General features: G+C 37.8%; 5 protein-coding genes across 10 annotated transcripts; 3 read left to right on the top strand and 2 right to left on the bottom strand.

Annotated features, from left to right (window-relative positions):
- The first annotated feature begins 32,183 nt into the window (after positions 1–32,183).
- On the top strand, positions 32,184–37,156 carry kdm8 (lysine (K)-specific demethylase 8). Of its 2 annotated transcripts, none has more exons than XM_067477744.1 (8): positions 32,184–32,274; positions 33,209–33,684; positions 34,371–34,543; positions 35,234–35,366; positions 35,490–35,540; positions 36,540–36,689; positions 36,782–36,874; positions 36,957–37,156. In XM_067477744.1, the coding sequence occupies exons 2-8, from the start codon at positions 33,232–33,234 to the stop codon at positions 37,119–37,121; spliced, it is 1,218 nt and encodes a 405-aa protein (XP_067333845.1). In that variant the 5' UTR covers positions 32,184–32,274; positions 33,209–33,231; the 3' UTR covers positions 37,122–37,156. The 2 variants fall into 2 exon arrangements, with proteins under 2 accessions (XP_067333845.1, XP_067333844.1); XM_067477743.1 differs by having other exon boundaries at positions 32,200–32,370.
- A 2,154-nt stretch (positions 37,157–39,310) lies between these two features.
- On the bottom strand, positions 39,311–49,328 carry LOC137100105 (UNC93-like protein MFSD11). The gene is made up of 13 exons (XM_067477742.1): positions 48,875–49,328; positions 48,377–48,432; positions 48,134–48,241; positions 47,966–48,045; positions 46,772–46,868; positions 44,582–44,640; positions 44,251–44,395; positions 43,157–43,206; positions 42,194–42,259; positions 41,150–41,275; positions 40,897–41,071; positions 40,659–40,794; positions 39,311–40,024 (listed from the first exon to the last, which is right to left on the bottom strand). The coding sequence occupies exons 1-13, from the start codon at positions 49,055–49,057 to the stop codon at positions 39,872–39,874; spliced, it is 1,434 nt and encodes a 477-aa protein (XP_067333843.1). The 5' UTR covers positions 49,058–49,328; the 3' UTR covers positions 39,311–39,871.
- Positions 49,329–50,522: 1,194 nt separating this feature from the next.
- On the top strand, positions 50,523–55,068 carry ubfd1 (ubiquitin family domain containing 1). Of its 3 annotated transcripts, XM_067478221.1 has the most exons (8): positions 50,566–50,675; positions 52,009–52,298; positions 52,402–52,610; positions 52,700–52,765; positions 52,891–52,996; positions 53,102–53,184; positions 54,159–54,237; positions 54,647–55,068. In XM_067478221.1, exons 1-7 carry the CDS (start codon positions 50,581–50,583, stop codon positions 54,189–54,191), a joined length of 882 nt encoding a protein of 293 aa, XP_067334322.1. In that variant the 5' UTR covers positions 50,566–50,580; the 3' UTR covers positions 54,192–54,237; positions 54,647–55,068. The 3 variants fall into 3 exon arrangements, with proteins under 3 accessions (XP_067334323.1, XP_067334322.1, XP_067334321.1); XM_067478222.1 differs by lacking the exon at positions 54,159–54,237 and having other exon boundaries at positions 50,523–50,675; positions 52,026–52,298; XM_067478220.1 differs by lacking the exon at positions 54,159–54,237.
- Positions 55,069–55,592: 524 nt separating this feature from the next.
- rmi2 (RecQ mediated genome instability 2) lies at positions 55,593–57,686 on the top strand. Its single transcript, XM_067477671.1, has 2 exons — positions 55,593–55,970; positions 56,766–57,686. The coding sequence occupies exons 1-2, from the start codon at positions 55,700–55,702 to the stop codon at positions 56,915–56,917; spliced, it is 423 nt and encodes a 140-aa protein (XP_067333772.1). The 5' UTR covers positions 55,593–55,699; the 3' UTR covers positions 56,918–57,686.
- Positions 57,687–57,701: 15 nt separating this feature from the next.
- On the bottom strand, positions 57,702–70,199 carry zc3h7a (zinc finger CCCH-type containing 7A). 3 transcript variants are annotated; one of them, XM_067477668.1, is made up of 23 exons: positions 70,046–70,199; positions 68,855–68,958; positions 67,549–67,588; positions 67,164–67,367; positions 65,433–65,591; positions 64,804–64,884; positions 64,633–64,686; positions 64,504–64,543; positions 64,092–64,411; positions 63,703–63,955; positions 63,563–63,591; positions 63,323–63,467; positions 63,069–63,227; positions 61,433–61,638; positions 60,617–60,717; positions 60,282–60,463; positions 60,066–60,139; positions 59,574–59,710; positions 59,365–59,470; positions 59,169–59,277; positions 58,956–59,089; positions 58,475–58,638; positions 57,702–58,391 (listed from the first exon to the last, which is right to left on the bottom strand). In XM_067477668.1, the coding sequence occupies exons 2-23, from the start codon at positions 68,920–68,922 to the stop codon at positions 58,202–58,204; spliced, it is 2,955 nt and encodes a 984-aa protein (XP_067333769.1). In that variant the 5' UTR covers positions 68,923–68,958; positions 70,046–70,199; the 3' UTR covers positions 57,702–58,201. The 3 variants fall into 3 exon arrangements, with proteins under 3 accessions (XP_067333769.1, XP_067333771.1, XP_067333770.1); XM_067477670.1 differs by having other exon boundaries at positions 59,574–59,707; XM_067477669.1 differs by lacking the exon at positions 70,046–70,199 and adding an exon at positions 69,699–69,720.
- Between the last annotated feature and the right edge of the window lie 909 nt (positions 70,200–71,108).

Raw genomic sequence — 71,108 nt, 5'->3', positions numbered from 1 at the left:
AAAATAAAAATATAACTTTATTATTTTTCTAGCTTTGGTTTATGAGGTGAAGACACTGACCAAGGATATTTGGAGGCATGTGACCATGGAATTGCTTTGTTTTTGAGTCCAATATTGGCTATATTTATAACTCTGCTTTGGTCTCCAACAGCCTGGTGATAGCAATGAAACTGAATCGAAGCAGCAAAGTTGCAGGCCATAACAACAAAACCTGAAGGGAAAAAGATGCTAAACACTCTATATGAAGTAGGCTGCAGAGTGGGTGGTTATTTTATGTGGTGTGACTCCTAGTTTGATCCAAAGATCACCTTGAAGAAGAAGTTTTGTTCTGCTAATGCTAAGTTATGGAGGTGAGGACTTGGGAATAGCAGATGTCAAAACACAGGGACACAGGGAACAGCTTGTTACCAAGCATTCTGAATAAATTGCTGATAGTGTGAGACGTGTGGTAGTTTTATTCAGTACATTGGCATAATTGTAAGTGCTCATGGTTTTGATGGTGTAAAGGTGAAATCACATTTTACATTTTACTAATTGTAATTTCAGGCTCAGGTATCTACAGCATCTACAGAGAATAATTGGTTTTGCCAAAAGGAGAAAAAAAGTTGCTGCTGCTCAACTAGAGTCCTGCAGTAGTTACAGTAGTCTACAGGAACCTGCAGCTTCCCACACAGAGCAGAAGTTGAGAAACAATAGATGGCAGAGCAGCGCCAGAGACTTCCCATGGTGCAATAAAACCACATGAGCAGAACTGAACACTGACTATAAAAAAATAGAATCGATGGGAGTGCTTCACATATCCTATCCCATTGACAGATTATTTCATGGATCACAGCAAACAAAACTGTGGCTCATTCAACAAAGGGAGTGTCTCAACTCCCATTCTCCAATATGTTCTTTTGATTACTTTAAAGCTGAGGCTGTTTAAGCTTTCGTCAGGAGTGGAATTAGACAGACAGCGAGGGCATGGGAATGCTCCACGCTGACATACTGCAAATGCCAAAAAAGAGACAGGCAGACAGGGAGATTCACATAATCTAAGTCATTATCGGACGTAAATGAACAGAAAGTGCAACCATCTCAAACGAACAAAGTGATTTCACAGATCACTGATGCCCTTTTCTGGAGATGGCAAATTAATGGCTGCACTATATATTTTTTCCCCGTGCTGTGTAAGTTCTCCCGAGTGCAATAACACTGAGTGTAAAGGCTTGCCATCAAAGAGGTGAAATCGTTTTCTGCCCTGGACATGGAGTAAAGTGAATGGGGGGGAACTGATAATGGGATTCACTTAATTGTAAATTAACAGGATCTTGTTAATAGGATTCTGTTAATTTAGGATTTATTTCCATATTGATTCATTTACTGTTTTGTTGCAGTGTGTGTAAAATGATGTTAGACGATAATTACCAGCTAACTTAAATTACTTAGAATTGAATCTGTGTGTCATTAATCAAGCTGCCGATCATGAATAGGGATGCAGATTTTTTTTATGTTCCCGGTTGTTGGCAGAAGCACTTTGCAAAAATCTAGTTCTTTCAAATTGATATTGATGCAGTGATGTGAATGTAATGTACAGTAGGACTGCATTGATGTGGACAAACATTAGAGATATTCATGTGTGTGTTACAAGAGATTTGGAGAGGGCGCTTTATATACTACCTACTGGATTAGTTCGGATTAGTTTGCTTAGTCAATACACAAGAGTAAATTCTGAAAACACTTCTTTGGGATGTTATTGAAGAAGCACTTTGAATATGTAGGAATTCCTGCAGGGAGAGTACAATTTATTATCTAGGAGAAGCTGACTGTGTGAATCTGTGTCACATTCACAATACAGTCAATGTGTTACCGTATATTCTGTAAAAATTTAAATACCGTTTTCTCAGCCCACCCCCCAGCCTCAGTTACTATTCATTGTTGCCAAACTGCCACAGTGAATAATGCCTTGTCTTTATTTATCTGTGCTGGCACGTAAACTGTAGGTGTTAGTGGTGGAGGTTTGGACAACAGGTAACAAAAAGACGAGCCGTGAAATTATATGTGCAATACCGCTGTCTCTGATACTGCCAAATAATTTGCGTTTAAGTAAGGTAGCTAGGACCAGCAGTATTGGGCAAATACAGCCATACTATTCAGCCTATAACCTTTATCTGTGTGAATGTGAACGTGGAGCTGCTTGGTGCTAAAAATGATCTTGGTGGAATGGGAAAACTACAATATAATATAACATATTTTATCTTTTTGTTGGTGGTCTTGTTGTTCATAATTAAAAATTAAAAACCACAAGTTGTGGGTTTACAGGTGATTATGTGCCAAACTATTTCTCACCGGGGAATGCTTACTTCTTTGTCTTGCTGTCACCATGAAGTTGCCAGGCAACGGGCAGACAGTCCAGGAATTTGCTGCATCGAGTCAAGTGATTGTCTGTTGATGTACATACTAAATAAATTAAACATAATCTGTAAATTAATGAGATGTAGAATTTTCTGTTTCCCTCATAACCTGTTTTTATGATAAACTTAACTAGCTGTATTCTGGAATAATCTTAGTTAATTTATGAATTCATTTATATCCATCCATATATCCATATATCCAATCATTTTTATATTGCTATATGACAGCCAAACACGGGTAGTGATTAAAGCTTTACCTCAATGACAGCACAGAAAAGGGGGAAAAATGCAATAAATCTAACAGTTTGTAGAAACATGAGACATTTTCATATGTGATCCTAAAGGTGATATCTGATTGGAGGCAATGTGACCTTAGGCTAAATAGTTATATCATAATTCATGCTTCTTTTCCCACTAACAGCAGCAGTTACTCGTCCCTCAAATTCTGCATGATTTTCTCTTTCTGTGAATCCATCCATGTAACCACCCCACTACTCCAGACTCCATCCAAATGTCCATCTGCACAGGAGTGACCGCACCACACAGACACACACAGAAAAAAACGTGATTAAAATCTTGGCCATGATTTTTTGTCTTCCCAGCCATTTTATTGTGTTTTTGCAAATTTGCAGGCTGCATCCACTGCACATTTACACTATACACAAAGACATTACTCAAAGCAGCTTCCAGTTCATGTGTTTACTTCTGTAGAAAAGCTCTGGGTCTGTTCAGGAATTCCTGTGATTTGATAAGCTAGATTCAAATAGTCATTGCTCCCCTGGGAATTTCACTTCAATTATATAAAAAAATATGCTCGTTCTCTGGAAAATATGCATGTTCTCATTCTTGCTGACAGTTACAGTAGGTGAGCAGTTTAATACTACTGCTAATGTAGGAAACAGGGGCGAACATGTGTGTGTAGGTGTAATCATGTTGTTATTTAAATGTAGAGATAAACGTAAGGGTTGAAAATACTGTGCTTGTTCAATTTAGCATAATTAACCATTTAATTGCCTTTAACAACAGTTTGGATTGACTTGAAACGTCCAGGTTTGCTTGATTTTGGACAATGTTGCACATGGAGTTCCTTACTATAATAACCATGTGCAGAGGTCAGAGTTGTCAGAATGATTTGGCTCTCTTCATAGCCAAAAAAAAGCTCTAAAGCTTGCTCGTCATTTTTAAACTTGGACGTTTCTACACATTAAGTAGAGCATACATTATGTGGAAATTAGTGACTTATAGAGGTGCAAGTAAGAGTAGAATCAGTCTAACTCTAGCAATAATAAGAAAACACATATTTCACTCTAATTCTGCACATGCACAAGGGTATTATACAATAAAAATATTCATTTTTCAATTGTTCTTTAATATTTCAGCTCTTATATAAATGTGTAAGCGGGTTTTACGCACACCAGGCATATGAGAAAAAGGAATAGCCATGATTCAGATTCAGGCTAGTAGTCAAACCATGTGTGGGAAACAACACATTTTAAACAGTCGGTGTAGTTTGTGACATAAGTTTGATCACACCTTTGTGGCAGATGTCATTACACAGTGTGTCAGCGAGAGGAGAGAAAACACTGTCAGCCTACTGGGCAGAAGTAGTCTATTTAAAGGAGAAGCAAAGCAGCTTCAGATGTGGTGTGTGTGCCAGTTAATGGGTGTGAATGACAAATCTTGAAGGTGTTCCTTATGGAAGTTAGTGAAAGAAAAACTCCAGTTAATCAGGAAAGCACCATTCTTTTATCTCAGAGATTACAATGATCACGCGGGGTCTGCAGGTCCAGGAATTAAAGAAAAAAGATATATTACAATCACTGCAGCTGAATGTCATCCACTACAGTTTGGAGAACATTATGAAATGTCTATGGAGACCCTAAATTATACAGGTGGTGGTTATACTAAAGATAACCATGTCTGGGAGATAGACAACAGATACTCAGATATGGAAACTTTAAAAGTAAAATGTGTGACAGTTTGACCAGTTGGTACATCAGATCTGTTGGCAGAGACTTCTAACAGCATGACTGATGACTTTAGGCTATCAGCTTTCTTTGGTTTAATATCTGTGATATTGAACCGCTGGGGTTCACTTTGTCAGCACTTCAATGTCAAATTTTCCCCACAAGCAGTTAAAAGCATTGTGTTGTAATTCTGCTCATATTGTTATGTTATGACCGTACTTTTAAAAAGCTAAATTGCAGTATCCTATTGTACGTTACTGAAACAAAACAAAATACAAGCTAAATATTAGTCCTGTATCATAGTCTGTCCTTCCTGAGTGGTGAGGTGAGGTAATAATGAGGGTTTATCAAAGGCAAGAAAACATCAGCATTAGAAACAAACATATTATTTATTGAATAAAGCAGCTATTCTTGATAAAATTGTCTCTTTTTCTAACAATTCTGCCCTGTCTCTGCAAAACACTGATTAATTCTCAGAACCTTGTTTAAGATTTTGCCGGAGGGTCTAGAAATGACTTTAATCCTCTTTCTTCAGTCTCTTTGAAAAGCAAAACAAAGGGACTGATTTGTAGCCTTTGAGATGTGATTTTCCTAATCAACAGTCGAGTCCAGTAAATATCCTGGCCTTTTGATATCATCCACACACATCTTTCCTCAGTAGAAACAATAAAGTGGCCCAGTTGTTTGATCAAGACGCATGCACAACCACAATTATTTTAGCCAAGGTTATCATCATAGTAACAGACAGAAGAGGGAGATTTCTGTGAGCTGCTTCCCTTCAAATGTTCTGCACTCTCTGCACTCCATATTTGTTTTAGTGCCATCTAAGAACTGTAGTTTCTATGCTCTTCGAGAAATGGATTAGTCGTACACACTTAATCTCTGGTCTGCTCAAATTTCAGTGTAATTATTTGCATTGAAGAGACAAACCAGGAAATAAAGCCTACACAGGGCCGCCGTCGAAGGCGCCTTTATCAGCCTGCTCAAACCAGCTTGAACTTCAGAGCTGGGACTTCTGTTCGACGTCATTCTAAAATGAAAGGGAGAGGGTTTTAGTCATCCTCACAATTAGAAGGAGACACTGAGCTGGGTTTGATTGCCTGAAGTTATTAGCTCACGGTAATTAAGTTTGCATTATTCTCCGCCAACATCGAAATGATTTTCTTCAGTTCCCTGTCATTGTGGGCTGAGCTTTCGATGGCCTGACTGTTGGAGATACCCACGAGCCGACCCAAGAAGAGGGGAGGGGCTGACACAGAGATGTAGACACTGTCCTCAACAAGGCTTCAGAGGTCTGTCAGTGTTTCAGCAAGATTTGGATTTGGAAAGATTTAAATAGTTGGACTACTGTGGGAAGAGTTCACTGAGAGAGCAGAAGTGTTTATAGTGACTATTACTCTTACTAACTACTCACTGCCACACATAATTCTATTATTTTAGACTTAATTATTGATCAGCTGATGTGATGTGAATTCACACAGCGTGGCATTTATACAATACACATCTGGTGCAAATAGGAAGTTTAAAGACAAATCAACACAGTTAGAGTGACGCGCTTCAGCTATCGCAACACAAAAGTTGACAAGATGTCTCCTAGCAACGTCAGTGCTCCAACGTCAGTCAAGTGTTGCCATGGGAACCCATCAGCACCGTCTTTGCTGCAGAATCATCAAAATGTGCCATCGCTAAATTGACAATCAGCCAGTCATACTGTACAAAGCACACATCAGGAGTAGATCTCATTCTGGTTACAATGTCACAAATAAAAAGAAATAAACCACAACATAAAAAAATACTGGATCTAAAATGTTAATGTTAAATATTATGAAGTATTTGGACCTGCGTCTTTATTATAGACTTCATGAAAGATTATAATCTCAAGATAACTTATCCTCTACATTATGATAAGTCAGGGCTGAACCTGGAGCAAAAAATAAAAACAAGAAAATAAATAAATATAATCATAATGTTTAGTCACAGCTTCCACATGCACCTGTAAACCTTTCTCTGACAGCGACAATGGTATGAAATGTGTATGTCTCAGAAAACAAGCAAGCCCAGCACAGAAACATATGTACTGTGAAATGTACTGGAGCAGCCGTGGGACTGTACAGGATCTACTTGATCTGTCAAACCAGCAGTGAGTTGGCTGAGAAGCCAGCTGAAGTACACAGCCTGTCTTCTCACAACCCTGGTGGAAGCTCATAGCCCTTTATTTATTCAGTGGTCTTTACTGCATTTTTGGGTGACTCTAGGTTTGTGCTGTCAGTGGGTCTCGCTAAATAAATAAATGAAAAGCAGTTGCAAATGGAGTCCTAGATGTTGATGACTGTAATAATGTAACATGTAATCAGATTTTCATTTTAACTTTTCGTCACTTTAGCTCTTATTTTAACATGACTATGTATAAATTACAAAATGTTTTATTTGATTACAAATACAGAAAAACACAACTGTTGCATTTCATATATGCTGTTATTTGTGTTTTTAAAATAGAAAAACATGCAAATAGTAGCTATTTAAACCTTAATGGGTCATCCGTTTTATCTAAAAGTCTGATGTCCTGATTTACCTCTCGTCTGAGTCAATCATACATTTAGACTGCATAGACTGCAGTCCTGCATTTTACATTAATGAAGGTGAAACAAAATGAAACTGTCTACCATATCCATCATGTTAAAGCCATCAGCATCAGCAACCCACCAGTTTGGCTACAAGCTAAGAAATTTAGAGTCGGGCTGAGTCTCAGTAACACAACTAAGCTCCAGCTTATATAGTACATTGTGTGCATAAACACTGTGACCTGTGTCCATATCTATAATGTGACATTTGTCTCGAAACCTACTCAGAAGCTTTTCACCCAGAACAACACTCCTCTGAAAGAAAGGAGCAGCAAAATGAGTGCCACACGACGCTTCATCATCTAAATCAAGTTGGTATCTTCCAAAGTTACATTGCACTAATCGATTTAAAACAGATTTCCATATTTTGGTTTCCCAGATACATTTCCCATGATACATGCTGAGCAGTGGTGGAGAAAAACTTTGGTAGCTGTGTGTAGATTGTGCTGCCAAAACTGATCTGTGAATCACATGTTACAAAGGGAATAAGAAACACAGCAAAACAATTATTATGTAATATGACTATACGGAGGAATTTACTTACTATACAATGCATTCAGTACATGCAAGCAGAGATATTTATTTCTTTCTTTTTTATTTCTACAAAGCTGAGACAAATGTCACCATTGTACTGTAGTTAAAATACGTGATTATCACACCCTTTTTATCATCACTATCTCACATCTCTACTGAACTTTTGTTTGGTTTGATTGATAAATAACACATGCTGTATATTCATTTGCACTCACACCCTGCTCAGCTGTTGTTGCTACAGATGTTGTTTTAAGACTTTTTCTTACAGCAACTTCCCTAGTGTGGTTCTCATCATCTGACAGACTCCACATACTCTTAACACCTTCAGTTATATAAATTGTGTATTAGACCACTATGACTGAATCTTCAGGATGTCTCAGTAGGAATCAGAATGCCTAGTGTCTAACACATATTTCTTTCACAACCCCCTGGATAAATGCAGTACTAAACCATGTTACACTTCTTCTATGGCACAGAAGAGGCAGGGGTCTGAAAGACAGCAGCAGAAAAAGCTGGAGCGATCCCTCCAGATTATCCAAACAGTCAGAGCAGTTTTAAACCCAGTATTTGTGTCCCAATGCCACCAACTGCAAAAATGTTCCAGTTTAAAATATGCAAAATACAAATCTTTAGGAATACCAGCCACTTAACAATGACAAACCTACATGCAACTACTGCAAACCATTCCTTTGCCATAGGTCAGCAAGGAATAACTAAACTTAAAGGGTGACTTCAACTTGTTTTTCTATGGCTTTAGTTTAGGGTGTAAATGTACATTGCTTTGTATTTGCTTTTAAACGTCCCCCTGACTACACTATATCAAAATATTTTTCTGCTTCTAGCTGAAAAACCCCTGCAGATGACATCACCCAGAGGAGTTTTTCATCATTAGGAGTTAAGATAATGTCATCTGGAAGAGCTCTGGAAAAGCTGGTTGACCATGATTAAAAAATTGATAGTAAGAGAAACGAGAGTCATCTGGAGGCGTTTTTCAGCTAAAACTAGAGAGATATTTTATTATAGGAAAGTAAGAGGGACGTTTATTGGAATTTATGTACATGTACTAACCAAACTAGAACCAAAAGGTTCAGTAAAGGCACCCTGTAAGGTACCGTTTAAATAGACAGTAACACTGAACAATACTAACTTTATTAAATGTAGTGGGACTGTCAAAGCATCACATGAGCCTCAAACTGAATGGTGAAGTGCATTTTTTTACAAACCAAGAGCTGTACATTTTCTCCTATGTGAAAAGCTTCTAGGCTGCTGTTAAGAAATAAATGAATTAAAGCATTCAAGTTCTATTCTCAAGTACTGTACATGTGGGCATGTCAGTATTACTAACTTTTATTATGCCAATCCATGTGATTTATAAACACGGAAACATCTTTGAAGTATCCTCAACATATCACATTTATCTTTAAGGCTTTTGACAAGAAAACATCTCTCATGCTCAGACTGATCCGGCTAAATTAGTCAGGCACAACAGACAGGTTTTTCTGGATTTATTGTGTGGATATCCAAAATAAGGTTAATATGATTTACTAAAACATAAATTAAAAACAACAACATTTAAAGAACAATTAGTATTTTCCTGAAATTATAAAGCCAATTTCACTATGAAGACTAAAATAAAACTGAAACAAATATCCTGTTTTAAAACTAACTAAACCTAAATTAAAAACTAAAATATATATATTTTAAAAGGTTTACACTGCAGAATCAAAACGCCAAATGGATGTTGAAGCAGTCATAAGTCCAGTTCTGGAGAACAATGTTACAAGGTCTCTGTGGCACAATGACACTTTAAATCTGGCTTCTTTACTAACTTAAGAAACAGTTACAACTTGCTTGCTCATTTATGAAAGTTTGACTGTGTTGTAGTCATGAGGTAGAAGTACTTTATTTGATTTATGTGATGTGTGGCTGTGTTGATAGTTTACATTCTTACTAACCAACAGTTCTCAAGTAGTGATAACAGCATCAAATCTTAATCTATGTATTGAAAGACATTCTGCAGAAGTAGAAAAAGGTCTGTGGCTCTCTAACAGTACAGTTGATATGGTTGAAACTCCCCTCCAGCAGTCAAAGCTGACAAAGTGAACTCTTAAGATCACAGCCATTGTCTCATTTGACAGTCAAAGGCTGGCAACAAACCTCACGATGTTACGTAGTCTGAATACTGACAGAGCTCTGTGTGGAGGCATTTGCAGACGTTTGCATGAATCATGAACAATTTTTTAACCTCAAGTTAAAAAAAGTGTTGAATCAAAACCTGACTACGCACGGTAGTCCTGTCAAACAATCGGCTTTCATTACCAGCTTGGTGTTTGTGAGAGTCATGTGAACTCAGCTCCATCCTGCTCTCAAGGACAAAATAGAAGAATGTGCTTTAGACTTCATTCTACCAGGTACTGTATTAACTACTGCTACTTCCTAGCTTTGCACTGTGCGGGAGGTTTAAGAGGATTTGTGTGAGTTATTGTAAAGACACACAAGCTGAAGAGCTCCAGGTCCCAGCAACTTTGGCAGATTGAAGCAATAGAGCTGAGGAGATGGATTCTTCAGTTTACACAACATTTGCTACTGAATATGTAACCTTGTTTACACATGCATCTGGGGCCAACTAACTTATAATATGCATAAGAGATATGCTGCATACTACTCATAAAAGCTATTAGAGTTAATACTGTACATATTGCTGTCATATGTATTTGTTGATTATTTGCATCTCATCAACAAAGATTGTAAACACTGAAGAGTAACTTGACTGTTACTAGGAAATGTTAATGTTAAATGTTAAATTATTTTCACATACTGTGAAATACTAGTGTCGGGTGTACTGCAGTTCATCTTCTCCTCAAGTACATAATCTGTGTCATCTGAGGATTAGCGTATATACACTATCAGCCCTTTTTAAATCACTCTCAGCTAGACAAGAACAGGATTGATCGGGCCTCGGAAGACGTCCAGGCAATATGTATAATCTTTTTCAGGATCATGCTTTTATATTCACAACAATCATAAGACCCTCTTTCCAGCCAGTTCCACAGTATGTGCACATCTGCAATGCCCCAGGTGACTTTCACAAATGATCCTGGTACAGATCCCTGGGCTACTGCCCTGTGCACCCACCTCCCACTTATTAGTCCACCTCCCAAAGGAGAGGTGCCCCACATGCATGCTAAGTTTATCCAGATCCTGCAAGCGCTCTGCAGGGTTTGTGGAAAGACATCTCTGTGACCTTCGCTGATGAGTACACACTGTGTAATGTACATCACTCCAAACTGTGCCATCAAGCCCTGATAATCTGTCATCCTCTCATCATTGTGTCTCCTCTAGCCGGTTCTCCCAGGACACAGACAGCTCACTTTAAGCACCTGTGTTGCTATTTTAGACAGCAGCACAGTTTTTGGACTAAGCTTGGTTACAGGGATGTGAGTTTGAGCTGAAAATACTGCTGGTCTTTGAACTGTCTGTCTTAAACTGCTTGGTTGACCCTCTTGGCTCAGGCTTCTCCCCTGCTTTGATGAAAGTGGAGCCACGCCGTGTTGGTTGGAGTATCTCGCCTTCAGCACCTGGCTGTCACACCGATGATAGCTCTCTCCTCCCAGCGCTTAAAGCTGAAGATGTCTTACAGTCTTTTCAGACACACAGGGTATAATAGTCACTTAGGAGAAGAACTTGGAGAGACAGAGAAAGACAAAATAAACGTGACGCAATGGGGCCTGACCTAACGGTGTTAACAAACAGAGCTCCTATGCACCATCACTTGTTCCAATCCAGTCCATGCTTGCTACTTTATTCTCATATCATCTTATTGGTGTGTAACTGTGCATTGCTGATGGTAGTTCCACCTGGATCGACTGTCAAGTGTTTTCAGCCTGTTCGATATTGCAGCGCAGCTTTGGTTTGATACATTTTGGTAAATGTGTCCAGATTCCTCTCACCTGGCCCGACTCTGTGCATCACAGCCATCTGTTCCATGAGTAACCACAAAATTAACACAAAACGCAGCTTTATCTTGTTGTTGTTGTCATGTTCGATCTTTCCCTGAGGGCCCCTCAACAGCAGACAGCAGGATTTTGCTGACAAACCAGGGTCTTGAACTCAGTGTGCAGCCTTGATTTACTCACTGACACCAAATATGGGTCTAACACCAAACTAATCATGACAATGAGTGCTATGTCCTTCAGGTTGCAGTCAAAGGATGCATTGGGTGATGGATGAAATCAGTATAAACACACTCATCTTTGGGGGGATGATGTAAATGTTGAAGTCATTGATCTCCTGGGTTTTCAGACAGCAATTGTTATAAAATGAATTTTACATAACCAGTTAACAGGCACTGTACTTTACACAGATGCCTCCCATTTTTGGGAAAGCACAATTTTTACTTTAGTGTTACAGGTATACAGGGGTTTTCCTACATTTGCATTTTGAATTATATTTGTACCATTTTCATGTGTGAAGAAGTGTTAAAAGACATGGGACTACGAGTTACTACACTACTTGTTCTACTGTCTTTCTTCACAGAAAGAGAGAGATAGAGAGAGAGATCACACAGACATAAATAATGCATTGTTTGGAGTTGTTGCAGAGCTCTCAGCGAGAGGAGAGAAAAGCAAACGCGACATACTAGAAACGTTCCAGTTTGTTCTTGTTCTTGCTCGCCTCTCACGACATGGAGACTATTTTCTGCTCCCACACAAAAGGCTTCTGTCAGCATTGTGATACCAAACAAGTTCAAGTAACGTCGTTATAAGATACAGAGGGATAAATGGTGTCCCAATATGCCGCTCAGTATTCACAGATTCCAGTTTCTCACCTTGCCTGGATCTGAATAAACAGTGCAATAAAAGTCAGGGTGTGTTTATGCAAAAAGTACATAAAAGTAAAAAAACGCCATCACTTAGCCTTGACAGTTATAGTCCATAGAGGGACAGGTTAGACATATTTGAAGGGGGGCCCAGACTGGGACAAAGGTTCTACGAACAAAATTTTCTGTACTGTGTTTACAGTAAAGGTAAACTCATTAGTAGCATGAATGTGAAGTGATAAAATAAACAGTTTTTGTTTTATTTATTCAAACTGATCTCAATAAATACTTCAGTACTATATATGCATATACAGAGAAAGCTTTTGATTGTAATCAAACTGGGACATCTGTCAGAGTTACAGTGTTTTTTTAGATACATTTATGTTTGGCAGAGGGCTGTGATCTGTGAATGTGCTGAATGGCTCTCCAGCTCACTTTCCTAATACATATCAATACAGTCATGGGCTGTATGAGTCAAATCAAGGTTTGAGGTACTACTAGCTGTCCGGCTCCAAGCATGTTAAAATGTGTCCCACGGTTAGCATTAGTGGTATTTTTTCATCACCACTCTGTCACTTTATGTTTGTTTCTTCGTATCACAGCTTTTTGAAGATCTTTTCATTATTTGTTGTAGATTTACAGGAGAGAACATTGCAATTATTATGAATAATTCTCTTCTTGGGGAAGAAGCATCTACCCCCCCCAATTCACCACTTCACCACCCAAATACAGAACAAGCCTGTCAGCTAAGCATAGAAAGCCAATTTGCCATCTAGATTATATCTCCCGGTAAGAGCAAGCCAACTGAATGTCAGAGTAATAATTGATACTTACTAGTATTACAGAATTTCAAATTGCACTAGTACTTGTTACTGAAAGAAATAGTCACATTATTAGGCCAAATTACTAACATTGGTTTTACTGTAAATTGGTTTGTTTGCCAATGTGGAATTAGCCAGTGTTTGGTTTTATTTGTGGATGTTACAGTCAAATATTATGCACTATTATGTTATGGTCTACTAGATCATGTTAATAACTTAATGCCAGACTTGTTTAAGTATTTGCATTATTGTTAGGGTGTTTTGGCCAAACTGAAGTATGCCTGTTGTGAGAAGAGCATTTAAACATTTTTCAGGACAGTGAGCTGCAGCCACACTTTTTAGAATAAATGTGGTTTCATCCTCACGCTATAAAGCTGATACTCACTCGCGGGTTTATTGCATTTGTTGCTTTCTCAAAGGGGGTGTCGAATGAAGGAACACTCTGTGTGAGTTAGATTTGCTCAGTGACCCTCTCCATAACACTAATGTTCATTACTGGCTAATGTGAAACTTTGAAGTTCCCCAGATGGTGTTGGTTGTTATTATTCATGCTCAGTGTTCAGGCTTCATGACCTGTAAATAATACTCTAAACAGAGTTGTTTTCAAAGCTGAAAGTACAAATGGGAGACTCTATTTTGAAAGTTTCTGGTTGAAATACACGACCACACAGTTGTGCAATTACATTTATCTTTTGTGTGTGTGTGTAAACTGTGTTAACTATTTAAAAATGTTTATTTTAGGGCTGGTGACAATACATAAAATCATTGTCATGTGAGTCCATGTTGAATCATGGTAGAAATCATCATTCAGAAGACGTCGGTGTGCAAAGATGTATAACATTTAACCATCACTAAACATAAGTGCACCACCTGCTAAGAGGAACAAAACAAGCTCATGATAATACAAATTAACTTTCTAAAAAGATGTTAAAAATTATGATTTGGTGCCATTAAAACTTTGTGGACTCATCATTTCCAGTCACACAAATTCAATACTTCATGTTAGCTTATTCAAAAATGTTCATTAAGCTTTAAACAAGTTCCTCTATAAACTAGCACAAAAGACCCTATGAAAACACACATATACTATACAAATGAAAGGTGCCTTTCATAAAACAAAGGGGGTTTCATGCATCATAATTGAATGGTGGCAAGTTCATTAACGACTGCTGCAGTTGGGTATTAGACGTCGATGCAACAATTAAGGCTGACCTAAGTGTTGGTACTACCTATTATAGTAAAGCTGCAGGCTTCTCCAACGACATGGCTTAGCTCTGCAAAACTAGATTTTTGTCAGCCAGTAAGAAGCAAGGGTTTTATGACAGCAGTCCTGGGATTTGCTGTATTTACCTGCTAGAAATAGGATTTGAGTTGAATATGAGACCCTCCTGTTTAAAATGCCAGTTACATTCAGAAAGACCAAGACTGCATATTTGGATTCCGCTGAAGAGAATAAAGGTTAAGCATTCATTTCTCATCAGGGCTTGTTGGTCATGCCAGCTTCTACCACCTCAGATCCTGTCTGGCCTGTTAAATGGATTACTGATAAATCAGTTATGTTTTGGGTGGTCTATTTAGCTTATCACTCAATGCAAATTTGAGCAGTGTCAGTGATATTTTTGGATTCCTTTGGATGAATAAAAGAGTCTCTTTAGTATGCAGGTGTAGTTATAGTGGCTATTAGAGTAGTTTTACACCTCAGGAATCAGAAAGAGAGCTCCTGATCCTGACTGATCCTGTGCTTAAGGCAGGCCTCTGCTACAGCACAAAGATTCATTCTTTTGTAAGATATATTTATGTAAAGGATAATATTTGAAGATATAAAACCCACTTTCACTGTTCTTCCTTTTACTGACTTTTCACGAATTGTAAGCTTTATGACGGTAACATGTGATAGGACATTGTTAGTAAATCTAAAAAAGCTTTGTTTTTAAAAGCCTAAAACCAAACAACAATTCTTGTTGCAGTGAGAATGATCAACTTCTTTATTGTTGATGTTGCAAAGCTCGATGCTGTCATTCCCGACTACGCTCAGCCTCATTTCTCTGTACACACGCAATTATCAATGAACATTATTTTCATTACTAGGTGGTTACAAGGGCTGACATTAAGAAACAGAGGGCAAGATTAATCCTTCAATTGCGTAAAAATGCTTCAAATGCAGCATTTTATGTTTCAAATTTACTGACATGGTTTAAATAAACATCACAGAATTCTGAAAGAAGACATTTTGGATGAAATGTTTACATTCTTTTTACTTTAAGGATCTCTATAAGAATTGTTTTATGTTTTATACATTTAAATAAAGAGAGATGTTATAAAATAATTGTAAAGCTGACAGTATTTTGTTTTGAGAACTACCATTGAGTAACACAGTTCTGGGAAGGTGTAGTACATTTGCAACTGTGCCTTTTCACTTATAACTTTATTACAAACTAAACAAGAGTGGTGCTGCACTCCCACACTGATTTTAGTCTAACAAATGTTGTAAGTAAATTGTCTGTGAGGTAAAGGAACAATATGGAAATATGGTGCTCAAAGCCATAAAGTCTGTTGAGGACTGTCTGTTAAACCAAACCAGTGAGCTGGTGAGCTGAATTTGCTCAGTCATTTCATTGTAAACCAAATGAAATGACTGAAATCTGTTTGCTTTCCAGCTCACAGATTTTTCATTCATTATCTCTGACCATCTGCTACATGAAACACGGTTGATTTCAATCTCTCCAGGTTCAGAACACCAACAATTAGTGTCATGTCTGCCCCCACCCCATCCATCAATCCATCTTTCCATCCATCGTTCATACCTGCTGTCTTTCATTCAGGCTGCAGCATATCCCAGCATAAGCTGTGGAAACTGCAGGGAGACACCCCAAACAGATCAGCAGTCTATCACTGACTAACACGCTTTCCCTCTCACATCCAGAAATGTTGGGAGGCCATGTACTGCGGTCAGTCTGACCTGCATGTCTCTGGACAGCAGGAGGAAACCGGAGTACCCAAAGGAGAAGCCTTGTGAAGAAAATCAAGTTTATTTGTACAACCCAATATCACATAAAATGTCTCAGTGGGCTTTACAAGCTTACAGTGGTAACAGTTTTTGACCCAGTCTGAGCTCTCTGAGATGACAAGAAAAACTTTTTTAAAAATAAATAAATAAGCACTGAATTCTCAGGAGAAATGATTCACTGAGAGATCCCCCTTCCTCTGACTACTGCAATTGCAAGAGAAGCTCTACAGTTAGGTGAGAAGGAATCAAACAAAAGAAAGATAATAATATAAATGCATCAAACACCTTTCCAAATGCTTCACATTCACCTAAAAACCGACGTGAGGTCCTGCTGTTTGCAGTCTTTGCCATTAGTTGACTACCCACACACTGCTGTGGCAAAAGACTATAATTATAAAGTTGATTGACCCCCACTGTAGTCATCTAGAAAACTGTGCCTTTTGATGGTTTATGAAGACTTTGTTCCCTAAATTTCTGTCCTTCAGAGAAACTTAATAAAACTTTAATTTCCTTAAAATGCTATTATCTCTGCAGATAATAACTGCAGCAGTAACTTTGAAACAATATTGTTTATTAGTGTTCAGATCACAGACTACCCAAAGTTGATCTGCATTGTCTTCAGTTCTTCTCATATCAATAAAAAAGCAGGACTGTTCATAACTGAAAATGTCAGTCCAGTCAAAACATTATATTGACATTGGTAAATGAGCAGTGTGCAGGTGTTACTGGGTGCATATGGATAAAACCTGAAACATTCTGTGTCCTGACAACACAGAAGGTTTCCGAAATGATTTCAGCATAATTCTCATCATAAAACAATTAAAAAAGAAAACATTTGAGCCTGCAAAACATATTGTCATTAGAAACAAAAGAAGGGCACTGTATGCATCACCATCATCAAATGTTTATCCTTTGTAGCTTATTCGTATCATCTTTCTGTATCATCTATATTGCTACATAAACTTAGCAGGGCTTTGGTTCCACTTTTATTTATTATGTTTCTGCACTACATATAAACATCCCAATGTGTTATGGCCCAGCAACTCAATATATTACAGCTCTAGACACATTAAATTAGATACAACTTTGCTGCAGACACCCCTGATGACATGAAGGCCTTGTGCAAAACTAACAAACTGCTTTCAGTCTCTGTGCATACATGTATAATGATGTGACAAACTAACTGAATAGATGAAAGGCAGAGCAACACAGGAGTTCAGATTTTTTTAGTGTGAGCACTTTAGGGCAAAACCATACATTCAGCTCAAAGCAGCAGTGTGCTAATGATGTTTAATTTTTCTCATCACACTTTATGATATTCTCCTTTGACTAAAGAAATGTCTGTATCTTCTAAAAAGAACGTTTCTTACTTGCTTTTATCAGGGCTTGTAAGACCCACGGGAGTCCTGCAATTACGCAGGCTGTCAGGCACAATTCAGGCCACGTGGGATACATGTTTGAAATGATTGACATGGCCTCACGTGGAGCCTTAAGGATGGCAGCAGCTCTGGATGTAGGAATATCAGAGGAGGTGGCAATATTCCTATACATCGAACAGCTTCACAGCAGGACAACTCACTATAAATTAAAGGTTAAACAGTTCAGAATTTTGATCCAATTAGAAAATTAAACAGATTTTTCCAGGCACCCTTCATATCCCTGTGACCAAGAGTCAGACAGAGATGAGACAAATAACTCTCAAGGAATTTCTTTTTGTTTGTTTATTTAAAAGAGGAGAACAAGATGCCAGAGGTAGCCATTACCTCAAATTACATCCATATCGTTTCAAAGAACCACTAGCAGATTCACAACAGTGTAAGCAGGACTGTTTTAGCAGTCCGCTCTGGAGAAGATCTACAGCCCTCATCTCTCCTCTGAGGAAGGCGCTCCTCCAACAAAGCATATCTAATTTGAAAAAGAATGAAGATGAAAAAAGGGGGATTTCAATGAGCCAGGAAATGTAATGCATCTGCCCAGCAGCTTTGATGGGAGTCTATCAACTTCAGTATTGATGCGAGGATTTGCGTGCCCATTCATGTGTCGAGCTTCCCAGCTGAGAGAGAACACAGTTGTTCTATTACATGGGTTAGCACCTCTATAGAGATCACCTGAGACCTGCTGGACATTTTCCCTTCATATACTCTTCCCCATTGTCTCCGCTGTGCTAGAGAAGTAAAGTGATACAAATAACACCTACAGTATGCAGATGAGACAAGCCTGGAAATGGCCAATATACTGTTTGTTATTTGATTCACTTAAGAGCTTTCATGTTGTCATCAAGAGGCAAATTATGGAGCTCTTTCATGGCTACTGAATGGGAGGCTGATTTGTAGACATGGTAACAGGACCCAGGTTGATTTTTACAGAGAAAATGGATACTTTTATAATATTTTCTGGTTTATAACAATAAAATGAAGCAAATTAATGGGATTTTAAGCTAACCCTAAATCACTGCATATTGTTTGAAGAAACTGAAGCAGGAGTCAGGTGATTAGCTTAGCTTAGCTCAAAGACTAGAAAAAAGGGGAAACAGCTAGTTTGACTCCATCTAAAGCCCCAATAATCAGAATTTGGAACTTTAGCAATTTGTTTCCCCTATTATTGCAGAGTGTCAGTGATTTTTACACAACATTGTAAATACCAGTCACAGTTTGAGTCCTCCTCGATTCCCCTGACATCCCCTCCCTGGGACTCTTTGCTGCCTCTACCATGTTGAGCCATACTAATAGTGAACTAGCTTCATCTTTATAGCTACCTGAAAGGTCTGAGCAAGTAACTAGATCTCTTTGGTGAGGGTAGAAAAGCATTCCAAACTTCTTGTGAGATGTGTCCAGGATGTGACTCCAAAGTTTCAGAAAGAAACTAGGTGATGCAGGCTGACAGTGGCAGAGCAGAAATGCCATTCACCCTATTATGAGTCAATGTACCATCAAAATAATCTAAAGCAAGCAATGTAAAAATGTTATATATAGGTTTTTGAAAACACAAAACAACATGCAAATTCCAAATTGTTAATAAGTGGGCATCAAAATCGTCAAATTAAGAGTGTGGTGATAAAAGTACAGAAACTCAAGTAAAAATTCCTCCACTACAAGTACTGCTTCAAATTCTTTGCACAAGTTAAAATAAAATACACTCTCTAAAATTTCCTTAAGTACAAAAGTGAAAGTACTAGACTAAGAATACAAAATGTTAAATACTTTATCCTACTGAAATAGACAAAATCACCATGGCACAGTTGCTGAGGTTGGAGCTGCCAGGCAGGAGGTCTAGAGGACGACCAAAGAGGAGATTTATGGATGTAGTGAGAGAGGACATGTTAGTTGGTTGGTGTGAGAGAAAAGGATGCAGAGGACAGGGTTAGATGGAGGGACATGATTCGCTGTTGTCCCTGAAAGGGAACAGAAGGAAGACCAAGAAGGGAACACCAAGACCATGGCACAGTTGCTGCACTTTTTTTTTGTAAAACAAACTCATCATAGGAAAATTACTGCATTTCAGCATGTGAAAGTGGTGCAAAAATTATGCTTAAGAAAAAGTATAAGAATTAAGGTGACAATGCATTAAAACCAGGTCTGATTCTCTACTGGATTTCTGAGGAACACTTCCAGAAATCACTATCTGTAAATACAGTTTACCGTGTAATACACAAATGTCAGTTAAAGATGTATACTGCAAAGAAGAAGCCATATGTGAACATAATCCAGAAACACCACCATGTTCTCTGGCTCAACTCTCATTTAAAATGGTCTGAGGCAAAATGGAAAACTGTTCTGTGGTCAGTTGAATCAAAATTTGAAATTCATTTTGAAAACCATGGACCCTGTGTCCCTCAGACTAAAGAGGAGAGGGACCATGAAGCTTGTTATCAGCAGACTATGGTGTGGGCAGCTTACATATCTAAAAAGGAACCATTCATTCTGAAAAGAGGTTTTACTGCAACATATAGTCCATGCATATTTCAGTAAGACAATGCATGGTTTCACAGGAGATGAGTCCGGGTGCTAAACTGGCCTGCCTGAAGTCCAGACCTTTCACCAATATAAAACATTTGGTGCATCATAAAACAAAACATCCAGCAACAAAGGCCTTGAACTGTTGAACAGCTCGAATCCTGCATCAGACAAGAATAGGACAACATTACACTCATAAAACTCCAGCAACTGGTCTCCTCACTGCCCAGATGTTCACAGACAGTTGTTAAAAGAAGAGGGGATGATACACTAAGGTACACATCGCACTGTTCCAACTTTTTTTAAATGTGTTGCTGCCTTCAAATTCAAAATGAGCTAATATTTCCATAAAATGGCAAAATATCTCAGTGTCAACATTTGATATGTTGTTTATGTTCTATTGAGAATAAAATATAGGTTGATGAGATTTTTAAATCATTGCGTTCTGTTTTATTTACGTTTTACTGATTTTAACAACTTTTTTGGAATTGGGGTTTTAAAATAAGGCATGAAAAGGCAGTGTAGATTCCAGCTCTGTTGGACCATGGTACTTTTTTTAAAATGATCTGTCTATTTTGCTGGCAGAAGTACTGTAGTTGCGATAAACCATGCATTCAAACATGATGGCAGGACTCAGTGGTCTAAATATCAATGGGTGTTTAGGTGCAGTGAACAGTATGAAGAGGCTGGAGTTTCTCAAGCAAGCAGAAGCGCAGCTCACCAGTGGTGGGAAATGGAGGACATCTTGCCAGGGTTATGACTTGAAACATGTAACAGCCTCGGCAGCTCCAGGCCAAGGGAACAGATTGCTCCAATTACACCAAGCCTCACGCACCAGAGTCCCCTTGACACATGCAACGGTCTATTGGAGTGGACTTAGGGTAGTGGCATGTTGCTCTGGAGCAGTGGGGACCCACACATCCCAGTGCCAATCTGTATTCCGCTTGAACCTGCAGACATCTCCTTTTAGCCGGGCTTTCGTTTCAAATTCTGTTCATAGTTGCTTTTTTGGCTGCCGTCACAGGTGATTGGCATCTTCTCTCTGAATTTATAACAGAATCAATTCTCTAACAGCATCCCTGAGCACATCAGTCTTAGAGAGATGCTTTCTATCCCCCCATTTTGAGCTGCACAGGCAAAGCGTGGTTATAGATGAATTCCTCAATATACTTACCCATATCAGCTCTGAGAGCTCTGGTGGAGCACTGCTTTAATTGGCAGCGTCAAGTAATGCACAACATGTTAGGAGCCAGCAGCATTGGGAATCACCTTGTTAATTGAGGGCCGCAGTTGAGAGATTGACTAATTGATCAAGGCCTTTACAGGGAGAGATAATTCATGGCAGCAACACCACGGGGGGAGGAGCCTTGTCAGTGGTGATTCATGTGTCTTTTGGAGGAGAGTTGGTCTCCATGGTCTCTTTTGTTCATTATGTCCAGTGTGAAGAGAACTGTATCATCCGCACCGCCATCCAACCGCTCACTTCTCGCTCTAAATCAGAATTAAAAAGGTGAGGCTAGTGTTGATAGGCTGCCATAAATGATACAGTGTTGTATATCTGTACGCTTCCTCAGATGAGTGCTGCTCTCCCCGAACGCCATCAAGATACAGGGAAGATGTATGGTTATGTTGTAATGAAAGCGTGAAGGGAGCCCAAGTAACAGAAGAAATGTCTCCATCACACAGGTAGAGGGTAATCATGCCCCTGTGTACTGTACTCCAGGAATATAAAATGAAATGTGTGGCAACAATGCAAAGCTTATAAATTGAAAGAAAAGGCTGAAGTGCCTCTCATCAGTTCTGTGGAGTGAGTTGGTGCACTGGTGTGGTGCAAATGCAACGTGAAGTTTCTTTGTTGTGGTTTGTTATTTTTTTTGTCTGCTTGTTTCTGGTGACTTGGGAACACAGGAAAAATGTGGTTGTGGTGAGGGTAATGAGCGATAATAACACGAATGAGGCAAAAAGAAAAAATTAGAAAAAGAATTTGGGGTATGTTACAATTATCATTATACACAGTACTCAAAATAAGATTAAAGGATAACACGTGATATTTTGTATTTTTAAGTGGTCATTAAATTTCCAGAACATTATGTAATGCATACAGGGACATTGATATTGTCCAAAACAAGAACGAAGTCAGACTGTATCTGTTAAATGGAAACAACTGCCAGGGACGCTGGGATAAACATTGACTGGGGGACCCAGTATATATATATAAACACACAGGTACTTAGAGTAAAGTAGGTTTATGTATCCTAGTCTGTATTGTCCATAGATTTATATTTAATTTATATTTAGTTATAAACAGTAATATGTAACACATAGCGTCACACTGTGGCACATTTTGAGCTGATCCCACATACACATGCCTAAATATTCAACATCACATCAAATATGTATTTATCCACAGCTGAGATTTGCTCCCCAACAAATTTGTTTACTCCTGTTACTGAATGTTTGATGTGTGAGTCAGTGCTCACTGATTCAGGAAATGTCTTAGCTCTTTCTTAATATTAAATTAAATTGCAATGATCAACGTTGGAACATTTAGTTGGGGTAATAGAATGAAAATATAAATTCAGATTAGCTTAATTTCAAAACAGTTGACCAAACAACAATAATGCAAATACCACAAAATACTGTAAGTGATAGTTGAATAATGTGCACAACAATTTTTGTTTTGAGAACCACTAGTCCCTTAATAAATACAAAAGATTATGTGTATCTCTAAACAGTATGTAAAAAATTTCAAAAACTAATATTAATAAAAAATATTAAAATGCTCAAAAGCATATGTTGTTGATGGTTATTTGTGATACTATTATTGTGTGTAACTTTTGTAAGCAATAAATTAGTAAATTCATAAAGGAATTGGGGGGAAATAAGAAAAATATTTTTGGATGGATCATGGGGAGAATGTTTTTCTTTTAAGAAGAAATCAAATCTGTGGTGAGAAGAATCACTGTTTAGGTAAAAACAACTTGTTCTGTTTATATTTCTTCCCACATTCGAATTCATCACTTCCTGCTCAAGTGAAGCGGGGTTGGAGTATCTCCAAGTGTAATTCTGTGAGTCTATCTCAAGGGAGTTCAGATAAAATCTGTCTTTACATAGTAGCAATTAAGAGAAACCTGATGCTTAATTTATAGGTAGAACTCAAGTAGCTAAACTTCTATTCAAACCTCAAGGAATATAAATGTGTGTGTGTGTGTGTGTGTGTGTGTGTGTGTGTGTGTGTGTGTGTGTGTGTGTGTGTGTGTGTGTGTGTGTGTGTGTGTGTGTGTGTGTGTGTGTGTGTGTGTGCGTGTGTGTGGGTGTGTGTGTGTGCGCATGTGTGTGGGCACTTGCATGTGTGTGTGTGAGATTGTTGTTTTCTTTTTAGGTGGGTTTTGTGTCTGTGTGGTTCATCCACATTGTGATTATGCAGTTACATCTAAGTTACCGTGATAACGTCATGATGAAGATAATAACAATGATTATACACATGCTAATATATCATGTATAAATAACTACAAAATGGCCTTTGATGTTCATTTTAAAAAAGGCAATACATTCTCAGAGAGCTGTTTAAGAATGTTTTTTTCTGTGTCTGCTCCGGAAGAAGAGTCACAGGCTTGAGGTGAACAGCTTGAGTTATTTTCATGATTTCACACAGGCTTCTCTCAGCTACTAGTATTACCATAATGACTTCCAACAGTTCTATGTTTTATTTAGCATTAGCATCAAGATTAGAGGGGCATACCAGGGAGAGGCTTGTGTTTGAGTCTCAACTCTATCCAAGCTAAAATACAAACTATTGAGGCTGCCAAGTTTGCCTGGAGTCAGTGAACTGCCAAATCTTTCACATCCTACAAGCAAAGAATTCATCTCAGTGTTGCAACAGCAGAAAATGTGGCAACTGGAATAGTTTTCTATGGCCAGACAGAGAATCAAAGGGTCTTCCCACTCACTTTTCACTGTTTTCATGGATTAAGTCCACACAGTACATTATTGATTACTGCTGAACTTCTCATGCTGGTTTCTCAGTTGTCAATGTCAAAATACAATCAAGTTAGCATGAAACAAACAGTGTCGACCACAGGCAGGGCAGGACAAATCTCCCCCAAGGCAAATTTTTCTCTAAACCAGACAGAGGAAGCTAATGAATTGGTTGGGTTTTGATTTCAAAGGAAACATAAGAAGCTTATGGAGCACAGCCGTCCTTCAATTGGTTTTAGACAGTTTTAGACATTTTATTAATTCTCCTTTTGACTCCATAGATTACATTTAAAAAAAATAGAGAATTCGACCTCATTATATGTTTAACAGTACTTTTTTCCATCTCTTTGGAATTTGATGAAGAGAGAATGTACAAACTTGATTTACTACATTATATGTCAATAGCCATAATATAATAACATAATATCTGAAATCTGAAAATTGTGAAGGACCAAAAATAAAGCCATTTCAAACAAGACAGCAGTTTCCAATGTTACCAGTAACCCAGCTTTTTTTCCTATTGTTTAAGTAGGGATAAGTGGCTCACAAATTTGTCCACGATGAAAAGCAAACAAGGGACGACAGAAAATGAATAGGATATAGACTTTAAAAGTCTGCTGTGGTGGGAGAAATAGACCAAAACTTACCAAAATGTGTCTTTGAATACAATAAACGGGTGAGAGTCACTAACACACTAACAGAACGAAAAGTTAGAACTTTTTGTTGTATGTAAATTTGTTGTTGTAAAGTTCAGAATAAGAAGTGTGACCATCCTGCTCATCCAGACATTTTAAAGATGTATTCCTGAGAGGTCAAAGTGTCAACCTGTGAACACAGAACTTTGATGATGGATCAGCACCAATTTGACAGCTGGATGTGATAAGAGCCTTTGGGCATGTTCAGTAATGTGTCTGTGTGTATGTTCATTGGAGTGGCAGGTGGTTGAAGGACTGAATTATTTCACCCTGGGTTATTTCTCTTTTATTTGCCTTCCCTTAACCTTTCGAAAAAGTATAGAAAATTGTTGACATATATAGAAAAATTAGGTATATTTATGCATTTTGAAGAGAGTTTGTAATGACAATGAAATAAAAGCAATACAAATATGACCTCCTCCCCCATTTGGAGAATCTTGATGTTTACACATACAGAAATGAAGACAGTGAGTCAACGAACAGGAAGCTCACCACTCACAGTCTAGAGAAGAATTAATCAATCAACTCATCAGGTTTCCGAAATCAATATCATGTGATAACATTTTGGCAGCCTTCTGCATATACGTCCACCCGAGAAAAAAAAAAGTTTTTTTTTCTTATTTACTGAGGCAGTTTGTTTGTGAGAGGGAACAGTGGCAGGTCACAGGTGCCACCAGAATTAACCATCTTCTTCCCTCCGCTGCAAACAAGTGTGAAGATTTACCCTCTCGTATACTGACATGCTGCTCTGTGGAGCCATCCACCCGAAGCATTAGATTTCAACTTGCGCACAAATGAAGAATAGACTCCTCTCCTCAAGTCAAAGTGACTGCCGACCCAGTTTGAAGCTGGTAACGTGTGCCAAGGTCAGACACCCACAGCTTTTATTTGTTCACAAACTGCCAAAAGGCATTCTTGACTCAGGTGTATACACTGTTATGTTTTTTGTGAGTGTGTTCATTTTTAATTCGGGATGTCTTTGTGCTTTTGTGTCACCTTTGTGACCCCATGAAATGAAAAAAAGAAAAGGTTAAAGAACACTTTTGTGACTGCAAAAGGTCCAGCAACTATATTTTACATTTTGTTTTGTTTTTTTTCTATCTTCTAACCAAGAAGACTACACATATATTCCATATATTAAGTCAATGAACAGCTCCCAAATTGCTAATTTCCTGTTTCTAGCTGTAGCCCACTGTTTATTTACCTGAAAAAAGAGCATATAGCAAAACTCAGAGAGCTCAGTTTTTAGTGTGTATAGCTAATGATTACTTTCAGTCTTGACAATGATTTTGAAGTCTTAATCTCTCTTCTACAGCCTCTCTTTGTACTGTTGGGTATGTCATTCATAAATCTGACCTGATGAAAGGCCTTTGGAGTATAAACACTGTCAAGAAAGAAAGCTTGAGATACGCGACTATCTCTGCTTCCTCTTTGCATAATAAATGATTACGCTGTGATGAGGCAGCACTTTGCTGCCACAACACTGCTCTCTGCTGGTAAATGAACTTTTGTTGGACTGATGTTTACACTCTTCTAGGACAGAGGTGGAGAGCATAAGCATCCTGTTTCTATTCATCAATGAACAGTTTTAATGGTAACTGTAAGTGTGACATTATCAAAGATGGATATACTGCATATAGCATTTTGCATGTAGAGAGATTATTTATAAAACCAGTGTCTTTTTTATGTACCTGAGATGTGCAGCAAGCATGCTCTTTAGAGATAAAGAAATATTCTGTCTTCAAGCAGGCTTGCAATACAGATCCTCCACCTTGTGATTTACAGTCTGTATGGGGGGCATGCAGCTTTAGTAATGATTCACAGTCTCCCCAGCTGCAGGCGCCTCTCAAACATTTAGAATAATATCACTTTGTCCAGATCCTACAGCCATATGTATGAGCTCGACACATCGCACCTTGTCAAGAGCTAAGAATTTCCTACAGAGCCCCTGGAGCTGACCACCCACCTCTTTTTAGCCTTGTTAAAGAACCAAAAGGGAAACCATATTTTAAGATGGATACCCTCTCTCTTCATCTGCACTATGCTTATTACTGCATCCAAGAAAGATCAAAGCTACGTAAAACTACCCTCAGAGCTTGCAGCCCCCTGAAGATTCTTCACAGTGCTAGAATAACGAGGTGAAGACTGCCTCCACTTTTATCTTCACCTTGGTTAGCAAGTGAGTCATATTTGTCAGGAGTGAGTCTTTTTGGCCCTAAGTACCATACGCCTCTTATAAATGCAGTGAAGGATAGCTGAAAATGGGGGATTACTCAAGCAGGCAAATGGATTCAGTGTCATTATTACAATGTAATTCACCACTAATGAGTGAAACTGTATATTTCCCCGCTATCAGGTATTGATTGATGTATCAGCATTATTCAAAATGCACAGCAATAATCAAATGTGACCAGCATCATGCAGCGAGTGAGGTAGCAGACTAACCTGGGGACCCTCTGTCTACCCTGAAACAGCTGTTTGAGCTCTAATTAAAGGGAACTAGCAGGTGTCACCTGAGCCCCAACTGCAGGGGCACACCTGGTTGCATTAATTTGATCCAAAGTGGTTTTGACGGACTGCCTGCACTCCAGTGTCCCACATTAAACCATTGGAACTTAGCACCAGGTTGGAGTGAGCAGGCATGAGCGTTCCACTAACACGGCTCTCTGGAGCTGCACCAAGTCAGCGAGCCCATGTCTTTGCAGTGACCCAGGAAACGACTGCATCATCCCTGGCTCTGAATTAGCAGCAACATTTGAAAGTGAGCAGACCCCGCAATGCTGACCTGTAGTCACGCCGAGCTGAGGCCGGGTGCACCCGAGATAATTGTCTGTGGAATCCTCCTAGAGGCTGTAAAAGCAGCTTGTTTCAGATCTCCTGATGATTTCACAGGACATTTAACTTTACACCTCTAATTTGTTACCTCTTCAGGGCATTTACAAATATCCATTAGCAGATTTCTCAGCACAGTAGTAACCTTTAACCTCCACCAGCTTTTACGCATGCATAAATTACCAAGATCAGCAATGTGACACTTCACTGTACTGGCATGATGCATGTCTGCAAGCTTAAGCAAACAGATGACCTTCATAACTGAGCAGTGACAAAAAGCAGCCAATTTTAAAATTACAGATGCAATATTGTGTCATCTGTCTGACACTTCAATTGCCTAATGAAATTTACATGACCTGACAAGGAGGCTGCAGCCCTTTGAATGGGTCCTGATCAGGTCATGCTGCACTCTCTGTGGCAACAGTTTCTTTGTGCTACGACAATACATTAATTTCATGAGTCAACAGGCTACGACTGGCAGTTTGTGTCGAGCTAAACAGTGTTTAATTGGATTCTGATCCATGGCAACACCACCGGAGGCTTGTTTCCATCTTTTATTTCAGCAGCACCTGGAGCGTAATGGTGGTGATTACAGCCCTCCTGCGGTGTCCCACTGGTTCAGCCATCGCAGGCCCCTGGGAATACGCTGCTGACAGTCACGGTCCATGCTGCCCTGTTACCCTGTTTGGCTGCTGGCAAACCCTAAACTGCTGCTGCTGAGACTTGCAGCTGAGAATACCCCAGGTTCAAAGAGAATTATGATAATACAAACCAAATTAATTGTTTACTGCACAAACTCAGGCACAGTTGAGATTCCAAACAACATATCATGGAAGGTTCCTATTTGTACAAGCATAAAATTAACACTGTTTACTTCAAAGTGAAATTAAATTACAAAAATCTACTTGAAGAGAACCTTTATGAAACAGAACCAATTCACTTTCAATCAAAAGCAAATCCAGCACTCTGTAGTCACAATTATGGTGAAAATTAACACTCAAACTATTAGATTCAGGGGGTATGAGTATTAAAACATTTTTCATAGAGAAAATAAGTGGATTTTTTTAAATCAATAAAAATGCAGATTTGCCTTTGGTTACAGTGATTTAAAGGGTGATACAAAAAAATATTGCCTTGACCTTGAAAACTGCATTTTACCCCAAAGTTCATTCGGAGTCAGCTCTGGAGCTTTCAGTCATACAACACAATCTTCCTCTGGAACTCTGTATGCTATTTAGGATCAGGTGATAAGACTAAATGTTCCAAGAACAACTTGTGCAGGATTATTTCTGTCAAGTGGATTGAATCAGTATTAGTTTGGTTTTTATTCGATATTTAATGTTGTCATTTAAAGATTTGACATTAAAGATTTATTATTTTCTTGCCAAGATTTAAATGACAAGACAGATACTATTTATTTAACTGTATATGAAGCTGCAGCCAATTAAGCTAAGACACAAATAATGGAATCTGTGAGAAACAGCTAGCCAGGTTTTGTAAAGTAAAAGAAAGAAGAAAAATGAAAATGGCAATTTTCTGAGTTAATCAGAGGGGTTAAATGTTTGTAACAAATTTCATGGTTTCTATGAAGATTGTCCGAGTGACAAATGCTAAGTAGGCCTTAGAATCAACAGACAGTGATCACCCTCTCCATGCTTGTAAACTACCGGGTCACTGACCTCTGCTGATGAAGATTTGGAAGGAAGGCCAAGTGAGCGCTGACAGCACGGGGAGGAACAACACTGCTGAGCTCTGCTCTGACCTCCGTTGTACCCCCCACACCATCTTACAACTAGAGACATCTGAATAATACATTAGCCTCTCCTGCTGGGACTAAACCCTACTCCAACCATTCACATGAACAGAGGTACACAAACAGAGCATTGAGATCATGGTGTGAGGTTTGTCTCCCAGAACCTCCCACACAATAATGAGCACAGGGTTGTCTGACCAGCTGAGGTCAGGTTCCTATTCATTACATTACATCAAGACAGGCACTAACACTATCCGCCGACTTATTTTCACTGTAATGCAGGCTCCACAGTAATTGAAAATTGAACCTAGGTCAAGCATCTTATTACGACGCATGCTGTATTTTTTTTCACAGACAACCACTAGTGGGAGTGAAGGAGAAATGTGTCAAGAGTGTTTATGGTCCGGGTGGATGAGTGGGTCAACAAAACACAGCATTTTGACAGGATGTCTCATATGCTTCTAATTTCAATAGTCCTTGTCATTTCTCCTAAAAATAGCCTTAAATGCATGTCTGTTATCATTATTAAGACAACAAAGGTCCTTTTAACAAAGTTCTTATTTTGCCCCAGAACTGTAATCTTTCCCTAAACCTTTTTTGTTCCTTATTGTAACCACGATGATGAAGAGGTGCAGTTTGCCTACAGTCATAGGGACACTACTTGGCAACATACTTCTATGGGTCATATTTCTACATTTGGGCATGCAAGAGAAAAATGTATTTTGTTTTATTTGTTTTTTTTAAGTTTACATTTTCCATTACTGCACACATTGAAATCCACTACGGTAAAACCAAAAACAACAAAAGAGTGAAAGATTCATTTTTTTCATTTTTACCAATATTCTTACAAGATCATGAACACAGGTTTGACACAACAGCATTGACATTACTGACAAACAAATAAAAGAAGCCATCAGAGGAAAAAGAAAATTGATATGACAAACCAAGATATAAAACAAACATAAGAAGGAAAATGTAACACACTTAAATAAGAAGAATTAAACAGCCAATTATGTATGCAAATTATTTTCATTAACGAAGTTGTAAACAGGCAGAAGGCCTGGGGTTGAACGGAGATGGAGATGAAATTAAATGTGCACGAACACGCCAAAGCAAATGTCATTAACCCTAATATAAAAGTGACATCTCAGAAAATAAATGACATTTACAATCAGGCTACAAACCTGGACATGTTTGAGGGTGGAGACAATCCATCTCGTCATTTAGGAAGACTCCTTGGCAATTTCCCATCACCATACAAGAAAGTTAACAATGGATCAAGCCCCGAGAATTCTACTGTTTACACAGTGAGAATGAAGAGAAATGCATGAAACATTTTAAAATCCCCTGTGATTCCTGGAAAAGCAGGCTGTCTCTCTTTTGTTTCCGTCTGCTTTACATACAGGAACAGCTGCATGGTTTACACTGAGATTATTTGAATTTCAGAGTGTCTGACATTTGATAATTGTGTATTGTGCCTATAAAGTCTGGATTTCCCTGCTGAAGGTTTCCTATCATGTTTGTTCAGGCTCTTATCCACCCCCATCCCCCAAACAAGTGATTGAATACAAAAAAACTTGAATATCACTGTGTGACATCAAAAAGACAAACCCAATTATTGTTTTAGCTTCGCATGAGCAGATACATATCAATCAGCTTTCTAGGAATATCTACATTTACATAAAATTTTCTGAGCAGCAGGAGCAATGAAAAGGGGATGTTAGGACAAATGTTTGACTAAGAATTATCCTGTTTATATGAGGAAAGAATTGTCTCAATGCCACAAAATGACTGTTACCTTTTATTTATTTTTACTCTAGTGTATGTATGTCAGTGTAGGCCTATATCTAAATCAGGCTGTGCTCTAACTGATTTATTTTAACTGGTTAAGATTTTCTTCAGTTGGTTGATAATCAGAAAAGAAAGACGATTAGAGAGAATTTGCTTTCATGCAGCTAGAAAGATAAGAGGTTGTGGACAGATGGATCTTGGTATTATGTGTGAAATATAAGTTTATTGTATTATGTTTATTTTTTTTTCATTTTAATATTGTTCATGAAAAATTCAATAAAGATTTGTTTAAAAGGACAGATGCGACTGTGTAGGAGTGGAGCAGAGGAGGGTGTACTGTATACACAGTAGGAAACTGGGAACACATGGCGAACAGGTGTGCTTGTGATTTGTAGTGTGTGTGTGTGTGTGTGTGTGTGTGTGTGTGTGTGTGTGTGTGTGTGTGTGTGTGTGTGTGTGTGTGTGTGTGTGTGTGTGTGTGTGTGTGTGTGTGTGTGTGTGTGTGTGTGTGAGTGTGTGTGTGCACGTAAATATTACCTAGTTGGAGCCAAAAAAAGTTTTGGTTTTTTTTAAGTTAGGACCTTTTGGCATAAGAACGTTTTAACTGTCTTAAGAAGTTTTAAAGTCTTTATGAGGGGTTAGTGTTAGGGTATGGGGCTATGGACTGCATAACTGTATGCCACTAATATTCTTAACAAGAATAGAAATACAAAAATCCCTCTGTGTGTGTGTCATTCACTTTATTGAAATCTTGGCTTTACTCCATATTTCATAGGTTTGAACATGTATATATGTAGTCTACATGAGTGAAAGCGAAGCATAGATCGTGCTACAAATAATAACCTTTACATAAAACATTCACATCTTTTAAATTGCTACCATTTTATTTAGAACGTTCTTACATATTTTAAACGATCTTAGGAGGCAGTAACTTTATTTTTGGACACCACGATCATAACTTGGAACCAACGCTTTCAAGTGTCTGAGTTGTCTTACGGTGTGTTTTTGTCGTCGCACCGGAAGCAGACTTTTTTACATTGAGTTGTTGCTACTTGGTTAGCAGTTAGCGACAGTCTCTTCTTTCGCAGAATATATGGAAATAACTGGGTAAATGCCGTAACAAAAATAAATACAGCATCTAATATAATTGAATCGACTCTAGCTAGCAGCGCTTACAAATGCATCGGTTGAATCGAGTTATCGGTAAATATTAGCTTTGTTAAATCTCCATACCTGCGGTAATTTTATTTATGCTATATGTTAGAAGTTATTTTAAATTCTGCCATTCGAGTTACAGATCTATATACTTTGTACAGTGAAGACTTGTCTCAGTAACTGTATGTGCGGTTGGATGTATTCAACTTTGTAATGTTTAGAAACATATTATTAAGATCCAGTTTTGCATAAACTAACCCATACTTTTAGGGGCATCCTAATTCTGTGAGGTTGCATGAAAAATAAAAGAAAGTCGCAGCTGCACAGTACTGTCCTTCATAGTACTATCTGACTGCCTCGAATAAAAAATAGATGAAGTGCACTTTCAGTGAAGCTCCACTCTGCCCATCTTCCTTAATTACATTCTTAATAAAATTGAACGCTGGGGCTTAATTCCCCAAACATCCCACATAATTGAAGTTTCTGCTGTTTTTTTTTTTTTTTTTTTCAAATCCGACATTGCACAGATGTTTAAAGCTCTGTGCTCAGCAGAAAGGTCACTTCAGGGTCATATCTGATGATTTCCCCACGTGCCACCTATTCTTTTGCCTCTGTTTAAAGTTTAAAAGACTGTGCTCAAATGAGTTGGGTGCTTAAAGGTGGCCGCCCCATACTTTGGTATCATCTCCTACTACACAGAGCCCTCGCATTGTCCATGTGTCACAATCACAGTTTTGACTTAGGATGTCACCTGCATTTTGTAGTTGCCAACTAGAAAATCTGTTTCACTGCGGTAAAAGATTTAGGTTTAAATGAGAAGTTCTTTATTGTCAGGGTTTCAGCTTTAAAATGTGCTTTGCTGACAAACCTTCGCTCTTTCCCACAGCATAAATAAAGACCTTCTCATCAATGGCTATGGTGTGGTCAAAAATCTCTGCTGTTCTGCCTGTTAATGAGGAACAGTTTTCACTACAGTTCAATGCCAGAGTGGAGTCAAGTGTGTTGGAGATGCTGAAACGGGCCAGGCAGCAGCTGTACAGCAACACTGCAAGTGCCACCCGTATGCTTTATGCTCAGATCATTTTGGATATTTCATGGGAAAAACTTAATACAGGAACATGGCGCCATGTGGACAAAGAATGGAGACGTGTTTATTCTTATGGCTGCCTATTCAAAGTGGCCTCACTGTGTCGTGAAGATCCATCTGGAGATGAGATCCTGCAGGCTGTAAGGACTTGTGACATGGGCTTACTAATGGGCGCAGCTATCATGGATAATATACTTCAAGTTATTGTTCGGATTTTGCAAAGTGAAGTCAGGAAATTGTCTAAAGAAGATGATACTGATCGTGCTGAAGTCAAGGTAACTGGTCTTTTGTTGAAAATACGTAATTTTAAGTATATTATAGTTCATCATAATCTATCTGTCATGCTAGTAGATCCATGAAAGTTTTTGAAGTTTATGCAGTAGGAATGTGATCCTTTATAGAAAAATTGTTCTGAAGAAAAAGAAATTGCTCAATAATAATTGCCTAAACATATTTTTATTGTTATAATCAAAGATTGTTCGCAGTGTCTAATTTCACAGATCACTAAGTGGTGCATGCTGTCATGATATTGTTCTTTTTGGTTAATTTACTTATTATTCAACATTTGCAGCAATCAGTAAACAACAAGGACATTTAAAAATTAGGCTTTCAGAGTTTTTATTAGTATTTCCTTTGTTGCAAGAGCAACGATGTCAGATGTCACTGAAGGTAAAGTGCAAACAACACTCACATATCTGATTGCTTACATGCCACCAAATTCAGATGGACAGTTTTGGGCAGTGTTAGCAGGGTTTTTTTCCAGCATTTTCTTTGCCAAAATACTGCAACATATTCACACGCTTAAATACTTGCCCACAGCTAAATAAACACTGAAAGAGTTATTTACATTTACAATAGCACTTTTGGTTAAAAAAAATGACTTGAACAATAAATCAGTTATCTGTTATTATAATTAATCTTTTTTCCTTTTAACTTGTAAAATTACTTTGCTCATTAACAGAGAATAAAGACCGAGAGCCCACAACTTCCTGTGATCAAGCAAGAGTTTGCGGTTCCCAGGATAAAGTGTCCATCACTGGAGAGCTTCCAAACAAACTACCTGCTTCCCCTCAAACCAGTGATTTTAGAAGGGATCATTGACCACTGGCCCGCCCTCAATCAGCACCCCTGGAGGTTTGATGTTTACTTTTTTTTTCTTGGGGAATTGTATGTAGCTATTTGCAGCTTTGTATAAAAAAGAATGGTGTCAACCATCATTATCATTTTGCATAATAATATCCAATTATACAATTTTTCATATTTGGATTCCACCTATCACTATTAATGTGTAAGTTGTATTCAGTACTTCACAGTAAAAAAGTCTGGTGGTAAATTTTCATTTAGAACCTTATTTGGTCTGACCATGTAATCAGACTGATTTACACTTGTGTGGCCAGCTGAGTGCACTTATTCAGCTGAGCACACAGAAAACCTTCAGGACTCTGGTGCTTAAGGACCACTGAAGTGTAACATACAATTTACATCAGTTTGATAACAGCCATGAGATATATAATGTTAGTTTCAGTCCTAATAATTGCATTAAAATGCGGGTTAGCAGGAACAACAAGGTTGGTTGGTTACCCCTGACTCCTGACTGTAAGGCAAAGTCTGATATATTGCCTTTCCATTTAAGAATTTCCTTCCCTGCCAACAGCAGACAGTTTGCTCTGATATTTGATGCACAGCCAGCTCGCAGCTCTGATGTTGGAGGAGCTCATCCAAAAGTGCACACGTGACATGTTTTAATGCAGTGAGGGAGGATGAGCAAGTTTATGACGTAGCATTTAATTATGTTTAATTCATTCATTTTCTCCCTCTGCGAAGCATAGAATACTTGAGATCTGTGGCTGGTTGTCGGACTGTTCCTGTGGAGGTGGGGTCTAGGTACACAGATGAGGGATGGTCACAAACACTGCTCACGGTCAATGAATTTATTGATCGATATATTTTAAATAAAGTAAGTGCATCCTCATTAGGTCTTATTGTTGCACAATTGAAATGAAGAAAGAGACACAAGACTCCTTTACATGATCCTAACAGTGTTTTCCTATATTTTTCTCCGCAAATCAAAATCACCCAGGGTGGAGCGAAAGGTTTGGGTTATCTGGCTCAGCACCAGCTTTTTGATCAGGTATGGTTGCACCTAGGAAGTGATTATAAAAGTACTGTGTTAGTTTTTCCTGTTTTCCAATTGATTATTCAGAAGATATTTTCAGCACCAGGAAGAATAAACTCTTTTTTTCCAGCTGTCATCATCATACCACATAGGTATGAACAGTATTGACTTTATAGCTCTAATTTTACCATAGGAGTCAATACTACGTCTGGATTGAACTTTACAAAAAGGTCACCTTGTCAAGCTAAAACATGTTTTTTGAGCTGTTAGATCTGAATGAAGTGAAATGAGTAGTCATCATGGATTCACATTTTTCACACACTATCTTTAATTTTTCACCAGTTTAATTATGTGTAGCTTGGAATGGACTTTATGGCTACTTTGTTACCTACAAAAATGAAATTCCTCAAACATTTTTCTCTTGATAATTCAAATGGATATTTATATAATTTAATTTTTCCTTAAGAATAATTGTTTTATTTTTTAAAATATTATATAACAACAATAATTCCCTCCAAAGAGGGATTTTGAAATAGAAATCAAATAGCATATACTGTATTATGGATTTCATTAGCTTAAAATGTAAATGATTTTTCTAAATTACTTCAGTTTGACAGAAATCTACTTTACGTCCTATATGTTACACTGAGGAATAAGAATCAGTGGTGGTAGAGAAACCACTGCATGGGAACATTCCCAATAGCCATTACAGTCCTTAGTCACATAACATTAGAAACACAACAGAGTAAGCTGCTTTTAAACATCCCATATATAAATATTGCTAATAAATTATAAGAGATGCAAAATATCTAAAATACAAATAATAGTAAACATCATCATACTGACAAGAACAACCTGAGGATATACTGACAATACCCAAAATACCATGAGAAAAAAGAATTCAAAAATAGATATTTGCTTCTAAACATCTTCTGTTGAAACAGTTAAAGCAGAATTCTATTCCGTATATTTAGCCTTGTATTGTATTTAATATTTAGTTTAATTTTACCTCAGATACCAGAGCTGAAGGAAGACATCTGCCTCCCTGATTATTGCTGCCTTGGTGAGGGAGACGAAGACAATATTACTGTAAATGCATGGTTTGGACCTGGAGGTACAGTGTCTCCTCTTCACCAAGACCCTCAACAGAACCTCCTGGCTCAGGTGACGATGGCCTTGCTGCTTTATGATTTCTGCTAAAGTCAAAGATCCCGCTGGTTTCTCAGACATTGGATTTTCTTGTGTATATACATCAGGTTGTGGGCAGCAAATACATTCGCCTATATTCCCCAGAGGACACAGACAAGCTGTACCCTCATCAATCGCAGCTGCTTCACAATACCAGTCAGGTGGGATTGACAGTTCATAGAGTTGGTACTTTATACTCTCAAATATATGCAGTATTTCCAATTCAGACTTCTTCCAATGCAGGTGGAGGTGGAGAATCCAGACATCGAGCAGTTCCCAGAGTTTGCCAAGGCTCCATATCTCGAATGTGTGTTAAGACCTGGAGATGTGCTGTTCATTCCTGTCCAACACTGGCATTATGTCAGAGCCTTGGAACTCAGCTTCTCTGTCAGCTTCTGGTGGTCATGATTGTTCATCCATAATAAAACATAATTAATTTTGTAGTTGTGAGATCAGCTTTGTACTGCTGCGGAGGGAAATTAAACCAGAGTTCTTTACTAATGTGAGGGTAATTCTCATAAATGTTAGGACAACTGCTGATCAAACAAACCTTTGATCCATGAACAATGAACACACACTGCTGAATGATTAGTTTAATGGTGCTGCTGATTATTGCAACAACAACAGCTATCGCGTGTGAAGCTGGAAGAAAAAAACGCATGAGAAGTTAAAACTGTTCTCTTCGTCCTATGTATAATTTGCAGAGTGTTGTCATCTAATTTGATAGCTTCTGTTTCTCTTTTGAAATTGGCTTAATTTATTGTGTTCTCAACCATATTCAAATATTGGATGTGTGATTTCAATAATTCATGGAAATTAGTTTTCAAATTTAGAGAGCTACAGATACAAAAATATGGCACTAATCAAAGCTGTCTGGTTAAACTGACAGTGTGAGGCAATCACCCAGGTCACACAGGTTAAAATTAATAAATGAACTAATGTTTGGGTGCAGACAGACTTTGAAACTACAAGTCTTGTTGGTTAAGTAACCTGACAGTACCACGCATGTACTGTAAGGTACAAAGACCGCAGTGCTCCATTTCAGACTTCAGACCTCTGACAAGCCTGAGCCGTGTATCCCACAGGTCCTTTTCAATCAAGCCTGCTAATTAGATCCATGAAATATGTGAGGATAAAGTAGCTAAGCACTGATGTAAATAGTGTATCTGATCTGCTTTTCAACCAAATTCAGTCAGCTAAAGGAGTGTTTTGGGAAATCAAGGCTGTACAAGATGGAATATTTCTGAGTGCTATGAGAATATTTTAATAGTGCAAGAAAAGGATTTTTATAAAATAAAGATTAGTGAGATGTTCAGAATGAATAAAGAAATGGCAGCTTTAAATGGGAGAAAGTGGCTTAAACGGGCGATTTAGTAGTAGTTCATAGTGGAGATCAGAATTTCTGTCATCAAACTGCAGCACAAACTGTATTTTTAGGTGCAACAAACAGCTTAGTTTGCTGGCCGTGCAGCTGCTGATAACTCACTATTCCCCATTTTCTGAATTTGCAAATATGTTCTGATGCTCCAACATATATATAATTGGATTTATTTGAACGTACATAAAGTAGCATCTACTAAGGCTAATAATTGAGAAAAAAAGTAAAAATACATAGAGTTCTTCTTTAAGTTAGCCTGACTAGGGCAACTTAGCAGAGTAAGTCAGTTTGTTAGATACATTAATAATGATTAGTAAATGCCTACATACATTGATACATTTTGTCTGTCTCTGCAGTTTTATAAATAGTCCAAGTGTGATTAATTTTGGAATTAAACATCCATAGGTGATTATAAGTGCACTAAATTTGCTGATAGCCATTAAATGTTAAACGTCAATAAATTTACTTGAGATCTTTCAGAGAATTACTACGATTAAGAATCACTGTTACAGATGGTGTTGTTACAATTATGGTTTTCAGTAATGATGAACAGATTAATAAGCTGATGCATGCCAGTGTTCAGGTAATAGACTTATCCAGTCTTAGTTATTCTACTTATAGGTTATATCTCTATACCAATAAAATGAACCCCACCAGAAATTAAATCTGTGAGTAAGTGGCCTGTACTTCACTTTGGCCATCAGTACTTTGTTGTTGTCAGGTAAGTGGCACAATTGACTTAAGATCACACAAAACTGCTTACTCTTATTAATGTAATCAATACTCAATTACCAGTGAAGTAATGTGGGACTTCTGGGCCTATAACCCTTTCTCTTCCACCTAGACCCCTCTCCTCTAGCTCCTCTTTTGATTAATGGTCTTATGGATTTTCAAATAAACCTGGCAAATTAGGAATAAATCCATTAGATTTATCTTGTTTTGTGATACAACAAAGTGGCTACTGCATTTACTGGCCAAGTTTACGTTGTGAAACCCTAAAACTAGCAAATCTAAGACACAAACTAAGGTAAAAACGTGTAGTATTATCTACATAATTCAGTGAAGCTGTTCCCTGAAACAAGTCACAGCTTCAGGAAGCCCATGCTTTCAAAGCATGTTGGCTGATGTGTTAGAGAGCCTTAGCTAATATAAAAGCCTTTGCATAAGCAGCATTTAAATTACAATTACTTCTGCTTGCTTTTGATGAAATCACTAAATGGAAAATGCATAGAACTTTATTTATCAAATGTTCACAAAATTAGGGAAAACACTGACAAAATAAAAATGTACAAAAATGGTATAAGATTGTCAATTAGTTAACACTATTTTTTCTACACTATTTTAATCAAACTCTTAATCATTTTACAAAACTACAAAAAGCTTTAAAAGTAGTAAAATAAATTTTTTAAAATCAGTTTTAAATGACAAACCTGAATTGGATGGAGTAAAGATAGGTTTGGTATAAGGTGTGCAGTTAATTTTTACAGTCCAACAGTGTAGGAGAAACAACATTAATGATTAATGATTATTACAGTTCAGCATTGGGTAATTAAACTACATGTGCAATAGACACAATACAAGCAGATTGATAACTACAGAATACCACTCACAGCTTTTCTTAATCCAGCTCATTTAAGTGCATTATAATTTTTTAAAAAAGTTTTAAAATAACCTCTAACGAAATAAAAGATGCAAAATTGTTTTTATAATGAGCCACATTCCTCCCACCAGGTTTCTCTTGCATAAAACAAATCCATCCTGATATCAAAATGTCTTCCTTCTAAAATTCCTGAAAATCTACTGAGACAATCTGAATTCTTTCCACCACGAAGAAGCAGAGTGTTCCTGTGAAGCCCAGTATGACCATCGGCAGCAGCTGCCACATCAACGCGAGGTAACCGCTGTAGAAAAACGCCACTGCTGCAAAAACAGACTGACAACAGATAATAGATTTTAGTTTGTGGTTTACTCCCACACCAAACCTCTGCTACCAATAACCCCTGGTCTGTAGGAAAGAACATTTGTACACTACACTGAAATCGCATTGAAGGAGATGCAAGCTTAACCATAAATCTAACATAATATTAATGCATAGTCATCTAGTAAAATAGTTCTTTCATCATCAGAAGTAACAAAAATAACTGAGGAGTGTTACTTTACATATTCTGTAAGAGAACTTGAACGGTTTTGTGCAGTTAATTTATGCATAAGACAAATGAATCTATTACCAAATGGCATATTCTGTTTATTATAGTGTAGTAGTATGTTTGTACTGTGTTCTAATGCAGTACATCTAGTCTAATCTAATGCATCTTAAAAAGGGTTTTGCATTTTAATATTTAAAAAACATTTAAGGAAAAGAGCAGAACTCTTAGGGTATTCTTCAGATAGAGAGCAATTTTGCAGCAAAGAAAAGGAAAGAGATCAAGAAGTGTATGTCAGTCTTTTTGCTTTTCTTTTTTAATGGGGCTTCAGGTGAATTTATTTCACACTTGACAAGACAACATTTTAACCCGGCTTTCCTCTGCTCTGCTAACAATGTCTGAGAACTGGCAACATGGGATTACCTGGATGAATTTAAAGATGGCAAAAGCAGGCGTGCTTTGTTCAGCATACACGCGGCCTAATATGCTGTACAGCTGTGTGTTGAAACAACTGTCCCCAAGTCCAAGCAAGAAGCTGCACAGCAGGGCAATGGATACACTGCAAAAGAAAAAAATAGTTCTTATTAAAGTAAAACCGAGTCACGACTGGCCATCCTGATGGGCTTCCATCCTGGCTGTTAAATTATTAGAGAAGAACTACCTTGGACTTAGATATGAGGTTTTCTGAGTAGTGGTTTTAAAGACGACGGGAGCATCATCTGGAATGCTGAGGAAGATCAAATAGAAAGCAACGAAATGGACGACCATCCCCAGAAACACCACAGAGGTCCGTCTGAAGCGATTGTTTTTACACAGCAACCCAAACAAGCCTCCACCTAACAGGAAAGGACAACCTCCACATGAACTCAATGACCTTTATCGACTCAAATACAACGAGAGAAAGAAAAACTCACCTACTATTTCTCCAATGCCTACCAGGATCCCAGAGATTCCAATCAAGCCTTTAGCTTCTTCTCCAAACTGTGTAGTAGCTCCGATGCACGTCCCATACACTCCACTGTAGAACGATAGCTCCAGGCCTGGAGAATAAGCAGGACATCCTGTTATTTAAATAAAAGTTAGGGATCTTTCATGCTGGTCTTAACTGAAACATGAGAGCTACTTATGCATATAGAACATGTTTTTAGTCATTCAGAATAAAAATAACTACAATGTCAGAAATAACGGCCACAGTTCACAAGCCTTCATTGCGTCTAAAAATCTATTTCACCTGCACGTTTACCTAAGACTGAAGCTTCAATTGTCGATCTGGGCTTTATCAATTCTGAATGTATCAAAGTCACCGTGCTTTTTTTTTTTTTTACAAATTTCATGTTTCCGTTCCTTTTAGCTACAGCGGAGGGATGTGATCTACCAGTTTTTTAACATATGACCAGGTCATAACCACAATCCCAGTCTCTCTTGGTTCCTAGATTATGCAACAGGAAAAAACAACAGAGACCCTATATTTCGCTCCACTTACCCTTCGTAAGATGTTGTTAGTTAATGTTAAAGCCTTTAGACCTGTTACTGGCAGCACTGACCTTTAATAAATGGTCACCACATGTGTATGTGTGACAGTCTGTGTATTTATGTCCATTTTGATCATTATTACCTACGACTTGCTTCTTTCAGGATCTCTCAGAATCTGTGGAACAATTTCTTAATACCATGCCTCTTTCAAAACAACATAGACAAAAACAAAAATGATCCATGCTGGGATCAACACGTGACAATTGAAGAAACACTGAGTGAGTCACACACAGAGCAACAGAATCCACAATTTAGAATTGATTTTTATATCAAATAATTTGTGTCCCAAAACTTTCAACTGCAAAAATACCCCAAATGTTTAAATCTGCAAATTACAAATTAGTTTTTTCCATATGGATAAATAGCAATAAAGTTTCTTTTAGGACCAGCTCCCTATTCCTTTAATGCATTTCCTTAGAACTTACCACTGTATGCCATGCATGGAGCCAGGAGCAGTATAGTTTTAGTCTTCACAAGTTGCAGGATGGTTTCTGAAGAGGATGAGACATAATGCACTGATTTGAATTGGTAATGAAGGAGACATTTACAGGACTAATACATCTCCTTTACCTGTCACATGTTGGGGCTCAGATGAAAAATGTAGATCTTAAGTCCACATTTTCACAGACAACGTAGGGAAAATCAAGGTTCAATAAACCAAAAAGCTGTATTTCAATGCAGGTGAATAATAAGAGAGACTCTCACTCGGGCGCTTTTGGAAATTCACCTTTTAAAAATCGAACTCCCACCAGGTTTGTTTATATATGCCTGGGTGCCCTTTCTTGACATAAATCAGCGCGTATCTTTGATACACCTGATACCTTTAAGGCAAGTGTACACAAATCTACATGCATACACAAGATCCACACAAAGACAAAAAGCAATCCGATCAACCAAACAACTTCAGGGTGCACTGAAGGCAGGTGCTAGTGCAGCGGTTTCCAGCTGACAAACAGATATAATCTGAATTAAACTCTCGCCCCGACAGTCTCTGTGTATTCTCGTAATGCTAGAAGATTTTTATCCACATGAAAGCAATTTTCACTTGAAGAAAAACAAAACTAGCAACTAGTTTCAGACTAAGAGCAGTGAAATATGGTGAACTAGAGGTCACCTGCAGTGTGGCAAAGAATGCTTTTTTTCCCCCTGTTATTCTTATATCAGATCTAAAAGTCTCTGTCTCAGATTGTACAACACACTTGTACGGTTTTGATCCTTGCTAGTACCATGATTAAGGGAACAGCAATGTCAGCGAGTCCTCCACTATGATACACACTGAAATATCTAAAACATGGAGGTGGATTGTTGTGAATAGATATCAAATTGGACAGTTTATAATACAAACACACAGTATCAAACAGGCACTTAATGTCTTAAATAAAACTTACGCAATTCTAGCTTGACATCCTGCATGGCCGTTTTTGCTCTGTGTTTATACCTAAACATCAGAAAACAAGTTAATTATGATTTCCACAAAGAAATACACCAACAAAAACAAACAGTATACACAAACAATAATACAACTTTCCTAAAGTGAAGAACAGGTATTATCATTTGCAAATCAATACGCTTTTGTTGCGTTGAGATCACAAGACGTCCTCAAAATCCCAACAGAGTGCAGAACAGCTCTTTCATGGAAACTGATGGCTCCCTATAGGATTCTTTGTTATGCTGCTGGCGTTGTGCACTCAAACTCAGCCAATAAGCAAGGATCAAACACGTGCATCTAACAGATACCCAAATAGATCCTAAACACAATCTGCTGCCGCAAGACAAACAAAAACACGCTCAGTCAGTTCTATATATGATCATCTAATTTTAGTCTCATCGGGTTTTTCACAAAGCTGACATCTTTAGTATTAAAATGTTCTATTTTCTTTAGTCTTGTACTTTTCCTATGACTTTCAGTGGTCTTTGATTGCAGCTACATTTTTATTTCAGCTTATGACGTTATTCAAGCATCGTCCAGATTCAAGTAATAGAAATTTTCAAATGTTTAAAATAATGCGGAGGGCCATGCCTGAAGAGGTTAGGGTATTTAACCAGTGTCACTCAGAGAGAAAGTGTCAATCCCAGCTGCTCAGATCTGCTTGATTGCACCCTACTGGTATTAAGTGCTATAAATAGGCTTGACTCTTTCACAATTGCAGAGATCTGAAGGGAAAATGCTCAGTCATTTTTGTGAAGGACAGATGAACTGCAGTGGTAAGGCATCTTAAACCCCTGGAAAAGTCCAGGGTGAATTATGTTAAAAAATAAATAAATAAAAATAATTTCTGGGTTTGTTTGTCCGAACTGCAAGCGAGTAAACATTTTCTTTTCCTGTCATGTTTACGCCAATGTATTTGTATGAAAAAAAACCTTAATTTGTCACTTGGTTTGTCTTTTCTGTAGTGGTTCAGACATTTGTATACACTTTAGGTGAGTGCTTCTTTAAGACTACAGTGAAAAAGGTGCAATTATATCAAGGGTATTCGTTTACATCATACGAGGTGAGAGCAGTGACTGCCCTTCCTCTTCAGAGAGCATCTCCTCTTCACGGTGTCTCTTTTTCAACACCAGAAAGCTGAGAGTGCCAAGAATGGAGGTGACCAACAGAGACAGAAAGATGTTTCTCCTCCTGCTGTCTGAGAGAGGAAGATTGAAATAAGCCACTTTAATTAAAATGCGCAAGATTGATTAACAACATTGAGCTGAAGCATATTAAGAACAGCCAATTACTCATCTAATCCCCTGGATGTTTACTTTCATCAGCATGCTACTTTTTTTTTTCTATTACAGTCATTAAAGCACTTACTCAAGTTTGACCCTACCTGGTATCACTGTTCTTCCATTCCAGTCAAAATAAATGTAAAGGTTGCCAAACAACATGCTGCAAATAAGATATGAGTTAATGACAGACACAACATTCATACAAATAAACACAACAATGTTTTATGGATGTTGAATGAAAGCCTTGTGTCTTCAGGAATGTTCATGCAATTTAAAGAAATCAGTCGTGAGGTTAGTTTCATTTAGTGGCTGATCTGCCACTTTTAATCAAATGGCATGAGACTGATTTTGATCAGGGTCACAGAGTTGTGGATCTTTCTAATTTTGTTGAGCACTTAAAAGTAACTAATGACAGTTTAAATCTAACATTTAATAACAAGGTGATTATGTGAAAGAGATTGCTCACAGTAAGAATTATCACCAGAATGTGCAGCTTTTCTCAGCTCACTGTAAAGCTGTCCTGTCTTTACTGTTTTGTTTCGCTCTCACTGCTTCCTTGGTCTAATTTTTGTCCAGAGCAGGGAACTGTTTTCGGTCAATACAATGTAAAAGCCCCAATGTCCAGTACTTGCTTGGCATCAAAAAGCGGACTAGTTGGGGAACACAGTGGAGAATTTAGCAGCTAAAGAGCCAAAGAATTCCCCCAAGAGTGGGAACCAAGAAAGCAGAAGAAAAACACAGCAACTATTGGACTTCCATCTGCCAGATACACCAGAAACATGAGTCCATGCTCTGTATCTGCTGGAAGTGAATATCAGCAAATATATTCACCACATTAACTTAAATGATTATGAGTTGTCATCATAGTGTCTACAGCTTGTTTCCTTTGTCCCTAATATGCCACAAAATCTGGAGTTGAAAATGATTGCTGTTTTAAGGATCATGACTTTACTGAAAGTTCTCAGCAGCTACTGAATGGAGCTTGAGGTGAGGCCGTTTCATCAGCTGCTGTTATCAATTATCTCGTAAAGCTAACCAAAGCATGTGAAACCTCTGACCTCAGTCACTACTTGAACTAACCTGGGACACCCTAAGATTTGCTGTGTACAACTTATGTGTAATAAACTCTTCAGAGTTAAAAAGTTTGACCTTTAAAGTTCCACCTTTTAGGATAGTCAGTGTAATTTAAAAAAAGGGAACACAGTGCTACTGTTGGATTTTAGCAGAGAGATGTTGTGTTGGACAGATGGAACGAGCAGACAAGCGTGAGTACTGTTCAGGTTTTGGTTGGCTCAAACACTGACTGTATAAGTACAAAAATCTGCGTGTCTCTTTGGAAGCTTCATTCTTTTTTCAAGCTGCGTATTAGCGATTCATGCTCAAAAGTACAGTACTGTAATGACGTACTATTTATGCCTTAAATTAAATACCCCCTAAACTAAACTAAAGTAATATAAGCAATTATTCTGTCCCACGGCACCAGTGAGGGATAACAGAGGTTATTCATAAAACATAACATTAACTGCCTTCTGTGTGTGTGTGTTTGTGTGAGTGTGTGTGTCTGCAGGCTGTGAAGATCTGATTCATAAGTTTACTGTGGCAGAGATCACCACTGTGGAGTCAGATTAGCAATGCCCTATTGTGAGCTTTGGCGCAGGTGACAGCCAATGTAATTATTATACTAATTCAATTTGCATACTTTTACAAATACAAATTAGTTTTCTACGCCAGTGTGCAAGTGCAAGGGGCCAAACACAAAACCCTCACCTGCACAACTGTTTGTTTTAGGAGGCTTGGGTGTTTTTAGTTTTTGCTGACAATTGAATCACTGACAATGCAATTTGTACCATGGCCTACAAAATATATGTCAAAACAAAACCTTACTGTAATATCCCACCAAGCTAAAAATACAGGCAGCAGTTTTTTAGGGACTGCAGTGTAATTCTATCTTTGATCAGGTGAAATAGTTGCATTAAACACAAGAAAAAGAAACGATCATAATGAATTGGTTTTTTTATGCACTGAATAACCCTGGGTGCATTTAGATAGCAAATTGGTGGGAGGATTTTTAGATTCTTACAATACAAAAATACTGTTTAATACACTAAAGGCCGTGGTTAAATATTTTAAAAGAATCACATACTGTGTAATTCTGGTACTATAATGCTGTGCTTCTTAAATTAAGCTTTGTAATTTTAACTTAAGTATTGCAGAGAGTTAATGGTTATAGTTTGGAACAAGTTTAACAAGTTTGTACAAAAATATCAGCTTCTAATATTATTGCTGAATACCTGCATTGTAAGAGAGCCCAGAACATCCCAGTGTTCCTGTTAATGGTGGAAGCCTCTGAGTTTTCCACCAGGAAATGTCCTTGAGCTGTCCACAGCACTGTAGGAGTGCAAGAAGGAGGGGTCATTCGGGAAAAAAATTAACCAGTCAGCTAATTACCCACATGAAGTGAAAAATTGTGTGCTGTGATACTAAGTAATGCATCTAACCACACAGTAGCCCGGGGACATGATAAAAATTCATCACAGTGCAATGATTTCAGGCTGCGTTAAAAACAGCCCCAAATCATTTTTCTTCATTTTCTCAGTAAAAGCTCAGCGGAGGGCTGCTTTTTCTGTATTTTCACTAACGTCAAGCTCAAGGTGCTGCACACTATTTACAGACACAGCTTCTAACCCATTTATGCTCTAATTTGGTATTTACTGTTTATGTGTATCATCACATCCCAGTCATGATAATCCCTGTATGCACGATTAAACATTATTTAGTTTTTAAGACAGAAACTCAGCTTGTTGCGAAAACCAACAGGAACCAAGTCACAGCTTTTATGTGCCTCACTATCTTTAACTACTGTTATGACACTGGATCCTTAGTTGATCTGCAGAATAAAGTAGTCAACTACATTTGACTATTGGTAATTTATTTGAATAAAAATAAAAGATCTGGAAATGTCACCTTGGATTATGAGCAAATACTGTATTATGAGTATTTTTTATTATTATTTTCCACTGCTTATTTCAAGAACCAATAACCATCCCATTAATAATGAATGATTAATAATTTGACAAAAATAAGCAAGATAAAATTCCAGATGTCTTGTTAAATATGAACAAATTTAACTAATATGTAATCATTATTAAAAATGCATGATTTTTAATAATAATCATTCTGACCAATAATCATTCTTGACATTATAAGCCAGGCTGCTGCGTAAAAATATTTGGGGGGGTAATGGAAAATGGCTTCAGAACCAAAAGTGAGATTCAAATAACTACACTTTGCATTTATTTGAGGGGAATTTGCCTGGAAAAATATAATATTTAACTGATTTTAATATAAAGTCATTAATCATTTCCTTAAATATAATTTGCATGCTGCTGCAAACATATATTTTAAGAAGTTATTGTAGTAGCTAAAGTTTTCAAAAGCAACCTAATGTCTACGAAACAAAGACTATTGTTGCTAGAGGTACTTACTGGCTGCTGCGATGCCAATGAGTACTGATGTCAAGTAAAAGGACCATGCTGAAGGGCTGATGAACACACCAATGTACCCACTAGACACATAACATGAGGAACAGTGATAAACAACAGCTTCATCATCTTTATCACCATTCTGGATGAAATTACTATAAAAATGTTTACCTGTAGAGTAGGCCACTCAAAAACATTGCAATTTTCGGTCCAACAATTGTAACCACAGTTGGTGCAAGTAAATTTGAGAATGAAAAGACTCCATAGATGATCCCAAGACTGTAAAGGAGGCAAAGTAATATATATAAATAATGTATTAAATAGTGTATTATATCAATGTATTATATCAATATATATATAAATTAAATAGTTTGTTAAAATAGTAATTTCTTTTTTAAAACACGGCTGTCAAACCTGTGGTATCCACTTCCAGTGAAAGTGCCATTCTCCAGGCTTTTCACCACAGTTTGCTGAGAATGAGATTGGAAAAAAAAAACGATTTGCAGGGTTAAACTACACAAAATAGATTATAATTATGTCCTTGAGTCCCTCATTAGGTTTCATAATTTCACTGGCATTGGCAAAATTAGAAACAGGTGATGTGGCTGACTTACAGCTCTGAATGGCCAATTCTGTAATGCTCATGAGACCTTTAAACTAAAAAAAAAACAAACACACACACACACAAAAATAGGAAACTAATATCTTTGTTGTTTAGGCCATATAGTAAAAATAGGCCAATTAGACTTGCACGCTGGGAGAAACATGGTATAACATAGTAAAAACCTGTGTACTACACAGCTGGGAGTCAGGTAATCTGCTGCATCAATTTATAAAACATACCAACTCAGTACAGAAAATAAGCTTTTGATGAAACAAACTAAATGAGCGAGGCACAGTGTAAAAACTCACTTCAATGTTCCCACATGTGGTGAAGGCGGTGAAAATGAGCAAAAATCCCACACCCAATATCACCACGTTGAATGTCCTTCTGTCTGCCATGGTCTTTTTTTTTTTTTTTTTCGTCCTACAAATCCATCTTGACTTTACTGCCACTGCTAAAACGTTGAGCTGAGCTACGGATAAAACTCCCATAAATCCATGTCAACAACTTCATAGAAATCTGCGCCAGTGAAGTTGCCCTCAAATGTTTAGTTACAGTTTAATTCGGGAACAGAGCAGGAGAAATGAGGTGGACACACAGCAACAGTGTAATTCTGTTATAAAGCCATTTCCCCGCCATAATAAGTGCGCATGATAACTTGTGACTTAAATTAAAAGCAATTTTTGCGGTCTTCTTTTTTCTTCTTGGACTTTTTCCTCATGGCTGTCGTCACATGATCATGATCTGCCCCTGCCCCTGCTTCTTCTTCTTCTGCCGTTGTCGGTCATATATAGTTATTTTCCTTTGCTGCCGTCCAGAGGTGATCAGACTATATTCCTATTAAGAAAAGATCTAGTCCTGGAGACAGCAAGGACTTTATTAGAGGTTTCAGAGCCGGGCAATGGAAGAAGTACTCCACGATCTCCTACTTATTGGGAAAAATACTCTGTTCAAGTAGGCTAATTGTCCTGCTTCCAAAATATTACTTAAGTAAAAGTACAACGTTATAATAGAAAGTCTTCACAGTTGAACTTCTATATTTAATGATTCTGGAGGATTAATTATCCGTGCGTTAATGTGTTTATCACTGCAAGTAATGTTGGACTTTATTTCAATGTCCTTCTATGCTTTTTTGATTAACGCGTGTGTAATCGTTTGGATTCTAATAGTATTACAATCTTGTGAGTTTCTAACGATTACACAACGTTTTGAAAAACGAATCTGAATATGAAAAGCAAATATGAAATCGCACTGTGATTATTGTGACAGGCCATTTATAATTTTAGTGAATTAAATAAAAAAACGATTTTTCTTTTACTTAAAGAATAAGACATTTATGTGGTTTTTTTTCATTGACTAGAAATAAAGAACGGTTTAATATGAAATAGTTTTACACAGTTACAGAAATATAGCCCTAAATGGGATTTCTTTGTGTCAGTTTTACATTTTAGCCTTTGTTAATAGAGTTTACATTTTAATTTGAGAATGTTAAAGCTGTTTTTCATTAACGCCATCGCTGGCGACACTTCATTTTAAATCCCAAAGATCATTCAATATAAGGAACCGATGTCCTCTGAGTAATGTGCCACCTATCGGTGTCTGCTTTTTACCAACACAACAAATAATCTTTAAAAAGCGAGAGGATTCCCCACCACTCACTTCCGCGTTTGTTAAAAGTCCCCGTATGAGTTTACGTACCACACGTTATTTTCAGTGATTCTAAATGCTGTAACTTTGATCTTTCGATTACATACGATTGAAAGACTATCTGTTTTGACAAGCGTGTAACTGCTTTTGTGACAAGATTTTATTCCAAGTTGTTTTCAAAGGGCTGCATGCGTTTTGCTTAGTGTATTGCTGACCACCTCTCAGTAAACTGAAACTACAAATGTTTAAACTCTGCCGTGGAAAGTATAACTACATTTGCGTCATATAAAAATTAATGATTTATTTATTTTTGGTTCGTTGTCACACGTAATTGTGCGTCGGAGCATGACTTTAGTGTAGTGGACTAATGTTCCCTGAATGCCAGTTATCATCCTGCTCTGTTGAATCTCTTTGCCTCAACCTACAAGAGATTGTACACAATCATCATGGCGACGCAGGATGGTAGGTATTGAGCAAATAGAGCAGAATTTCTCTTATATCTTTAGGTTGAACGTGTCCGCTGTTGGGAAAATGGCACAAGTTTCGAATTTTCATGAAAGTACATGACGTTATAAAAGGAGTGAAATTTAACTTTACGTTCCTTCGTAACGTTATTCTTTGTATGTTCACCAGCTAGCTAACGTTAGCGGTTGCTAACGTCATATTTAGCAGGATTTGTAGAAATCTAACGTTAGTTAATGTTAACAGATTAAACTAATGTCGGGTTTGAATGTGTGAACTTTAGTTATTAAACAGACCATTAAATATGGTTTAGTTATGAAGGCAAACGACAAAGTAGCATTATAGCGTCATGTCACTGTATCTTTCGTTACCATAACCAGTTTTATCACTGGTCACGCTAATCGAACAGTATCTGGTTTCGCGCGAACAATTATACATTTCCGTTTAAAACCATAACGTTATGCGGTTTCGTTAAGGCGTGGTTTGCTACTATTTAGCCCCTCGCTCAATGTAATCATTTAAAAAAAAAAAGCCCTGGAAGGAACTAGAAAGACCACGAGAGAGACAGTGTGAGCAGAAAAGCGAAACTCGACTTTTTAGTACACTTTATACTATTGACTTCTATTTATCCTTTTATGTTTCTTGTTGTGTGAGGACACAGAAAAGTGCAATAAAAATAGGAAAAATATATGTATTATACTTCAGGAGGCTCATAGAAACTGTAAACGAACCACATATTAACAATCAGCTGAAGTCGTTGATTACGAAATAAATAGATAAAAAAACAGAGATGGTTGGTTGGTTGTGGTTTTGTTTAAAGGTTACTACCTACAGTCTGAATGCCTAAACATAACCTTAAGAAACCTTTGTTTTGTGCTCAAAGATGAGATATTTTAACAGAAAACATAAATTTCCTGTGAAAACTTGCTAATTTTTGGCAAAATTTGGTATTTGCTCTGTTCGATTGCTAAGCCTTTACAAACTGTTAGATATGTAAATCAATAACAGATCCTCAGTATGTTAACAGAAAACACAAACCAGTTGCAACACAAACCAATTTTCCCTTTAATGTAACAGTTGTAGCATGAAAAATAAAAAATGAGAGGGTCAAAACATTGCTATTAGTTTGTCTTTTGTTTTCCCACCGAAAAGGCTGTTGTTTTGTATTTTCTACTGCGGTTTTCCTTTAGGATTTATTGTCTTGACACTTTGTCCATTTTTACATGCCAGAAATCTATATCTTCGTATTGCGTCTAGGTGGGATATACTATTTGAAGTACTAACCAGTTACCCAGTAACTATAATATTTCACCATATGTTTTTTAATTCCTAGTTTTCATGCTCTTGCAGGAAGTGAGGAGGTCATAATGGAAGGTGAAGCAAAGACAAAACTAGCAGAAACCCTAGGTGAAGATGCTGAAAAAAGTGAAGCAGAAAATACTTCTCACACAGATGCAGGAAACTCCACAACTCAGGACTCTAGTATTAGCAATGGGGATGATTCAGACGATAACCAGGAGAGAGTGGACTTGAAGATTATCTGGAACAAGAATAAATATGATCTAAAAATCCCTGTCGATAGCACCGGAGCCAAACTAAAAGAGAGGATCCATTCACTAACTGGTGAGAGGTCACAGTTTCTTACCTTCAGAAAATGTTAGGAGGGGTGTTCAGAGTGACTGAAAAAGTTCAAAATGTTAATGACTGTTATCCTTTGCTTTCCTAGGTCTTCCCCCAGCAATGCAGAAAGTGATGTACAAAGGATTGCTTCCAGAGGACAAGACGCTACGTGAAATAAAGATTACAAATGGTGCGAAAATAATGGTGGTAGGATCTACAATAAATGATGTATTAGCTGTGAATACACCCAAAGAGGTCATTCAGCAAGAAGTTAAAGTTGATGAAAACAAGAAAGAGCCTTTATGCAGGCAAAAGGTAAGATTAATGACATTCCAGCAGATGAGAGTAAAATATAGTATGGATGTTTTTTTTTATTTCTGTTTTAACTTGCCCTGTTACTTCAGCAACACAGGAAAGTTTTGGACAAAGGTAAACCAGATGACATAATGCCAGCTATTAAAGGAGCAAAGGTGAGAGACAACAGGAGATCAATCCCTGTTTTTCTCTTGTTATGAACTGCCTAAGCTGTTGTCACAGATGTATGTTGAATGTATGTATCCAGGCACAGCAACTAACTACTTTGTTCTGCTGACAGGAACGATTACCAACAGTGCCTTTATCCGGAATGTTTAACAAGTCCGGAGGAAAAGTTAGACTGACATTCAAACTTGAACAAGATCAGTTGTGGATTGGAACAAAAGGTGAGACTACACCTGGCGCTATTTGGGTAAAATTGCTGTTGACATAAATACTGTATGATGATGATGCTTTAAAACCTTATTATCCTTGTGTGTTCAACTATACAGAGCGAACGGAGAAAGTCCCGATGGGCTCCATCAAAAACGTAGTGTCTGAACCCATTGAAGGCCATGAGGACTATCACATGATGGTAACTGTTCTTGCTGCTACCTGTATGTCAGACTTAATCGGTTTTATGACAAATCAAAATGCCAAATGCTCAGAGGCCAGAAGAGAGTAATATCACTGAGCATAACCAAGAAGGTAAAGTTCATACAATATTTGTGTGGAGGAAAGCGAGGAAGCAGACCTGAAATGTTGGTGATTGAATTTGTTACAATAATCTGACTTATGTTTTATGTATAAGAGGTCTTTTTAATTAATTTTATTTTATTTTTTTAATGAAAGATCTTTGTTTAATTCTGTTAATGTAAAAAGGGTCTTTTTTGTAAGTAAACAGCAGGCTGATCTGATCAGTGAAGTCACTGTTGAGTGTAGTGTGTGTTCATCACAATGATGGGGTCCTCGCTTTGCTGTGTTGGGCTCTGCAGTGGAGCGGGAAATGTCAGTGCTTTCTGTAGATTAACCTTTATGTCTAAAGGCACTTCTGTTCTTCATTGTCAGAGAATCAACAGTCTTGATAAAAGTAACTTCATTTAATCAGATAGTGCCTAGAATATCAAGATTTCTTTCGTAATAGAACAAAACTTGCTTAATAAGGATTCTATAACTTCTCTATTCTTAAAAAGGGGATGTTCTACTGAACTACTTACCAATGCAACTTAATATCTCGAATTTGTAGCTGATACTTTTTGCATGAATGTGAAGCAAACTAAATTAGAAAAATTACCTTTCATCTGGTGTCTTTCTAATATATATTGACCACGTTATAATGCTGAAAACTTTGAAGCTGAAAAAGTTGATCATACAAGTCAACAATGAGCTATTGTATTGGTGGAAATGTAAAGGAATTTCCCGATTGACCTGTTTTTTTATTGTTCATGTTTACCACCATCTCCTATGTACTGAACTTGAAAGACATATCTACATTATGTAGACCAAACAATTGTGGAAGTTTTAAAATGATTTATTTATCTCAATCAATGTGTGATACCTACAATACAGAGATTATGCATTCCAATACTGAACCGCTGCTGAGAAGTAGATGTTTGAGGAGGACTAATGATTGATGATGATTTAAAACGTGAGCACAAAGCTTTTCTTTCGAGATACTTCACTCAAGCTGTGTAGCTAAAAAAAGAGGGCATAAGTAGTTATCTGTTGACAGAAGAGGGGACAGCAACATGACTGAATGTTGGAGTTGTTTTGCATTGCTGAGTATCCACTGAAGTAATGTAAGTGGGCTGAAATGTGCAAAATAATTAGTTGTATTCCTATTATACATTTAATTTATCAAACTTTGAGGTCTTTGTATGTAACAGAAATCAAAAATTTCTCACATGTTATTTCAGATAACCTTATTTTAAATGCTTTAGTGTAGTTTATTTTCTTTTATTGTTGTATGAATGTTAAAAGAAACAGATTTTTAGAGGCTTGTGGTTTTTAGACGATAAAGGGATGTGAAACCATTTCATTTGTTTCCACTTTCATAGGCCTTTCAGTTGGGTCCAACAGAAGCTTCTCAATATTGGGTCTACTGGGTGCCTGGACAGTTTGTCGATGCAATCAAAGATACAGTCCTTGGGAAATGGCAGTATTTTTAATGTGCCTCTTTTTTGACAATGATGAACTGGGATTGAGAGAAAGAGCCAATGATGCATCAAACTGGAGTCAACTACGAGGATTGCAGAACTTCTTGGAATATATTTGAAGGAAACAGACAGATGCCTGTGGACTAATCATATTCTTTTTAGGTTAAATGTGCACTATGTGGCAGCATAACATTTCTCAACCCTGTTGATCTTTCAACGTTTTCAGCAAAATCCAAGGAAAGACAGTGAAACAATTGTACAGAAATTGCTAACACTTTTCTTCAGTTATTCTTAAAGAAATAAAACTTATTTAATGAAATATACTCACATTGCTACTGTTGTTTGTTCTGTGTGTTCAGTGTTGAATCCGCACAGATTTTGTGGGCTTCCACATTGAGAGAAAGGTTTATTTGTAAAACGCTTTAAATTATTGCTGCGTTACATAGGGACTTCAAGGGAACAGGGATTTTTCAGCTCCTGGTCTGGAGTTAGCCCCCCAGGGACTGTAAACAGATATTTGTAAGTCTTTCTTCAATGTAGTCTGTCAAATATTTTTGATAGTTTTCAATATTATAGCAGTATTTTTCTTTAAAGCACTTTTTAAAACGACTGTCCGTCAAAAGTTGTTCAATATCACAAAACAGAAATACAGTTAAACCTGTAATCACTTGGAGGCTGTTACCATAAAAAATGTGTTCTTATGGCACATGAGGTGTTCCTCGATCTCATAACTGGCTATTTTATTTCATACAAAAACATGGTGAAACCTAAATGAAAGTTAAAATAAAAGTAGAAAGTCAGAGCTTGATGCACTGCTTTTAGTCTGAAAATATCGAGACGGATATGAGATATGTGCAAGCCGGAAAAGTGCGTTCACCGTTTCCTGTTTAATGTTAGGTTTGGCGGGTGTATTTCCAACTTTGGAGCACAGTTTGATGACAACAGCAGCTGGTAATGTACAAGCCGGAGCAGAGGACTGTCGACAAGAAACGTCCTCCGCCTGTGAAAGTGTTGTCTGGCCAGCTGAGGACGGCAGACAACGTGGACGGATATGTTCTCCGACTGGGCAGGGGTCGCTCTCTGCTGGTCTCACTGGTGTGGATGCAGGGAACAGTACTGGAGGTTCAGCTCGAGAGAGACACCGTGCTACTGATGGATGAGATGGGGACCTTTGCTGTTCAGGGCATCAACAACATCCCCAAGGGGAAACCGTGTTTGTCCCCAGGTAAACAACCTGATTCTGATTAAGGAAATAAGGCATTTTAAAAGCAGCAGGTCTAAAGACTGACGTTACCCAGGTCCCCAAGATCCATCATATCCACTTCTGGTTAACACTTAACTGGGCAAAAGACAATTAAACAAATTGAATAAATAGTATATTGCCTTTGTGTGTCACATTTAGAGATTGGGGTTTTTTCCCACAGGATTAGTTGCCCTTTTTAAGGTATGCAATGATTTTATTTGTAGCTCAAATAGTATAATTCCATACCCACTATCAGTGCATTGATTTTCAAATCCTTTTGAAACGCAGTTTGGATTTTAAGTAGTACAAAGACAACATACCAAATGTTAAAACTGAGACTGATGATCATTTGTTGAATGCAACACATCTCTAAAAAGTTGGGATGGGCGTGTTTGTCACATTTTATTGCCTTTTATTTTAACACTGTTTGAGAAATTGAGAACAGCTTTAATTTTAAAAGCAATTCTGTTCTCATCGTTTCTCGATAAAATATTTCAACTGCTAAAACCGAATTTTTGCCTCATAATGCTCAAATGTTTTTAATGGGAGACAGGCCTGGACTGCAGGCAGAGCAATTTAGCACCCAGACTCTTATCACTGAGCCATGCTCTAGTAATATGTGCAGAATGTGGTTTAGCATTGAGTTCCTGAAAGGCAACATTAGGCCTGAAAAATGACCTGAATCCTGAATCACATGAATGTCTCAATCTAAAGATAAATCAAAATTTGTTTTGAATCCATTGTCACTGAACAATAGTCCACCTGCTCCTGTTATAGGCAAATATGTCATGGTGATGGGTGTCATCCAGGCCATCTCCCCGGAGCCGGTCATCCGTGCAGTAAAGATGGCCGACCTCTCTGAGCTCGCTGCACTTCACAGACAGATGTGGAAGCTGGAGGTGGAGGACCTGCAGCAGGTGCTGGCATGAATCTAGAGCTGCGAGTGGGAATTTTGCCCAGCTAGTGGCAGGTTAACCTGCTCCTGACATGTCCAGCTGGGTACATGGTACCGAAAAACTACCTCACAGGACTGCACAGATTCACCTGTCAAGCTTTTTGCTGCGAGGTAGGATGTCAGAGTGACAGAGGCTTTGCCATGATATAGTGTATTTGTGCATATTTTGACAGTAAACTGTGATATTAAAAACAGGTTTTCAAAACAAATGCTGTTTCCTTTGCATTTTCAGCAGGTAAAAGATGACAGTTTATCAATATGTATGTATTAAAGATTATTCACATTTACTCTTCCCACCTTTAACTACTGAATTTAAGATATTTATACATCCAGCACCTAGACTGATACAAAAAAAGTAACCCTCCCTTCACTCACTTCAGTTTACAAGAAAATTTATTTTAAATCTACAATTGTTTCACACAACAGAAGCATTATCAAACCTACTGAACGGCATTAAACGAATGAAAATACATTTAGCAAATACCTAGGAAGTTTAATACAGGAGGCCTTATATAACCTGTTCTAACAGTCAGTCCCTCCTGAATTTCTGGAACCTCTGTGTGATTGTATTTTTAAGACTGCAACAAAATTTGCAATGTTTTGATGTTTTACATTTCAAGGTTTTGCAAAATTTACATGGTATTCGTCGAATTAATTGTTGTGGTTACAACATCAAAGTGTAGTACAAATACTTTTACATGAGAATATGAATACTTACCAGTTACAGCAGTGTAATTAATAAAACAGCAGTTTAACCATAGATTTAAAAAGAAACTTTATTTGGTGTGGTGTCCATTATAGAGGTAACACTATTGGATAAATGGAAAATGACCTATGTTGATGAATTAAAATTAAGTCAACTCAAGTTTCAATTAAGTATTCCATACTTAAAACTTACTGAAGAGTAAAGGTCATTAACATACAAACTGCTTATGAAAAGAACTTTTTTAGGTCAACTGTAAGTATCTGAACACTCTGATCAAGGTTTACACATGCTGTTTTTAATAACCATTTTCAGATATTCTACTGAAAGGTCCATAGCAAAGCTTCGTGTGTGTGTACTCAGCATCTGCAGTTAACACTCCTGTAGTCCTGATCAGAGTAATCGAGCCGCCGAGGGCCAGTCCTGAACGTCCTCTTTAAAAACATGTTATCAGGCTACTTCCTGTGTATCTCAGAGACCCTCAAGATTCACCTGAATCAAGACTGTCTGGTATTGCATTATTTGCATGTTAGCATGAATATTCTCATCACATCATTATTTAATGTCCTTTAGCAGAAAACTGTATTTTCCAAAGTCATTGTCATTTGGTGCTATAAGATGGTCTTTTCTGGCTTTGGCAAGCTTCATCAAAAGGAATTCCCTCCGCTCCATCCACTCTTTTAGTTCCTGCTCCCCATGTGCCAGCTTACAAGAGTCATCTTCTGTACATGTGCCTTTCAGGAACCTGTCAAAACACAAGACCAAGTAAACACCTGGAATTAGGCTGGGAACCAGCAACACACCCTATTCTGTGGTCGATAAACGTACCGCTCACAAACTTTGAAAGTGCCAGTAGGAAATCGATACTGCCAGCAGTTCTGATCATCCTCAGAGTTGAAAACTCTGTCTTTGTGTTTTTCTGAAGTGATATGCTGCTGCCACTGCTTCTCACTGTTGCAGTTTTTACCACACAGCCAACAGTGATTGCCAGCCTGTGAAAAACACACAAACTAATTACACTCGTTTTTAATAATTCAAATTCATCACAGCTTTTGAATCAATTAAAGCTAAAATTATCACATTATTACAAGGTTCTTTTTATTCTAAATGTTCACACAGTTTAACAATTAGACTCTAATAGTTAGTGCATCAACACATTCTGACAGTTAATGATGTACCAGAAGTTAGGAAAGCAATACAACAGTGCTGCTAAATAGTGTTTTCATAACAGAATAATTTAAACTGATTCAATATTATAAACTGAAAGCATTGCCGTTTAACCACATGCTAAATGTTTGCTCCAACTTACCACTTCCTCAGCATAGTCAGTTGGCATGTGGATCTGTTTGCCATTCTCCCTAACAGAGTTGCTGGAGCTCTCTTCACCCCAGCCAGGCTTCTGAGACTGCAGCCACTGTTCATAAAGCTGATCCATATCTGGAACTAAATATGAAGATAAAATGAGTTACACTACCAATTAAATTGGGTTTATTAATAACCCAATTTCCTTGACAAAACTCACTGTTGTTTTCCTTCATGAAGGTCCACAGGTCTCTTTCTTCCACACTGTGAGCAAACGTGCAGTTTCCAATGTACTGGCACTTCTTGCCAGCATTCACATGCATGCAAATCTAAGAGAGGAACGTGACATGTGGTGATCCTTGTTAGAGACACACAACAACGAACAGTCCTGGAATGACAACATGTCAGGTTCATACCTCAAATTGAGATGGGATTGGTTTTTTAGTTGGAAGTGGTCTAACTGTTGTCCACTTTTTTCTTTCATTGGAACTTACAAGCACCACCCTCCTGTCTTTTGCCCACCTGAAACAGAAAAACACTTTCTTTTTGTTGGCTTGTTTCCATTTTATTGTTAATCAGTTCACATTCTAATTTTAAATGCAAACAAAGACATTTTAATACTCACGTGTGTCTTGCTTTGGCTGTGCAATACTTCTTGTTTTTGTCTGCTTCATTTAGCTGGCCATTTCTCCAGCACTGGCCACAGACAAACATCATTTTCAGATTGGGAGGCCCAAATCTCCTCTGTGCATTGGAAAGCTGCTGAGGAGAGTTGGAAGGAAGGTTCAAACATTTGTGATTACCACAACATAACAGGGATACAACTACAAGACAACAATACATTCAATCACGCTTCAGGAACCTTTTATACTTCAAATCAGACATTCATGCAGCAACATAGTGACACTTAAAATATATGCAACAACCTTAACCCCAAAATCTAATAAAAATTCTGTATTTGAAAAGGCAAAGAAATACTCTGACTTCAAATTTTAGATGCAAATACACTGTATTTAAACTGTAAAAAAAAAAAATACATGGGCAGTGAGCTTCATTAACACCAGGCATTGTGCCAGCAACAAGAATTTAGGGACTAGAGTCTTCATGTGAGGCTTACTTGGGCTCCTTGTAATGAAGCTGTTGCATTCCAATACTTCTTTGCCTCTTGGACAATACTTTCATGAGTGATACCTATATAATAGTAAAAAAAAGTAGGGGTAAAAAAAACCTCACATGTAAAAGATTAATACTACAAAAAACATTCTAGTTGGTTTGCAGGAAATAAGACAATTGAATAACAACCAGCTTTAAAACAAGGAAGTTAAAGCTTTACCAAGCTCGTGCTGCATCATCCAGACCTTCAGCTCGATGAGGCTGTGGGCGTAGAAGCAGTCGTCCTCTCTCACACACCCATAGCGTACTTCATGGCGACAAAGATCCAACTGACACTGAGGAGTCAGGGGTCTTATCTTGGAGTAACGGACTGTGTTCTCCTTCAAAATGTGGACCAAGCATCTACGAAACAAACGGAAGTTACAGTCCTACCCTGCTCTTCTTTTCTCAGACATCTCCATAACATTTATTGTTAGAACTTGGAATTTAACTGTTGAGTTAATGGCTTTTTCCAAGTAATATTATAAATGGCTATTTCAGAGTAAAATGACCTACTTATGATCCTCAAAGTCGTGTTTTGTCACTGGATGGGAGCAGAGTGAGGGGTCCTCTTTGTTGGTTTTGCTGATAATTCTAGGTTTGTGGTCAAAGCACACCTGTATTTAAAATAAATAAAAAGCATTGCAATATTACCACAGTAAAACAAAGGACTACAGGTGCGACCTTCTCACAACCTCTTTGATGTGGTCAGATCAGCACCAAGAAGGAGCCACTGCAGAGATTCTACCATAGTAGCAGTTTTAATTTTGCAAACTAAACAAGCAGTAAGTATGGTTGTATGCGTTTGTTATATTCCCTTAAGGTAAAAGCTGAAAATGTAAATTAATTGTTGTGACATTTCCCTCAAATATCACTATAAAACTTCATAATAACTGATCCGAGTATGTCAGCTACTAATGAGCACCGGAAAAACAAAAAGGATGACTTAAAAGAAAAAATGCCAATGAAGGCACAGCACATTTCTCATATTCTACACATCACATTAAACTTGTTATATGCAATTGCCTTGCTTTTCAAATGTTGTTGTGTAAGTGCTGAAAAATAACGAGCCTCATTCCGAACAATCTGTTGGCTTGACAGCAGAAGATTGTTTCTTGTAAGAAACATCTTTGAGAGGGAAATCCATTTTCAATGAGACAAGTGTTTTTTTTAATCCCCACAGCGAAATGAAAAACAATGCTGCCAACAGTCATCACTGACAACATCAAGTTCCTGCAGTGCTGTATCACTGTGCTTACTGTATAATAAATGCACAACACCACCACTCTGTTGTCCTACTAGTTTTCATGAAGAACTGAAGTATGTACTCACCCCACAGAGAAACATGAATATTCCATGATGCTCCTGTAAGATCTTAGGAACAGTCAACCTGACATTCGAGTTAGGCCCAAACGGATCAAAAAGCAGCTCTCTGGAAATAAAGCCTTTACGCTCTAAGGTCCAAACATCAATCTCTTCCTGGCAGTATGCAAATGTGCAGTGACCAGGGTACAGGCATTCTTTTCCAACAGCCACCTCTGAAACAAAGGCAACAATTACATCCATTACAGTGCATCCAGGAAGTTTTCCACATTTTTTTATGTTACAGCCTCATTTCAAAATGGATACAATTCAAAATTCTACAAACAGTGCCCCATAATGACAATGTAAAAGAAGCTTATTTGAAATCTTTCTAAATTTATTACAAATAAAAAAAATGAAAAAAATGAATAAATACAAAATCACATAAGTATTCACAGTCTTTGCTTAATACTTTGTTGAGGCACATTTAGCACCAATTACAGACTCAAGTTGTCCTGAGTATGATGCTACAAGCTTGACATAGGTTTGATGGGATTGTCAGTGCACAGCCATTTTCAGATCTCTCCAGAGAGGTGTGGCTGGGCCACTCAAGGACATTCACAGAGTTGTCCCGTAGCCACTCCTTTGTTATCTTGGCTGTGTGCTTAGGGTCGTTTTCCTGTTGAAAGATGAACCCTCACCCCAGTCTGAGGCCCAGAGTCCTCTGCAACAGGTTTTCATCAAGGATGTCTCTGTACATTGCCGCATTCATCTTTCCCTCAATCCTGACTAGTCTCCTGCTGAAAAACATCCACACAGCATGATGCTGCCACCACCATGCTTTACTGTAGGTATGGTATTGGCCAGGTGGTGAGCGGTGCCTGGTTTCCACCAAACATGACACTTGGCATTCAGCCCAAAGAGTCAATCTTTGTTTCATCAGACCAGAGAATTTAGTTTCCTTTGGTCTAAGACTCCTTTAGGTGGGCCATCTGGCCACTCCACCATACAGGCCTGATTGGTGGAGAGCCACAGAGATGGTTGTTCTTCTGGAAGGTTCTCCTCTCTCCACAGAGAAACGCTGGAGCTCCTTCAGAGTGACCATCAGGTTCTTAGTCACCTCCTTGATTAAGGTTCTCTCGATTGCTCAGTTTGGCCGGGCCTCCCGCTCTAGGAAGATTCACGGTGATTCCAAACTTGTCTACAGACAATTCCTTGGACTTCATGGCTTGGTTTGTGCTCTGACATGCACGGTTAACGGTGGGCCCTTAAACAGACAGGTGTATGCTTTTCCAAATCATGTCTAATCAACTGAATTTCCCACAAGTGGACTCCAATCCAGAGCTCAATTTCGAGGCTGTGAATTCTTATTTATATGTACATATTTATGTATACGTAATTTTGTATTTATTTTTAATTTGCAAAGATTTCAAACAAACTTCTTTCACACTGTTGTTATGGGTTTGTAGAATTTTGAGGAAAATAAGGAATTTAAGCAATTTTTAAATAAGGCTGTAACATAAGAAAATACATACTTCTGAATGCACTATATCACACAATATCAGCTTTTATCCAAATGTGACTTGTGAGAAACAGATGATTTAAAAAAAGTAATGGTGAATATTTAAACAAGCTTTGAAAACATTTACACATTTATAAAGGCTACCTTTACAGATGTAATAAGGTCCAACATATTGGGTTTTTGTTGGTCGAGGCCGGATGAGCTTCCATGTTTTGTCTGGCAAATGTTTGATTCTGCCAAGTAAAGCATCCTTTTTGCATTTATGTTCTTCTGTATGAAGTGTGTAATCCAACACCCCAGGCCCTGTAGATATGATAATGGCAAACAAAATTACACCAACCTCAACTTCACTGTACTGGAACCACACACACACGCAAAGAATAGAAAGGGTTTCTTACCAGTTTTGACAAAGCAGATTGAACAAGCTTGTTTGAATTCATGTGTTTCAGCTAAGGGGTTCTTTGCTAAATCTACAGCAGCCGGAAGGCCCTTTACTTCAGGCATACCCACAGCCATTCCCATTGGAGTTTCATGATTGTTCATCTGCATTTAAAATATGAATGAGATACGATTATTAAAATATAAGTCTGCTACATCAAGATTTAAAAAGCATGAAGAGAAAAATAAACAACAATTACCTGTGGAATGAATGGACTCGCAGCATAATCTGCAAGTGTGATAGAGGGAAAAATCAGATGGAGTAATAATCGAAGGAATAAGTGCAATAATAATTTGAACCCAAGTAAATCCAAATAGTTAAAAGAGGTAACAATCGCACCTGTTTTGAAGTCTGCTATGGTGAGACTATCCAGGGAGTCCAGTGGTGGCGGGAGCGCATCAAAAGTGTCCATACCAAAATACGTATTTGACCCCGACTTGTGATACAGTGGGGGTAGATTTACGGTGTATGGCTGGGAGCTATTGTGGAGAAAAGGGCTGATGTGAGATGACATCAGGAATGGGCTCGACATGGGACTGCCCGAGGGAATACTGGTTGGTAAAGGAAGAGGCCCCTTCACTGTTGGAATAACCTGAAAGTAAAGACAAAATAAATAAATAAATTAAGTAATTGAATAGAAATGGGGAAAACGTGAATCTGTTCAGATATCCACCACAATGTTAAATGAATGCATCAATAAGACCATGTGGTCATATGTGCTTACTAACCATATCTGATTCAGGGCCAGCTTGGTCTAGTAGATCATCTAGATCATCCCCAATGATGTCCGCATCAAAATCTTGACTGGGTTCAAGAATCGGGCAAGGCTTACTGGTTCTGCACCCGTTTACAAATGTGAGCGAAGGAAGGGTGGCTGACGTGGGGACAGATACAGGCAAAGAAACTGACTCAAAGCCCGGAGGCTCAGATGAGGTCACAGATGAGATACTATTGTTGGAAGCAAGTTCATCCAACACTGCTTCATTTAAAGGCGTGTGCAATGCTGCTGGAGTCAAAACACTGCTATCCTGGGTCAAGTGAGGCACTTCTAAAAGACATCAAGAGAAACAGGGCTTGTGACATTGGTCCTTCAGTAACTCTGATCCACAAAGCAAAGCTTTTTAAAAGACCAACACTCACCAATTTCTATGTCTTCAACTGAAGGCGAGCCATGGGAAAACTGATTCAATGCAGAAGAAATGTATTGAAGAATTGGAAAGCAGAGATATAGGTTACCATGTGTAATGGATAGTGCTATTTATAGTTTACCTTGTCAGATGAAGCATCTTGATAACTTGGTCCTCGCAAAACATTCAAGGCAGGCTGGTAAAATAAAAAAAATAAAAACCTCAATCTACAGTAGGGTCTGTCCAACTTTTACCTAAGTTTAAAAGCCAAGTGTCATTAGGGTCTGGGATAGTTTATGTGAGATACACATACCTTACTCCTCACATAAGCTTTACGGATTTTCAGGCCTAAATTTTTGGCAAGGTCCTGAGTCAGTTGTGTTACACTGGGATCCTGGGGAAACCAGTGAAATTAAAAGTGGTTACTCAAACACATAATCAATGGCTTTAATTACGTGTGAATTTCTATAATGCTTATTAAATTTTTTTTATTTTTTTTAAATCAGCAATTTAGCACATGTAAATACACTGTGAAATGTGCTTTTAGGATTCAAGACAGTAGTGCAAGCAACCAGTGTTAAGAAGGTGCTGCACACCTCTAAAACAATGCATTTGCTTGGAGTGTTTAATCATTCTGAAGAATGAAGCGAGACCCTGTCCAATGTTCTCACAACCATAGATCCAGCCTGATACAGTATTACACAACAATACAGGACAGCTATGCAATGTGATGGAAGATCAAGGGTATAAACTCTTGAAGTAGAGCTACACAACTGCAAAACATGTTGTTTTCCTCACTTTATAAAAAGTATTTAACATACATTTTCTAGAAATGTGACATATGACATTGCCTTATGCAATAGCAACTTTGATGCTTCCATCAAAGCTGGCCCTACAGCCCTGCATAAATGAACATAAAGACACACTGATGCTACACCTTACCTGAGGCACTGCTAGAGAACATTTGGCAACAGCCTCATAGGCCTCTTGATGTCTCCCCAGCTCCTTTAAGGATTTTGCTTTTCTGTACAGTGCTCTGTAGTTCCCCTCATTCAACGACAGGGCCTTTTCACAGTCTTCTAATGCTTGGTCATACAGCCCCTATCAAAATAAATATGTTGAAGAGAAAAAGCTATCGTTACCCATAGCATTGCAATACAGAACAAAACAAAGAAACCACTTTTTGATCATGTGCGAGTTGAGTCAGGTATGGGTGTGGTTGGTTGCCTCCCTCACAACAATAGTGTCTTTTACTGCCCTGTGACATAACTCAATAACAACAGATGCTGACAGCAACAAAATACTGGGGGTTCCTCTTCAAGCTCTAATGTCTGCTGAATAAAGATGTTTTTCAGAATTTGACATCAATGTGATATGTCAACAGTGTCTCGGTCAACTGAAACGGCACATTTAAATATAAGTATGTATCAAGACATGTTCATTAAACTTGAAATTTTTGTTTTTTGTAATGTTGGACGTCACTTTTACTTTTAATATCTAATATGCTGAATGCCATGCAAATCTCTAGTTGTGAGCCAATAAGAAAATAATTTGTTCTGCTTAATGCTGAAATGTTCACATTTAATGAAAAGCAACTAATCTTTCAAATTATTATTATTTGCCTAAGAAAAATGGGCAACATATATTTTTAAGAGGCTACAATAAACTGGTGCACACAGACAATGATTAAGAGTAACATTTTCATTTTACATTTAAGAAACATGCCTACTTGTTTTCTTGCCTGGAGTTTGATGAGAAGATTAAGTGTATATGTGTCATACTGCAAGTATATTAAAATGTGTGACGTTTGTTTATTAAAATTAATTTGACACAGCCTGGCTTGTCATTTACAATAGGTTTTTTACATTATAAATCTCAGGTGCTGACAATCTTTACTCATCTGTGATCCATGCAATAAAGTTTTAACGTAAAAAAAAAAAAGAAAAGAAAAAGTCAATAGAAAAGTTCAGCCGCATCCACCACATCACAATAAACTGGAGTTAGACTCATATGTAATGTTGATATCAAAATTATTGCGTTGTAATTACAGAAGAAAAGTTCGGAAAGTCTTCCTCGTATGAAGACATATTTTCATAGATTATGCAATACAAAATTCCAACATTCATAGTTCATACATGAAAAGAGAGAAAAGCATAACACATGTTTGTCGTGCAGGAAAAGCACAGATGTGACCAATCATTTTAATGACAGCTCTGTTCCAATTAGATCTGCCAACGAGCCAGCATGAACATAGCCAGTTTTGCCATTGCCAATTTGTTTCACACAGTGCAACAGGGAAAACACTAGGCCCCACATGTGGTCCGGATCCAGACAAGCAAAGCTTAATGTCACTAAAACTTGACCAATTACTGAAAACATAAAAAAGACTCTTCAAAGATATTGTAAAAAAAGGCTGAGTCTGGGCTTTCAACATTCCCTTTAGAATTACTTTAAAAATCAATGGAACCTTTTCAACTATTTAATATAATTGCATAAAACTAATGAACACTACATCAGTTACTGCTTGGCCATCACACATTTTGGGGCCAAGATTATAGCTTAGGTCTAGGACATCCATGAAATTAAGCAATAGAACTTTAGCCTTTATATTCGAGTAAGTGACTGGGACTGAAACTGAAAAGAGACATAGTGTAACATTCACCACCTACTTACCGGAACAATATTTAGGTAGGCTGCAGCTCGGTTTGCATACAGCTTTTCCAGTAAACCTATTGAAATACAGATTTCTTCTGAATCAGCATAGTCTGCTATACTCAAGGCTTCTGTGTACATCTCAATGGATTTTGTCCATTCTCCCTCTTTAAAGACATCATTTCCTTCACCAAAAAGATTCCACACAAGGTCCTTAATGAACACCTGAAATGGAAAAAAAGAAAAAGAAAGAGGAATACATGGTATAAAGTGCTCGCGTATTTAGACACTTTTAATGTGGAAAAATTAAAATCACAATTTTTCTTCCATGTGACCGAATCAATGTCCCTATTTTAAGTTTGCTGCTAAAATACAAAAACTACGCATTCAAAGATACATAGCTTACCTCATAATGCTCTTGACTTCCAGGAAATGGAAGAGTTGATCTGGAACCAAAAAATGTTTCAAGTTTCGAACTTTTAAATAGTAAAACAACAATGCATGAGAAAAGGACAGCCTTTAAACTTTGCTAGTGTCAGTATAAACACAAAAGGAATGCAACTGCTCTGTATCAAACTAATGAGCAAAAAAGTAGTAGCACTGTTTGGATAGTTAATGTTTTGGTATTTGATTGATGTATATAGTAATTCAAAAGATACAGAATATTAAAAAAAAAAAAAAAAAAGTAAAAAAAGAACGCAAAGACTGGACTGTACAGAAACTCATTGCATTTACAATCTGACCAGTAAATGCACAATTTTTTTTTTAACCTCATTTTCATTATTACAGTTTTAAAACACTTTTGTTTCTCCAATCCATTTTATTAATTGAAAGACATGATATCAGCCTGTAGTTTTCACTATTTAGGTGGGTATATTGGACATGGTACCAATGTATTTACAAAAACAATACAACCCACTGCACTAGCATTTCATTGTGTGAAATTCTCCGGAGATTTTTCAACCTGTGACATGATTGAAGTCACGAGTTGACTAAACAGCAGTGATGTGCAAAGTAGTATTTTAAGTATTACTTTTGTTTTAAAAATAAAGAGCCATGTCAGATTAGAATAAAGGCAACACTGTGCTGTCTAACACAGGTAGATACGCACATCAGGTACATCTACCACGAGTATTACAATAGTCACATACCTCGTGTTTTTAATGTAAATTAAATTATGTAAATTAATGTAAAAATCCACATTATAAATAACTTATGTAAATCCTATTGTTCAATAATGTTATCGCAATGTACAAGATTTCCTCTTCACTTAAAGATGTTGAAAAACCCTTCTACACTAAAGAAGTTTGTTTATTGTTGCTGATCCGATGGGGTTTGTACTTCAGGTGCTGGAACATATTCAATGTGCTTACATTCCTTGCTGGCACAAATATCTGAAACAACTTGCAAATCATCTATGTTTGATTCGCATCTGATCTGAAGGCCCACATGACAGAATTAACTCTTCCTCAAATTATTCCAAGGTGTGAGATTGGCCTTCTACCAAACTTGTTCTGTCTCTAGGCTTGTGTGAGGCGCATGTCTTTTTGATGCAAGAATTACTAACATTTTCAATATACAGTATGATGACACAGCACAACTTCAGGGCTTTTCAAACAGTAACAATAAACACAAGTAGTAACACCTGTGACCTCATGTATATCAGAACATGATGCACACAAACCGGAGCCAATGTAAACCATGACACTTACTGAATAAACTGTAGGCCTTTCTGAATCTCCTGCCAGCGACTCCTTCTGTCCTGACACGGCCCAGACATGGTTGTGTGTTTTAATACCCCCTCCTCATTCAGCACCTGAAATAATATTATTATTTAATATTACTGTATATCAACTGTTAAACGTCACCTGCAATATACCGCAGATTTGACAACATGAATACACAATTTTTCATTAGCTATTCACCAACAGCAAGTTGTTTAACAGGTTAACAGAGCACCTTTCCAGGCAGTGTCAACAGTTAGTATATACTTTAAGTCATCATGACCCGTGACTTTAAATTTGATAGCTTCCGCATTAAGTAATGACGACTTACCACGTTGTTCCGGATATTAGATCTAAGCATTGTGTTAGCTTAAATAACTAGTAACTGCAACTTATGTGAAACTGGCATTTCGGAACTTCGCATATGAAGGCAAGAGGTCTATTATCGGACATGGTTATTAAGGCACATAAGGATCGCAGTCACCACTGCACACACGTCAATCTGTCATCCTTGTCATTTTATAGCTAAAGTTTAATAACGATGCGCTACTCAGATGATGTTACAACAGTACAAAATGTTCGTGTGGCAGGAAGATGGTGACAGCCCCTCGTTAATTTAACGGTTAGCTCTGGGCGACTGCGCCCGACTTGTTTCGGTCAACAATGATAATTTCAGCTTTATTGTTGGACTAATTTCTCGGTTCAAGCCCCCAACACTCAGCGGCCATGTCTTTTCAAGGTGGCGAAAAGGCTGCGGAAAAGGACACAACTGAAGTTATGATATAGAGGAATAAAAGTTGTCCGATAATGGACACACTGGACTATTACGCACGTGTGTTACTCGCGGCCGGGGACCACCGAGCCGTCTCCCTTGTTAGCAATCACCATTTGCTACAAAAGGCTAGCAATTCGTAGCTCCCAGATTATCCGCTGTCAACTAAATATTTGTGACCACTAAAATAATCCGTTTCATCTGGGGCCTACAACCCAGAGACTGAACCGTTTACATGACGTTATCTGGGCAAGTTCCTAGGAAGTAGACTGAACCTAAGCATAGGCATGTCCAAGTTAAACTAGTTCCCAAACGCAAACAAAAGCGATCAATTGATGTTCAGCCCCTGACTGAGAGCTGACGAAAATCACAAACACGAGTCAACAACGGATACTCCACATACTTACATAAAAGGGTGTTTATTCCAAACAAACCGTACGTCGGAAGTATAAAAGGAGGGAAAGGGAATTTTCGTTATAGCTAAAATAGCTAGGCTAAGATGTGCTGTAGCGTTGCAGGCCGCCCTTTGCTTCTTCTTCTCTGCTTAGAGGCAGAACGATCATCCTCTCCAGCACACTGCCGCCCCTACAGGCTGTGGAGGGACACGACCAAATGCACCTAAAAAGTGCAAATTTGTTCACTAGAAAAAGTTTAGTTCAGTATAATTTATTAACATATATAAAACGACAATTTATTTTAGCAAGCGCGATTATCCAGAAAAGAGTTTTGGAAAAACGCCTGCACACTTTTGTTGGTATTATTCAATCAAATGGTTGCAAATGGATCACACAAAACAAAATATGAAAAGCAATGCAATACAGGTCTTCTTGGTAAAATCCAATTTGCATGTTAAACTTCACTACTGTCAAAAAACTGACCTTTCTATAACCAAAACATCCCCAGCTCAAAACATTTCTACTTCAACGCTTCACTGATGGTGTTAATAAGCATCTACCATGAGCTGTGTGTCTGACACGTTCTTTGCTTGAAGTCCATTTTTGTTCATATTGGCCCAATGCAACATTTTCTTCTTAACCCTGCCCATGAGGCCAGCTGACCTGGTTTCTCTTGTTTTATTTAACAATGCAGCCAATCCATAAGCAGTAAGGTGGACATTACTTGTCTTTTCGGGCAGATGTGGATCTGCGCATTCAACAGCATCTTCTGTCCTGATTGGATCCAGTTGCAGGATGTCTCTGGAAAGTAGTGGACACCTTTTAAAGAAATCTTTAAAGGACACCTTTACTGATTTTGAACTTGCTTCTTTTAATTCTTCTTTGGGTAGTACATGTACATATATGCCATTAAACTTCCCATTGTCTTACCTGTAGGTAAATATCTTTCTACTTCTTGTTGTAAAATGCCACCAAATGTTATCTTGTTGCTCACACTTTGGAGTTTTTTATCATGGTCAACCTGTTTTTCCAGAGCTTCCCCAGATAACATCATTTGAAATGCAAATGATAAAAA

The sequence above is a fragment of the Channa argus genome, chromosome 15 (genome assembly GCF_033026475.1).
Source record: "Channa argus isolate prfri chromosome 15, Channa argus male v1.0, whole genome shotgun sequence".
NCBI classification, from domain to species: domain Eukaryota; kingdom Metazoa; phylum Chordata; class Actinopteri; order Anabantiformes; family Channidae; genus Channa; species Channa argus.
Note: the sequence above shows the minus strand (reverse complement) of the source record. Positions and strands in the feature narration are given on the sequence as shown.

Excerpts from the sequence above, each read along its gene's own strand:
- kdm8 (XM_067477744.1), top strand. The coding sequence starts at position 33,232 with ATGGCTATGGTGTGGTCAAAAATCTCTGCTGTTCTGCCTGTTAATGAG. Across the intron at positions 33,685-34,370 it reads CTGATCGTGCTGAAGTCAAG|AGAATAAAGACCGAGAGCCC; the intron begins GTAACTGGTCTT and ends GCTCATTAACAG. Across the intron at positions 36,875-36,956 it reads TGCTTCACAATACCAGTCAG|GTGGAGGTGGAGAATCCAGA; the intron begins GTGGGATTGACA and ends CTTCCAATGCAG.
- LOC137100105 (XM_067477742.1), bottom strand. The coding sequence starts at position 49,057 with ATGGGAGTTTTATCCGTAGCTCAGCTCAACGTTTTAGCAGTGGCAGTA. Across the intron at positions 48,433-48,874 it reads CCACATGTGGGAACATTGAA|CAAACTGTGGTGAAAAGCCT; the intron begins GTGAGTTTTTAC and ends TCTCATTCTCAG. Across the intron at positions 48,242-48,376 it reads ACTGGAAGTGGATACCACAG|TCTTGGGATCATCTATGGAG; the intron begins GTTTGACAGCCG and ends CCTCCTTTACAG.
- ubfd1 (XM_067478220.1), top strand. The coding sequence starts at position 50,581 with ATGTTCCCTGAATGCCAGTTATCATCCTGCTCTGTTGAATCTCTTTGC. Across the intron at positions 50,676-52,008 it reads CATCATGGCGACGCAGGATG|TTTTCATGCTCTTGCAGGAA; the intron begins GTAGGTATTGAG and ends TTTAATTCCTAG. Across the intron at positions 52,299-52,401 it reads GAGGATCCATTCACTAACTG|GTCTTCCCCCAGCAATGCAG; the intron begins GTGAGAGGTCAC and ends TTGCTTTCCTAG.
- rmi2 (XM_067477671.1), top strand. The coding sequence starts at position 55,700 with ATGTACAAGCCGGAGCAGAGGACTGTCGACAAGAAACGTCCTCCGCCT. Across the intron at positions 55,971-56,765 it reads GAAACCGTGTTTGTCCCCAG|GCAAATATGTCATGGTGATG; the intron begins GTAAACAACCTG and ends CTCCTGTTATAG.
- zc3h7a (XM_067477668.1), bottom strand. The coding sequence starts at position 68,922 with ATGTCTGGGCCGTGTCAGGACAGAAGGAGTCGCTGGCAGGAGATTCAG. Across the intron at positions 65,592-67,163 it reads CCTACCTAAATATTGTTCCG|GGGCTGTATGACCAAGCATT; the intron begins GTAAGTAGGTGG and ends TTATTTTGATAG. Across the intron at positions 60,140-60,281 it reads GATGATGCAGCACGAGCTTG|GTATCACTCATGAAAGTATT; the intron begins GTAAAGCTTTAA and ends ACTATTATATAG.